At 43.5% G+C, this 71206-nt stretch overlaps 2 protein-coding genes across 2 annotated transcripts; both read left to right on the top strand.

Moving 5' to 3' along the window:
- The first annotated feature begins 28490 nt into the window (after positions 1 to 28490).
- LAP3 (leucine aminopeptidase 3) lies at positions 28491 to 58158 on the top strand. Its single transcript, XM_042936827.1, has 13 exons — positions 28491 to 28643; positions 30993 to 31108; positions 32435 to 32489; positions 33198 to 33303; positions 34375 to 34534; positions 36405 to 36569; positions 39203 to 39361; positions 43604 to 43728; positions 45164 to 45252; positions 46346 to 46448; positions 53592 to 53671; positions 56798 to 56907; positions 57601 to 58158. The coding sequence occupies exons 1-13, from the start codon at positions 28542 to 28544 to the stop codon at positions 57788 to 57790; spliced, it is 1560 nt and encodes a 519-aa protein (XP_042792761.1). The 5' UTR covers positions 28491 to 28541; the 3' UTR covers positions 57791 to 58158.
- Positions 58159 to 61312: 3154 nt separating this feature from the next.
- On the top strand, positions 61313 to 69186 carry MED28 (mediator complex subunit 28). The gene is made up of 4 exons (XM_042936826.1): positions 61313 to 61502; positions 65799 to 65865; positions 66538 to 66650; positions 67903 to 69186. Exons 1-4 carry the CDS (start codon positions 61353 to 61355, stop codon positions 68098 to 68100), a joined length of 528 nt encoding a protein of 175 aa, XP_042792760.1. The 5' UTR covers positions 61313 to 61352; the 3' UTR covers positions 68101 to 69186.
- The last annotated feature ends 2020 nt before the right edge of the window (positions 69187 to 71206 follow it).

Genomic DNA, 71206 nt, shown 5'->3' with positions numbered 1-71206 from the left:
CAGGCAGAGCATGAGCCGGGGAGGGGGAGAGAGAGACAGGGAGGCACAGAATCCGAAGCAGGCTCCAGGCTCTGAGCTGTCAGCACAGAGCCCAATGCGGGGCTCAAACTCAGGCACCCCGATCATGACCTGAGCCGAAGTCAGACCCTCAACAGACTGAGCCCCCCAGGCGCCCCCATTTTTTTTCTTTTGTAGCAAGTTTCTCAACCCTGAAGATTTTGAAAGGGTGGGAGGCATGAGGAAGTTAATAGGCCAAAACGTGTTCATTCTACTGAAAAGGAGAGGATTATGTGAGGCCAGCAGACCTTCTTGGTACTGCTCTATGGAATGGGGAGCCGCCAATCAGTAAGGAAACCCTGATGTCCCTGCTGATGGTCACCCTGGGCTCTTCCAGGTAGAGCAGCCCATGTTGAGAGGCAGTTGGCTCTATACCCACTATTTATTAACTGTATTGTCAGGGTAATTTCTGTCTCCAGAGCAAATTATTCAAAGTATTGTTTTGTGGGTTTTTTTTTTTAAGTTTATTTATTTTGAGAGAGAGAGAGCGTGGCTCCAGTTCAAGTGCAAGAGCGCATACCAGCCGGGGAGGGGCAGAGAAAGGGAGAAAGAGAATCCCAAGCAGGCTCCCCACTGCCAGCCCAGAGCCCAATGTGGCTTGAACTCACAAACAGTGAGATGGTGACCTGAGCAGAGATCAAGATTCGGCTGCTTAACCCACTGAGCCACTCCGGCGCCCCCTTACTTCGGTTTTGAAAAGCAGTGTTCTGGGGCACCTGCGTGGCTCAATGGGTTAAGCACCTGACTTTGGCTCAGGTCATGATCTCGCAGTTCGTGAGTTCGAGCCCTGAGTCAGGCTCTGTGCTGACAGCTTGGAGCCTGGAGCCTGCTTCGGATTCCATGTCTCCCTCTCTCTGCCCCTCCCCTGCTCATGCTTATCTCTCTCTCTCTCAAAAATAAATAAACTTTAAAATAAGCTAGATTTCTATTAAAAAAAAAAGAAAGAAAGAAAAGCAGTGTTCTCTGTGGTGAGTGGTCAGCAGAGCCATTTTAAAAGCCCAACTTTCGGGGCACCTGGCTGGTTCAGTCAGTAAAGCATGGGACTCTTGATCTCCAATTGTGAGTTTGAGCCCCACATTGGGAATAGAGATTACTAAAAAATAAATAAATAAAATAAACACCCAACTTTAGGGGTTCCACTCTAGTAGATTCTCATAGTGGAAAAAATCCTAGAAAATTCATAAATTGTTCACTTTTTCATTTTGTTTTTAAGTGTGTCTTTTTTTTTCTTTGAGAGTCACATCTAGAAGGTGTTCTCTCTGTCAGTCATCATTATAGCAAATATTAACAAGTTACTTAGAACTTATAAAGCTATAGCAAAAACACTATTTTATAGCTGAGAAAGCAGAGTGGGAATGCATTACGTTTTCAAGTTTCCTTTATGTATCAAGTTTTATACCCATCAGTATAAATGAAAATACTACATTCAGACAAATAATATTACACTTTTTAAAGTTATACATTCAAAGAATCAGTTTTCTTTTTTCAAATTTTTTTTAATGTTTATTTATTTTTGACAGAGAAAGAGACAGAGCATGAATGGCGGAGTGTCAGAGAGAGAGGGAGACACAGAATCTGAAACAGGCTCCAGGCTCTGAGCTGTCAGCACAGAGCCCGACATGGGGCTCAAACTCACGGACCGCGGGATCACCACCTGAGCCAGAGTCAGACGCTCAACCGACTGAGCCACCTAGACGCCCCAGAATCAGTTCTTTCTTAAATTGAAGTTTAGCTTACAAATCACATTATTCTATTTATAAGGCTAGCAAATTTTAATGGTCACTTTCAAAGGGCTTTTGATTACTTGGTGCCATTTACAAATGTAGTTAAATAAACCTCTTGAAATAGCCTGTATACCTTTAATCAATTTCTTTTCTAAGCACTCCAATTAACTGACAAAATTTAATAAGTCTTCTAATGAGTGAAACTTAAAGTACTGTGAACCTTAAATTCTTGTAGCTGTTCTAACACTACACATAAATGGAGTAGGATTCCAAATCAATTGGAATTGCAAGGCTGACCTATTTCTCACAGACCAACTCCTCTTAATCATCACCAATACCTAAAATAGTAAATTTGCACAGATTTTAAACTCAAAAATATCACTACTTCGACTTTCTTCCTTTTAGATATTTTTGCACTCAATGAGAAATCTTGTCAGGGAAAGATGCTTACTCACCAAGTAAATAATTATACCAATTTTTTAGGAATTGCTTTCCCATATATTTTGGGAATTAACTCTCAGAAGGCTTGAGGTCACATGAGGATCTTAAGTCTTGCCTCAAATGTCACCTTCCAAGTCACAACCCAATTCAACACTGAAACCTGCTTCACACCTCCTTAGTATTGCCAATCGGCCTGCTCTGCTCTACATATTCCTTTTACTTAATTTTCACATGCCACATAATTGGTGTGTGTGTTGTGTTATTATTGTCTTTTTTCTCTGTTAAGAATGTCACCTCAGGGCACCTGGGGGGGCTCAGTCGGTTAAGTGTCTGACTTCATCTCAGGTCATGATCTCACAGTTTGGGGTTCGAGCCCCGCATTGGACTCTGTGCTGACAGCTCAGAGCCTGGAGCCTGCTTCAGACTCTGTGTCTCCCTCTCTCTCTGCCCCTCCCCAGCCTGCACTCTGTCTCTCTGTCTCTCTGTCTCTCTGTCTCTCTCTCAAAAATAAGTAAAACATTAGAAAAAAAAGAATGTCATCTCTGTTAAGACAGTGATCTTTCTAGGTTTTTCTCTTGTTGATGTATCTAAAGCATCCCGAACTGTTCTTAAATTATATAGAAAACAAAGATTTTATATACACAAAAAAATTTAAAACACCAATAAAAATTTTAAAGTGCCCCTTTTCCTCCTTCAACCCCCACTTTTAAAGGTAACCATTTCTAAAATCTCTATGTAAATTTTCCTACACTCTTTTATAAATATACATCCACTTTTCTCTTACACAATGGATTATTTGTATACATATTGCTCTGTAACTCTAAAATGTTTATTTATTTATTTTGAGAGAGACAGAGAGAGAGAGAGCAGGGGAAGGGCAGAGAGAAAGGGAGAGAGAGAATCCCAAGCAGACTCTACAATGTCAGCACAGAGCCCTACATAGGGCTAAACAAGCCAACTTCTTCTGGAATAGTATTAACTATCTTCTTTTTATAAACAGAGAAATCATATATGACAACAAATGAGCTGTTGCTTACTTTTGATTTGATTTTATTTATTTTTTTAATGTTTTTTCATTTATTTTTGAGGCAGAGAGAGACAGAGCATGAGCAGGGGATGGGTAGAGAGAGAGGGAGAGAGAGAATCCCAAGCAGGCTCTGCAATGTCAGCACAGAGCCCGATGTAGGGCTTGAACTCACAAACTGTGAGATCATGACCTAAGCCAAAATCAAGAGTCAGATGCTTAACTGACTGAGCCACCCAGGAGCCCCTCCAGTACATATTTCTAAACAAGCCAACTTCTTCTGGAAAAAAAAAGTGGTGGATAATATAACTTTCTTCTTTTTATAAACAGATAAATCATATATGACAACAAATGAGTTGTTGCTTACTTTTTATTTTTTTATTTATTTAAATGTTTTTTTTTTTAAATTTATTTTTGAGACAGAGAGAGACAGAGTGTGGGCAGGGGAGGGGCAGAGAGAGAGGGAGACACAGAATCTGAAGCAGGCTCCAGGCTCTGAGCTGTCAGCACAGAGCCCAACGTGGGGCTCAAACTCACGGACTGTGAGATCATGACCTGAGCTGAAGTCGGATGCTAACCAACTGAGCCACCCAGGCATCCCTGTTGCTTACTTTTTAGATCATTTGGTCCGTAAGAATTCAGGAAAGAGAAAGGTACACATAAGAAAGGTACATATTGCAGTGGTCAATAAAGTTTCTTGGGAAAGTGACTGGAGGTCAAGTAAATGTGTTTCATGCTGGCAGAGAGGATGCATGGAAAAGACAGAGACACAAGCAAGCAGGGCATCCAGGAAAGATGGACTGAGCTGTGTTCTGAGGACAGTGAGACGATGGGCTGCACAGAGTAGAAGACTGCATATCAGAAGATAAGTCTGTAATATTAGCAGTCTTGCAGGAAATATATCCTATATTCCAGGCACTATGCTAAGCACTTGATGAGCTTTACCTATGCTATCACATTTGATGCCTGTGGCAATTTTTTAACTTTTAATTTTGACATGATTTTAGACTTACAGCAACTCGTAAATGTGGTACAAGGAATCCCCACATATCCCTTAGCTAGATTCTCCACTGTTAGCATTTTACCATATTTTCTTTATTACATTCTCTCTCTCTTCTCTTCACCTCTCTCTTCTTCTGTGTGTGCGCATGTGCATGTGTGTGCATATGTGTGTGCATGTGCATATGTATGCAGGTGTGTGTGTGTGATGTGCACTATGTACATGTGTGTATGCACGCAAGGGTGTGTGCATAGACTTTTGCTAAAGCATTTGAGAGTAAGTTGCAGACATCTTACCACTTACCTCTAAATACTTTAGTGTGTATTTCCTTTAAAAATATTTTTAAAGACATTCTTTTATATAACTACAACACAATCAGCAAAATCAGGAAATTAACATTGACACAGTTCTGTTGTCTCATCTACAGATCTTATTCCAATTTTGCCAACAGTCCTCTTTTGTCCTTTATAGTTTGTTCCTTTTAACATGATGCAGGGGCCAGGTTACATTTAGTATCATATCTCTTTAGTGTCCTTTAAACTAGAACAATCCATCAGTCCTTTGTTTTCTCTCATGACCTTGACATTTTTTGAAGAACACAGGACATTTATTTTATAGACTCTCTCTGGGTTTGTGTTTCCTTAGATTTAGCTGTGCCTTCTCGGCAGGAATCACCTTTCACATGATGTTGGAACCATCTCAATACAACCTATAGGAGGCGCTTGATATCTTTTTGTCCTGGTGGTATTAACTGTGATAGCTTGGAGAGTGGTATTGTCAGATTTCTCCACTGTGGTTACTACCTTTCCCATTCACATTAGTCAGTATCTTCTTGAGAGATATTTTGAGCCTATGTAAACATCTTATTTCCCATCATATTCTCACCCAGTAGTTTTTTTAGTTTTTTTTTGTTTTTTAACGTTTATTTATTATTGAGAGACAGAGAGAGACAGAGCATGAGCATGGTCATGGTCCAGGGGAGGGCAGAGAGAGGAGGAGACACAGAATCCGAAACAGGCTCCAGGCTCTGAGCTGTCAGCACAGAGCCTGACGCGGGGCTCGAACCACAAACCGCAAGATCATGACCTGAGTTGAAGTCAGATGCTTAACTGACTGAGCCACCCAGGCGCCCCTCTCACCCACTAGTTTTAGCATCTGTTGACTGCTTCCCGCCTGAATCCACTGTTATTGTGATGGTTACCAAATGGTTCTTTTCCTAATTGCATTATTCCTTCTTACATGTATTAGTTGGCATTTTACTGTAAGGTAGAATTTATTTATGTATTTGTTCATTTGTTTTTATGAATATGGACTCATAGATTCCTATGTCATTCTATGGTTTATTATCCATTCTTAGTTCATTGTTTATTTTGATGCTCAAATTGTCCCAAATGTGACCCGCGAGAGAGCCTTCTGGTAGCTCCTTTTGACAGGTCCCCACTGTTCTCTAAGCACTTCTTTACCTTTGGCACAGCAAGATTCTAGGCTTATGTTGTGCTCTCCCTGTCCCAGCCCTGAATCAGCATGGCTGTGTTTTGAGGTAGCTCATACTATGCATCTATTTTTTAGACGAGAAACAGAAGCTCAAGAAGTTGGGTATGTGGTTACAGATGTCAGAAAAAGGAAGTCAGTTCAGTAACATTTTGCCATCAGACAAAAAAACTGCAAGGGAACTGCCATTAAAATAACAACTGTTTGGGGGGAGGTGGCTTTAAGTCCCATTTGGGATGAGGGACCACTGCTCACCCACCATGGGGACCAACTAGTATGAGAACTCTCCCTGACAACCTTATCCTTGACAAAGCAACAGAAGAAAGAGAGAAGATGGTGTCAGCAGACTGTGCAGCATCTGCTAGAAAGCCAAACACACCTTGCGTCATTGCTTACACTTAGTGAAAAGCTGATTGAACTTAATTTTAAGAGTCTTTGATTTGGGACACTTGGGTGGCTCAGTCGGTTAAGCATCCAACTTCGGTTCAGGTCATGATCTCACAGTTCATGGGTTCCAGCCCCATATAGGGGCTGTTAGCACAGAGCCTGGAGCCTGCTTTGGGTTCTGTGTGTGTGTGTCTCTCTCTTCCCCTCCCCTGCTGGCAATCTGTCTCTCTCTCTCTCTCTCTCTCTCTCTCTCTCTCAAAATCAAATAAACATAAAAAAAAATAATATGAAAAACAAAGTGTCTTCAATTTTATGGTTTATCAGAAACATAGTCTCTGGGATTTTCTTTTAAAAAAAATTCATTACCATTGGTGAATGGGACGCATCCTTGCTGGATTTTCACTATGAGTGATGATAAATTGTGCAGTGTTTGTGGAGAAGATAATGTAATGAATTACATCATGATGTAATAAGATAATTTTATTAAAAAAAATCTTGTATCCCAAAACCCCAACATTTTTAACAGCTTCATTGAGGATGCCTTTATACACCATAAACTGCAGTCATTTAAAGTAGACAATTCATAAATAAATACATAAATAAGTGTACAATTGAGAGCGTTTGTAGAATTGTGTGCAAACATCACCACAAGTTTAGAACATTTTCAGGGCCCCAAAAGGAGCCCAGGTCCTCTAGCATTCTGCTCCCTCTCTTCCAAGCCCAGTGTAGGCAACCACTAATGTGCGTTCTGTCTTAGGGATTTGCCTATTCTGGACATTTCTTATAAATGGATTTAGACAATATGTGGTTCTAGTGACTGGGCTCTTCTGCTTAATCTAATGTCTTCAAGGTTCATCCATGTTGTAGCATAATGTCCCCAAATTATAATTTAAAAAAAAATTTTTTTTAATGTTTATTTATTTTTGAGACAGAGAGAGACAGAGCATGAACGGGGGAGGGTCAGAGAGAGGGAGACACAGAATCTGAAACAGGCTCCAGGCTCTGAGCTGTCAGCACAGAGCCCGACGCAGGGCTCGAACTCACGGACCACGAGATTGTGACCTGAGCTGAAGTCGGCCACTTAACCGACTGAGCCACCCAGGCGCCCCCTAAATTATAATTTTTATATGCCATCATTGTGTCTCTCATCCCACATAGTGTACAGCCTGTACTTATTTTCATTCCCTTTTCTTCACATAAAAATATCAAGCCTATTTTTTTTTTAATTTCCATGTTTTCTTCTTTATAACTTTTAAGGGCTATATCAGTATCTAACCTCATGACCTCCCCCTGTAGTGGAAATTTCCAGGGCTGACATTTCAGACGATCCCATCAGATCCTATAATCCCTTACTCATGCCATCATTAAAGACAAAACATCATTAAAGACAAAACAAAATCGGAGCCAAAGGATAGCGTGTAACAATGATCATTCTAATACTCAATTTTTTCCTCTGCAGCTAAATGAAGGTTTTATCCTCAGGGAAACTGTGACACCATCTCAAGCTCCACGGCAGTGACACCCTTGCCTGGGCTTCTCCCCGGAAGATATGGAAGTCAGTGCCATCGTTCCTCAACAAAGGGCCATTATGACAAAATGCAAAAAATAAGCTTTCCCACTTTCCTGGGCATCTTCATTATAACATTAAGACTTCTTTCTCATGCCTGTTTATAAACAAATAGACTTTCTTTTTTTTTCACATGTTAATCGGGAAATTTTCAAATCTAATTAAAAGCAGACAGACTATTATAATGCAGTCCCATCACCCAGCTTCAATGATCAGCCCATGGCTAATCTTGTTTCGTCTGTACCTTCACCTCCACACTCCCATCTCCAGGGACACCTTTTAGCTTCTCACTAAAACTATTTTCAAATATTTCCTTGGGATGCCCCTACACTGTCCTCCCACTGATATGACTATTTTAACTTTGTTTTCAATAGATATTTGGGGAGAATCACTATGTGTCCAGCACTGGGTCCTGAGGGCACAAAGATGAATAGGACATTGTTTGGGCAGTTTATAGACCAGAAAGCAAAAACACAAACATCCCATTTGATTATTACATGAGTTTGGGGCGTGGACCAAGTTGGTTCCTGACACGGCTTCACGCGGACAGTGGTGGGGTTTGTAAGTAAAGTCACCAATAGTAATCATGTGCTGGAGTGAGGGTAAAGTTTCCAATAAAGTTGCGGGTATGGAAGTACTCACATGGTGTTATTTTAAAGGTTAGATAGGGTTAACCTTTATGATGAGGTTGGGGGTTGGCTAAAATGTGAAAGCAGGGCCACTTCTCTGATTGAACCCTTGAGCAGCTGTGGCACTTTGTTATGGCAGCTCCAGGGAATAATAACGAGGGAGGAGCAGGATGTGAAGGAGGGTCAGGAAAACCAACAAGATTTGTTGGTTGCAAGCAGGGACAGAGGAAGGAGAAGGATCCAGGAGGCCTCCCAGATTTCTCATTTGAGGAGGTTAGTGATGGTGATACCACCGACCGTCACAGGAATCCAGGAGAAGGAATAGTTTGGGATGAGTTACATCTTCGAGCCTGTGAACGGGTCATCCAAGTAATACACAGCCGGAAATTGAATGTTGAGTCTGAAGCATTTCACAAACACTGGACACCTGTGATTCTTGCCTCATTTCTGGGACTGTTTTTGCTGTGTGCTCTTTCCTCAACCAGAAAAAAAAAAAAAAAAAAAAAAGATAATAATACCTTCCCTGTCTACCTTGCAGAGTTGCTGAGGGATCAAATAATAATACAATGTATACAAACACCTTTTGAAAATGGTAGAAAAGCAGTTATTTTAAGAAAAATTTATAATTACATCTGCCTATTCCAGGACACCAAAGGATGTTTTCAAAACTTCGCCGAGCTCATTGAGGTTCTTCAGAGCAATCTGCCTCCAAATAACGACTGTTTTCTAGGCATGAACCATTTACCAAATCCTGGATCTGGTAGTAAACTGTGTCCGGATCCCTTTGTTTTGCTTCTTTTCGTTTTGTTCTGTTCTGTCACTGAAGGCTATAACCACAGGGTGGCAATTGGCCATTTCTGGAAACTTAACCACACTGGCTTATAATGCTGTCTTAGTATGATAAGGGCTGACTTTTATCTATAACAGTTACATGCATTTCTCTAAGATATCTTAACAGTAGGAGTATTGTAAATCAGAGATAAGTCGTTTCATTTGAAACAGTGAGTCAAAAAGAAATTAGAGAAGTAATGAGCTTCACCTGCCTTATTGCTTTGTTAAAATCATGGGCTGTTTTAGCACTGATATTATGTGATATTGTCACAAAAGCATAGGTTGTAATAATCACAGTCAAAGAAATGCATGCTGTGCAAAAATTGATAAACTGATTTTGAAGTTGAACTACTTTTAAAAACTGACATGGTAGGACCATCTTTCACCACTGGGGGGAAGCAATCCACTGGAAACGAATACATTGTGTCCTGGGGTATGATTTCCAGGGGGATAGGGAATGTTGAACGGGTCTTCCAACTCAGATTCAGTCTAGGATTCTAACAGGATAGATTTCAATTTCAAGTTCCAATCAGAGAAGGAAAGCCCTTTCTATATTTTACATATAACATTGCTGGCTAAGTACAATGGCCATCATTTCTCAGGGGGTGCTGACAGACCGTTAAGAAGACAGAAACTGTTTGAACTTTAGAGGTCTTCTATCTTACCAGTAATCTGTAAAGTCTTAGCCATTAAAGTATTCCTTTTTAGTCTTCTGAGGGAAAAGAGAGTCCTAAAACTAAAAATATTTTGTTAACTGATAACTCACCAAGTATAAAAGAGTAGATAGGGCAACCATGACAAGTCACTGGATCAACTTTTTATCCATAAAAATTTACTCTTTAATGGGGCACCTGCATGGCTCAGTCGGCTAAGCATCTGACTCTGGATTTCGGCTCGGGTTATGATCTCACCGTTTGTGAGACACCCCCCTGACCCAGGCTCAGCACAGAGCCTGCTTGGGATTCTCTCTCTCTCTCTCTCTCTCTCTCTCTCTCTCTCTTTCTCTCTGCCCCTCACATGCGCATGCTCTCTCTCTCTCTCTCTCTCTCAAAAATAAATAAGGGGCACCTGGGTAGCTCAGTTGGTTGAACGTCGACTCTTGGTTTCGGCTCAGGTCTTGACCTCACAGTTTGTGACTCTTGGCTGACAGTGCAGAACCTGCTTAGGATTCTCTCTTTCCCTCTCTCTCTGCCTCCCCCTCTCAGAATAAATAAATAAACATTTAAAAATAAATAAACATTAAGAAAACTTTAAAAGTTATTATCATTATAATAACACATGCCAGGGCGACTGGGTGGCTCAGTCGTTTAAGCATCCGCTTCTGCTCAGGTCATGATTTCAGGGTTCATGAGTTCGAGTCCCGAATTGGTTGAGCTCAAGCTCCACTTTGGGTGAGCACAAATCCTGCTTCAGGTGAGCCCTGCTTCTCTCTCTCTTCCTCTCTCTCTGCCTCTTGCTTGCTTGTGCCCTCTCTCTCTCTCCCTCTCTCTCTGTCAAAGAAAAAAAAAAACACATTAAGAAAATTTGGAAAGCACAAAATTATGGGAGAGAAGGTAAAAATTAAACTACTATAAATATTTTATTTATTTTATTAAATGGTTTCCTAAGATACTGTATTTAATTAAGCTCATATCTTAAATGTTTTCTGGAATAAGGAAAGCAGAATAAATAGGATAGATAGATTGATAGATCTACAGATCGATAGATAGGCACAAGGAACCATCTCAATAGTTTCCAAACATGGATGACGGTCAAAATTACCTGCTGAGCTTTTAAAAACTAAATCAGAATCTGTTGTGGGGGAGGAAGGAGAAAAGGAAAGGTAGATTTCTGAGTGAGTGTGTGCGTGCATGTGTGTGTTTCCTGAGTTCTCCAGCTGACAGCTAAGAGTTGGCATTTGGGAATTACTGATACAATCAAGACAATATACAGTGTTTGAAATATACAGTGCCTGAATGTAAGTGCAGAATTACCCGACTCCATAGGTTGATCAGTACACTCCCTGGACATAAGAATGTTGTGCTGCTCCGTGCGATGTGAGACAAAAGGATTACTCAGAGTCCAAATGGTTTGGAACAATGAGAGGCCCAGAGGGACTGCACCAAGAAAAACTCCCTTAAGCAAGAGAGGGCTGTGTGCAGCCCTGACCTGGGTAGCTCTCCTGTATTTGTTGGGGAGTGAATAGTAGTATGTGGAAATGAAAGCAGAAAAATAAGTTACTGAGTCATGCTGACATACCATGACTCTAATTACGTGACTGCTTATGCATATACATTAGCAAACTCAGGAAGAAATGCATGGGGTGGAGTAATGGGTAAGGGTGGGCTCGACATTCCTTAGTAACCTAAGCATTTCATCTTGGAAGGAAAAACATTTCTGCTATTTCCGGCATGTCTTATTTTTTCCTTGGTTGAGCAGATACCGCGTTCAGCGTGTGCTGCATTCAGCCCACGCTGCTCTTGCCTTACTTTATCTCTTCTGTCCTCTGTATCCCCACATAAGAAGAGGGTCCACTTCTTTTTTCTTTTATTTATTTTGAGAGAGAGAGAGAAAGCTAGAGCAGGGGAGGGGCAGAGAGAGAGAAAGAAAGAATCCTAAGCAGGCTCCATACCATCAGCACAGAGCCCACTGTGGGACTCAAAGTCGTGAACCGTGAGATCATGACCTGAGCTGAAATCAAGAGTTGGACATTTAACTGACTGAGCTACCCAGACGCCCCAGAAAAGAATCCATTTCTTAAACAGAGAGCTCGAGATATAGAAACTTAGTTATATTTTTATTCAGTGGTAGAATTGATAAGGATGAAGTATTTTTTTTTTTGAGTAATTCACTCTATTTTTGAGTGAATTATTTTGAGTACCCTATTTTTTGAGTAATTCACTTCTCAGTGGTAGGGCAAAACACTCCCTTAGCTCTAGCAAGTTCTTGACTATGACAAGTTGGGTACTCACCTGCTCCAGTAACTTTTTTACCCACTTCACATATTCATCCTCCGTGAATGTAATCCTTACATAGATTCAACTCGCCTCAATTTTTCACAAGCTGTATTCGAGCGGCATTGTTGGGCATTGATTTCCTAGCTCTAGAAGCAGATGCTGTGGAACTCAGAAATTTACATTTCTGTAGTTCTTAAATTTCAGACTCACCTAGAAATATTTTTTTAATGCAAACTTTCAACTCACGCTCCCTAAGATTCTGATTCAGAAGTTCTAGGGTGATTCTGATTCAGGTCTAGGGTGAGACCTAGAAATCTATATTTTTAACACACAGTTCCAGTGAGACTTACCCACATGGGCCACAACCACATTTTGATAAACGTGGGTCTGCTTGTGGATGATCATTTCTTGTTAACACAGGCTACCCCCTGGGGAGTGAAGACAGATTAATTAGAAAGCCCCAGAAACATACTGGCTTTACAAGTGCTTCTGTTACACAAGCGATGCCAATGAAATCCAGCTGACCTATGGCACTTGGAGAAAATTGCCTGGTGAACCTTAGCCAAGGAAAATGCTTCCCTGGCAAGGGCACCTTGAACTTGAATCTCTGCCTTCAGAAGGGAGAACAGTGACTCACGAGACTACCCATATGGAAATGGTAAAGTTGAGGAAAGCATTTCCTTTAAGATAAACACCTACACAAGTGCAAACTCCTAACAAGGCAAGGGTAAGCCTAAAATGTTCTCCAGGAATTCTGCACATATCTGTAAAACTGTCAAATATAACACGGATAGAAGCAGTGAATTGCACGATTCTACAATTGATGCTGTGATATTGTCTAAGGGTATCATAAAGGCGTCAAAATTATTGGGTGGAGGAGGATAAAGGCAAGATCACTGCAGGTACCTGGTGGTTAAGCCGGAATGCCTCCCAGTTACTACGGAAGGGGTGGGGCACCTTTGCTGGCGTCTCACTACCTGTACCCACGCGCATGCGCACACACGGCTGCTGTGTGATTGGAAATGTGATGCGCAGCACGTCCTGCGCATCAACGACAGTCACCCTGATGATGGAAGTACACTAAGTCGTAAATTCTCCGCATCAAGCTTTCACCTTTCTTTGAAAACGTAGAGAACACATAAATAATTGGTAACTTTTGTCAGACTCTTCTGGTGTGCAAAACTCTACTCCAAGTAGATTAATTCTGTATGGATTAATTCTCACAGCAAGCCTAGGAGGTGGGTGTACTGTTAATCGCACTTTACGGTAAGGAAAGGGAGACAGAGAAGCATTGAATAATGTGCCCAAAGTCACACTGGGATGTAGCTACAGGCACTTTGGCTCCAGAGCTCAGCTTTTATTGACTTGTCTGTCAGTAACCGATGTGTGGTATTTATTTTGTATACAAATTCTTTGCTGATTACATGGCTCGCAAATATCTTTTCCCAAGCTATGGTTTGCCTTTCACTGTCTGAATGTCTTTTTGTTGAACAGAAGTTCTTAATGTAATTCATCACTCTTCCTTTATTGGTCGTGCTTTTTGAACCATGTGTAAGAAATCTTTGCCTATCCCTAGTTCATCCGAATAGTGTCCTCTGTTTTCTTCCACAGATTTTACCGTTTTACCTTTCACATTTGCTTGGAAATGATTTTTGTGTTTGTTGTGAGGTAAGGGTCAAAACTAATTTTTTCCTGGACACATACCCACCTGGCCCCACTTCATTAATTGAGATCCGAGGGCTTCAATTACGTAAAAGACTTGTTTCTCTGCTGCTCTGCAGCACCACTTTTGTAACAAATCTAGTGTTCATAGAAGAATGCTCATTCATTTTTATTCTTATTTTTTAATTTATTTTTTATTTTTTTAAATTTTTTAATGTTTGTTTATTTTTGAGAGAGAAAGACAGAGACAGAGCATGATCAGGGGAGGGACAGAGAGAGAGAGAGAGAGAGAGAGATACACAGAATCCGAAGTAGGCTCCAGGCTGAACTGTCAGCACAGAGCCCGATGCAGGGCTCGAACCCACAAACCGTGAGATCATGACCTGAGCCGGTCTGATGGCTTAACTGACTGAGCCACCCAGGCGGCCCCTATTTTTTATTTTAGAGAGAGAGAGCATGTGAGTGGGGGAGAGGGGCAGAGGTAGAGAGAGAGAATTTCAAGCAGCCTTCAAACTTAGTTCGGAGCCTGATGCAATCCCACAACCCTGGGACCATGACCTGGGCCAAAATCTAGAGTAGGATTCTCAACCTATTGAGCCACCCAGGTGCCCCTAAGAATGCTAATTCATTTTTTTAAATGTTTATTTTTGAGAGAGAGAGAGAAACACACACACAGTGTGAGAGGGGGAGGGGCAGAGAGCAAGGGAGACACAGAATCGGAAGCAGACTCCAGGCTCTGAGCTGTTAGCACAGAGCCCGTCGCAGGGCTTGAACTCACAAACTGTGAGATCATAACCTGAGCTGAAGTCTGACGCTTAACCGACTGAGCCACCCAGGCGCCCCAGATGTTAATTCATTTTTAAGTATCAGTTTCGTATAACTAGTGCATATGCCAAATTATATTGGGATACTTTTTAAATACTAGGAGATTTTACTAAAAATCTGAGCACAATACTCTGATCCCACATAGCTGGACTCCTGCCTCTGTTGGGGAGGCTGGAAGCCCATGAGTGTTCATGGCAACTATCCTTTCTTCCAGAGCTTCCCCAAGTGGTGTGCCGAGAACACTGTTCTCTGGATGGGTGAGGGGAGGGCCTAGAAATATATGAGGAGAGCAAACAATTAATCCTTCACCACACACATTCATTTGTTCAAACCACAGGGTGTGGCCAGTTTTCATTCTCACCTTTCCCACCTAGCTCATAGCTAGGGTTCAGCGTTAACAAGAAGCATTTCCCAACTGTGTTTGAACTCAGAACCCTTTGATCTTAGAGCATGTCACTCTCAGCCTGGCCTTCATTCTCTATTTACTAGTGAGAAGAGAAGCCAGTAAGTTCCTGCCACCAAACCTATAAAGCAGCCTGTGTCTGACCTCACCCCTTCCTCCTCTGGTTACTAGTGTGTGCTATTCAGTCAAGGGATGTCCCTTTCTTCCACTCCAGGGCCACCCCTCTTGCTGCCTTTGGACTCTGCTCCCACCCCCCACCCCCCAAACAGTGCACCTTTCCCCTTCCTGGTGACTGGCTCCTCCCCTACGACACATAAACATGTTTTACATCACCCACCTTAAGAAACAAAACAATCTGGGGCACCTGGGCGGCTCAGTCAGTGGCACCCAACTCTTCATTTAGACTCAGGTCATGATCTCACGGTTTCATGGGTTTGAGCCTGAATTGGGTTCTGCGCTGACCGTGTGCAGAACCTGCTTGGAATTCTCCCTCTCGCTGCACCTCCCCTGCTCACGCTGTCTCTGTCTCTCTCAAAATAAATAAAACTTAAAAAATAAATAAATAAATAAACAATCATGAGAAATGTAAAATGGTACAGCCCCTCTGGAAAATAGTTTGATGGTTTCCTTAAAAACTGAATTCAAGAGTTGAACGCTTAACCCACTGAGCCACCCAAGTGTCCCACAGCTTTGTTTGGAATAGTCAAACACTGGAAACAATCAAAATGTCCTTCAGCAGGTGAATGGCTAAAAAAATGTGGAGCATCTATACCATGGAATACTATTCAGCAAGAAAAAGGAATGAACCATTGGACAGATCTCCAGAGCACATGCTGAGTAGGAGAAACCAATCTTAAAAGGTCACATACGATATGATCCCATTGACATAACACTCTAGAAATGATACCGTTCTACACATGGAGAACAAATTAGTGGTTGCCAAGGGTTAGGGATGGGGGAGAAGGGAGCATGAGGGAGATCTTTGTAATAGTTTGATGTGATAAAGTAACATGGAAATATACGCACACATTATGCTAACGTCAGTTTCCTAGTTTGGATATTGTACTGTAGTTATATAGATGCGAATGTAGACCTACTCATGTGATAAAACATAGAACTGTATAGACACACATTCACATACCAATGTCATCTTCTTGGGTTTGGTATTGTTCTATAATTATGTAGATGTAGAAGTAACCACTGGGGAAAACAGGTGAAGTGTAAATGGAGTCTCCTGGATTTCCTTTCCAACTTTCTGCAAACTGATCATTTTTTTTTTTTTCAAAATAAAACATTAAGAAGAAAAGGAAAAATATGAGTGTCAACCAAACAAAAACATCATCTTCCCTAGACCCCACATTTCCCTCTAAGTACAAAATATCTTTCTCCACTTCTTTCAGCCAAACTTTTGAAAAAATTTTAATTTACATTCTCCATATCTACTTTTTTGAACCATTACTTGAGTCATTAATTTATTCACCAAATATTTATTGAGTGACTATTATGCCATATGCATTATTCTAGTTTCTATTTATTAAGTGATGATGATGTCATATGCGTTGTTCTAGCTTCTTGGGACACATAAGTGAACAAAATTTCTTCTCTTATGCAGCTTACATTTGAGGAAAGGTGGAGGTGACAGGCAATAAAGTAAATAAATTAAACATATAGTATGTTCAATGGTGGTAAAAGCCATGAAAAAAAAATAGTAAGGAGGAATAGTGCTTATATGGAAACAAGAGTGATTTATGTTTTGGGGTGTTTTTTTAGTTTATTTATTTTGAGAGAGAGAGAGAGCACAAGCAGGTGAGGGGCAGAGAGGAGAGAGAATCCCAAGCAGGCTCTGCACTATCAGATCAGAGCCCGATGTGGGGCTTGAACTTACGAACCGTGAGATCATGACCCGAGCCAAGATCAAGAGTCAGATACTTAACCTACTGAGCCACCCAGACACCCTACAAAAGTGACTTAAACAGAGTGTCAGATAAGCCCTCACTAAAAAGTAATATTTGAGCAAAGACCTTAAGGAAGCAAAGGGAGGAGTTTGGCAGAAATCTGGGAACATCATTCCTGACAGGTCAAATAGCAACTGCAAAGGCCCTGTGGCAGGAGCCTCCCTGGCTTTTTCAAGACACAATGAGGTGGTAAAAGTGATAGGAGTAGAGGGAGTCGTAGGAGATGAGACCCAGAAGATAATTGGTTGGAGGTGGAGAGACTGGATCCCTTGTTGGACATTGTAAGTCTGAAAGTGAATGATCAGAAGACCTTGGTGAATTTTGAACTCAGGAGTGACATGAGGTAACCTACATTTTTCCAGAATCTGCTATGGATGGAATAGACCTTTGCAATGGCTCTTGCCAAGTAAACTGGAACCTCCACATTGTATCATCTGTTGGACTCTTGCCCGTTTTTCTTCTTGCTGACTCATCTTCAGGCAGTGTTGGAGCTTGCTGAGCACTGTTGTTCTCTAGTCACTGTCTTTATCTTGCTACCCCTCAGGCCGCTCCTTCTCTGTTTCTTCCTCTACCTGTTCCTTAATGGAATCTTACCCTCTCCCCTGGTTCCATTCCGGCTGATGCTTGCAAAATTGTATCATTAGCCAGCATGACTCACCTGAACTCCCAACCCTTACATCCAGCTGCCTATTGCATATTTCCACTTGGATGTCTCCAACTGCAAACTCACCTTGAGTAAAATGGAACTGTTTTTTGGGTTTTTTTTGTTTTTTTGCTTTTTTTTTTTTTTTACTACTGCCTCTTTGTTTAACCCCATTCCCAGGACTGCTTCTCCTCCTGGGTCTTCAATCTCAGCTGAAAGCATGACATCCACCTTACTGCTTAAGCTAGACATCTAGGAGTCACCTTTGAATCCTCACTGTCCCTCACTCTTCAAATCCAGTCCATCACCAAGTCATCTTGACTCCACCTTAAGTGCATGATAATTCTCCATTTTCCTCCTTTGCTGCAGCCCCCATGCAGTCCAAGCCACCGTTAGCTCTCCCCAGAGTACAAGTCTTCAACTGCTAGACCCTGCTTACCTGTACAGCTCCATTTTCCCTTACTGTCTACACTGCAGCCACATCGACTCTCAGTTCCTTGAAAGACCAGCCACACACTCTTGCCTATTAACAAGCTCTTCACCTACCTCCTCTCTCTTCAGTTCCATCTGTCCTACCCATTGTACAGGTCTCAGCTTTAATGTTAATTTCCCTGGGAGAACTTTCCTGCCTCACAAATCAGGTGAGAGCTTCCTACTCTGTGCTCTTGTAGTCTCCTTATCACAGCCCTCACTCATCACATACCCTTGGGATTGCCTTGTTTAGTGGTCTTTCTTCCTTCCCGCATGATGTGCTGAGTGAAGGCAGATTGTGTCTTTTATTTATCTTGTATTGGGCTACCTCACTACTGCCATATTGTAAGCCCTGAAAATATTTATGAAGTGAATGAACGAAGTAAATAGATAGATCCTGGGGCTCATGTAACTCAGGACTCTCTTGCTTGTCTTATTCACTGCTGTGTTCCCCAGCTCCTAGAACAGTATCTCACACAAAGTAGGTATTCAATAAATATTTGCTTCATAAATGAACAAACACATATAGCAAAATTCCATTCCAGTGGTCTGAGGAGTAGTAAATTATTCAGTCCGTGATGAGATTATATTGAGAACCATCCTTTTAATCCTTAATTTACAGAGTCATCATGAGGCCAAATTACACAGCAATGAAGAAACTGTAAACAGAAACATGAAATGATACCTCAATAAATCTTTACACATTATACTCACTCTCCCCCACATAAATGCTTCTTTCCTAATTTAGTTGAAGACTAGATTCTCTCTCTAAAGGGATTGAATCATAGATACTCCAGATTTGGGGGGCCCAGATCCATCAGGGGGATGCACGTAATTGAAAATAGGGAAGGAGTGCCCGGGTGGCTCAGTCGGTTAAGCATCTGACTCTTTCTTGGTTTTGGCTCAGGTCATGATCTTGCAGTTTGTGAGATCAAGCCCTGTGTCAGGCCCTGAGCTGACAGCTTGGAGCCTGCTTGGGATTTTCTCCCTCTCTCCCTCTCTGCTCCTCCCCACCTCCTGTCTCAAAATAAATAAATAAACTTAAAAAATGAAAATAGGGAAATTAAATGAAAATCTATAGACTGAATTATGAGTCAAGACACATTCCACTTGACATGCTCCAGAAAAACTAGCAGTCAGGCTATTGAAGGACAGACAATCAAAGGATCCTTTTTGAGGAAAAGGGGCAGCCCAAGAGGAAAGACTTGTCAATTCTGATATTTGGGGATGTCCCCATGAAATGACTGGATCCTACCTAAACACCCTTAGGTGACAGCTACTAATTGTCAAAGAGGTTCCATTTAGCCTTGTAGTGCCTCACTCTTATATATTATTAGACAGCCAAAGATCACCAGGCATTTGAGGAAATCCACCAACATCAAAGTCAGATTAAAACAAAGAAGAGCTAGGTCTCAGAGGAAACAGACAATTCAGAGAATAGGAGCAAACTTCAGAGAAAGTGTTATTAATGTCTACAGAAAAATAGTTGTAAATAGGGCAAAAATGAGAAAAGAAAGAGCTCTAGGAAATGAAAAATTTTGATAGCAGAAATAAGAAATTCAAGGGCAAAATCCAAGAAGATGAGAAATAGGATTGATGTTAAACAAACAAACAAACAAACAAAGAAACGTGTTAAGGGATGCATGGGTGGCTCAGTCAGTTAAGCGTCCGACTCTTGATTTTGGCTCGGGTCATGAGCTCATGGTTCGTGAGTCGAGCCCTGAGTCAGGAGATTCCTTCCTTGAGATACTCTCTCTTCCCCTCCCTCTGCCCCTCCCCAACTCATGCTCGCTCTCTCACTCTCTCTCTCAATAAACTTAAAAAAATATATGAAGCAAATGTTCAGCCTTTATTTGTTCACAATAGATTCTTAATATATAGTAGCTATTATCATCTCATTCAAAAGATAAATGTGTCAGTAATCTTTGCACATGAGATTCCTTCCAACTGGAATGTGTCTTCTAGGGATATTTTATTAAAACCTAAATTTTGGGGCACCTGGGTGGCTCAGTCGGTCAAGCCTCCAACTTCGGCTCAGGTTGTGATTTCACGGCTCGTGAGTTCCAGCCCCGCATCAGGCTCTGTGCTGCCAGCTCAGGGCCTGGAGCCTGCTTCAGATTCTGTGTCTTCCTCTCTCTCTGCCCCTCACCCACTCACAGTCTGCCTCTGTCTCTCAAAAATAAATAAACATAAAAAAATTTAAAAAACCCCATAAATTTCAAAGTTTCACGTGTATTATTTTAGAACATTAATCTTAGATTTGTACACAGCAATGAATTCGCTCAGCCTTTGCAATATACTTTGCAATGCGTTGGTTTAAACAACATTAACAACCTAGTGTATAAGCTTGCAGCCCTAATTGCCTCTTTGGGTCTTTGTTTTTCTTGTGAAGGCTCCCATGTAAAAATTAATAAGTAAAATGTGTATGCTTTGTTCCTGTTAATCAGTCATGTCAGTTTAATTTTCAGGCCCAACCAGAGACCCTAAGAGGGTAAAGGAGAAATTTTACCTCCTCTAAAAGAACATAGACAAAGAGGACCTGATCTAACAAGGGCATCAAGAAAGAATTCCTGTGGGAAGTGAAATTGGAACTGTGACCTGAGAGAGGAGTAGCAAGTACTGCGTGGGCAGACACTGCTTGTGGTGGAAACAATATCCAGTTTCCCTTTCATTGTTAGTTTCAGAAGGCAGATTTTCATCCTGGGTAGGCTCAGTGTGTGTTCCTTTGTTCTTCTGAAACGTGTGTGTCAATGGCCCACAGGCATGCCCCTAGCTTTCAGTGTTTCAGACTCCACTGGGGAAGGGGAGGGGTCCTGCTACTGAGGCAAGAGAGAAGTGCTGGTAAGCCAGTTGCCCTGCATTGGCTCTCAGGGAAACCCACTGGCCATCGGGGACTGACGCCCACTGCTGAACCTTACCTTGCTCTGTCTCCTCTCTGTGAGTATAATGTACTTCCATCCAGTGCTTGACTGCATTGCATTTTTCTTTGAAAACTCGGATACCAAGATGCAGTGGGCAGAAGAGCCTAGGTTCCTACTCTGGATAAGAGGCAACAGATGTCATTTGCTTAACACTAAATATGGTAGTGCAGAAAGACAGAAGAAATGTAGCCTCTGAGAACTTTAGGCAGCTGTGGTACCAGCCTTTGTCTTCTCTCACATGAGAAGATAGATTTCTAATGTGTTTAAGTCTCTATTGAAGAATTTCTTAACACACAGGAAGTTGCGTAACAGTAAGGGTTATGGACGCCTGAAACCACAGACAGTACCAAACTCTATACATACTAATGTATAAATTAGGTACAATAAGAGATTAGCAACAATAACTACTAATAAATAGAATAATTATAATAATATTCTGTAAAAAAAGGTGTGTCTCAAAATATCTTCTTGTACTGGACTCACCTTTCTTTTTCTGGTGATGATGTGAGACAATAAAATGCCTGCGTGACAAGATGAAGTGAAGGACGTAGGCATCTTGATGGAGCGTTAGGTTAGACGTTCCATTAGTTGATACGGTCGGGGGGGGGGGGGGTCACCTGCTTCCAGACCACCTTTGACCGAGGGGAACTGAAACCACGGAAAACAAAACTGCAAAGAAGGGGGGTGGCTACCGAATGGGGCTGTGTGGGCATCTCAGGTTTGCTGGCTTCCCAGTACCTCTTACAAACCCCTTCCGTTTAGGGAACAGCCCACCTTGGGAGCCCTGCCTCCTTAGGGAATAGCCAGAGGCCTCACATTCCCAGCAGCTGGGGGCGGGCAGGTGGCCCCACTCTGCCCGTGGTGGCCCCCTCAGCAGATTTCAATTCAGAGGAGAGCAACCTGAGGAGGGAGGCCCGTGTGGGAGCAGAATTGTGGGTAGGTTTGAAGCAAATGGAAGACAGATGCAGCCGGTGCCATTCCTTTCTGCTACCCTGAGTGTAGATACGCTGCTGATAAGCTCCTGCAACCGTGAAGGAAAGACCAAGCAAAGAGCAGGAACAGCCAGGCATCACTAAGCAGCTGAACTAACACTGGAAAAACCTATCACTGGACTTGCTGTTACAGGAGGAAAACAAACTGCTATTCGTTTGGGCCTCCGTTGGTCAAATATTCTGCTGTTTGTGCCTGAAATTGTTCCTAACTTAGGGCAAAGTTACAAACAAGCAAGTGGTAGGTGTTGTCACGGAGATGTGAATGAAGGGCCTCTTTCTTGACAAATAGGATGAAATGTTGTCGCCGGACTCCTTAATCTTGGGAGCATTTGAAACCCTTGAACTCTCAATCAGTAGTCAACCTCCTTCCTTCCTCGGCTTTCGTGACATTGCACCATGAATGTTAGGAAGCTGTGCATGGTGTTCGGTGATAGGGCTACATACGGGGGTTGTCCAGCCACGAGGCTCTCAGCACACAAACCTGTACCGTAAGGGGGAGGGCCAACTTCGTGGGCGGGTGATCTGTGATGCATAGGTCCCCACAGTTAGCAGGGCCCAACACTTGGTTTAATGTTCCATCTTGTAATTCTTAATCATTTTGAAGAGGGGGCCGCACGTTTTCCTTCTGCACTGGGCTCTGAAAATCAGGTAGCTAGGCCTGGTAAAAGACTCTAACATGCTAATGAACCAAATCAGAAATATGGTGCCAGCTAACTCAAATTCCCCTCCATCTTAATGACCATACATCTAGTGAAATAAAAATTGATTACTTCCTGTCAAGGTACATAATACCTTCAAAGGAAAATCAAATTCTCCTCATGATGGTCCTCTTCTCTGTGAATTTATTTTTTGTGTGATACAAATGTATAAGGCTTTAAATTTTTTCTTTTTTACCAAAGTATAAATAACATACAATGTTATATTAGTTTAAACGTGTATTTTTTTTTTAAACGTTTATTTTTGAGACAGAGCATGAACGGGGGAGGGGCAGAGAGAGAGGGAGACACAGAATCAGAAGCAGGCTCCAGGCTCTGAGCCATCAGCCCAGAGCCTGACGCAGGGCTCGAACTCACGGACTGTGAGATCGTGACCTGAGCTGAAGTCGGACGCTTAACCGACTGAGCCACCCAGGCGCCCCTAAACGTGTATGTTTTAAGGGGAGCAGCGGCAGACCCCACCCCACACTTTCAGACCAGCCCATTTGACAGCTTCTCTGTCTAGACTCACCATCAAAGGAAAGCAAACAGTACTATGGCATAGTGATTTGTTTTATTATCTGAATTGTAAAACGTCCAATACTCCCCCACAAGAATCTGTCCAGTTTGGAAAAGAAAAAAGAAAACCAAAGTAAGAATGAGAACGAATAAGATGTGGGAAAGATTTCAGCTTGAAACTAGGGTGGGGGAATTGAAAATATTTTTTTTAATGTTTATTTTTGAGAGAGAGAGAGAGAGACAGAGGCAGAGTGTGAGTGGGGGAGGGGCAGAGAGAGATGGAGACACAGAATCTGAAGCCAGCTCCAGGCTCTGAGCTGTCAGCACAGAGCCCAACTCGGGGCTTGAACTCACAAACTGTGAGATCAGGCCATGAGCCAAAGTCAGACGCTTTACTGACTGAGCCACCCAGGTGTCCCAGAATTGAAAACCGATTTTAAGCAAAGCTTTGTAATGTTATCTGTTATCTGTGTTTTAGTTAGAATTCAAACTCAGCTGCTATAACAAAGGATAGAATATCAGTGGCCTAAACAAAGTGACAGTTGGGGTATGAGCAGTCCAGATACGATTCACTGGCCTCCTGCTGTTGGTGACCAGCTTCCTGTGGCTTATGGTTTTACAGGGTTGCTGTTCTCGCCCCTCCACTAAGCCTGTGCTTCCAGTGACAGAGAAGGGGAGAAGAGGAGGAGGAAGGCTCCCTTTTCCATTTTACAGAAATCTTAAGGCTTTTTTCAAGGAACTACTCTCTCAGTTTTCCTCCTGCCCCATTGGTTGTGACATTTTATTCTGTGTGCTGGTTCTTCTTTGTTTCCAACATCTTCGTGTTGAAGGACCTTAGAGCTCAATCCTTGGTGCTTTACTTTTTGATTTTTCCCCTCTATCTACACGTCTCCTTTTGTGGACTCATGGTTTTAGGTACCGTCTTCATGCCAACGACTCTCAAATATGTATCTCCAACCCAGAACTTTCTCCTGAACTCCAGACTCCTCTATCAAGCTACTTCCTCCACATTTCCACTTGGATGTCTAATGGACATCTTATACCCCTGACCACCTCCTGCAAATCTGCTCTGCCCACAGCCTTCCTAGTTGATGACATTAGCCAGGAAAGCTCTTTCCCCTGATATTCTCACTATTCATTTTCTCACCTCCTTCAAGGCTGTGCTCAAATGTCATTTTTCCAATGAGGCCTACCTTGACCACCCTATTGAACACTGCATCACATTCCCCTTCACTGATTGCTCTCAACCCCTTTGCTCTGCTCTGCCTTTTCTTTTTTCTATTGCATGCGTGTATTATCTTCTCACACACAACATAATTTATGTAGATAACTTCTCATAATCCTTATGTTTATTGTTTGATTCTCCCAACTAGAATATAAGCTCCAAATTAGCAGGGATCTTTGTCTCTTTTATTCACTGATGGATCCCAAGTGCCTAGAACAGTGCTTGGCACTGAATATTCAATAAGTATTTTTAAATGAACAAATGGACAAAGAAGGGCCGTGCTTTGTAAGTCTCACATGCATACTTCACTTCCATTCCCTCCCATTAGCTGGAACCCAATCACAGAACCATCCTACCAGCAAGAGACTGGAAAATATAGTTTCATTGGATGGCAAAGTGCCTGGCTAAAGCTTCCAGTACTAGAGAAAGGAGGGAGACTAATATTGGGGGACAACTCACAGACTCTACCACAGGGTGAAGGTTACCTTTATCCTCAGTGACTGTGAGTGACTAACATCATCCAGTCATGATTTGGCTTGGCGGGGGGAGGGAGGCTATAAAGTGAAAGAAGATGTGAAACAAGTTAAAATATTATGCTAGGGTTATTGCATGTAGCAACTTCCTAAACTTGAACATAGCTAAAAGTATATAATTTTTATTACTAGAAAATGCTTCTCCCTTTCTCCGTCTAAATAAGTGTTGATGTTTTAAACGTATCAGCTAGAAGCAGTGTTGAATTACTACCTGTCCAGGGTGCCCCATGAGGTGCTAAATGACTGTTACTCATCAATGTTTATATGATCAGGTCCTCTTCTTGCCTCTCTGACCACTCCCTACTTTGCCTCTTTCTTGGGTTTCTCCATCTCCTGACAGAGGGTATCTGCTACAAGCTCTGTCTTTTCCCTTTGTTCATCTTGCTCCATGATGGCTTCTGTAGGGAAACCATCAGACTCCTGGCTATTGAACTCACTCTGTGAAAGTCTGCATAATCAGCTCAAGTTCCACTGGACTTCTTTCCTTCTGCTTTTCCCTCCAATGTCCCATTGTTACGTTAGAGTCAACGTTTTTTCATTTTTTTCTTTTTTTTAGACAGAGAGAGGGAGAGAGCGTGCACATGCATGGGAGGAACAGAGAGAGAGAGAGAGAGAGAGAGAGAGAGAGACTCCTAAGCAGGCTCCATGCTCAGTGGTGAGCACAACATGAGCTCAATCTCATGACCCTGAGATCATGACCTGAGCCAAAATCAAGCGTCAGATGCTCAAATGACCGAGCCACCCACCCAAGAACCAGAGAGTTAACATTTATAATTAAACTCCCCATCGCCCATTACCTTCATCGCTTTTCCCCAAGCAAGAAGAGAGTGTTTGGGTCCTAAACAGGGTAGTGGTGTATGTTGTCTCACATCCGTAAGCTGTGTCTAGCTGATTCTAACTTTCATTTCCCAAATTGAGTCATCTAGAAAGTCTGTCAAAAACTCATGCCTTTAGTCAGCCTCCCTGCTGTTAGAAGATAATTTTCCCAAAAAAGTTATAATCATGGCTCTTATATGGACATAGAGATGAATACATGTTAAAGATTTTATTTAACTCATGAAGGAAACAGATTGTTGTTTATAACTAGCTCAAAAGATAATTCTGAGAACCCATGAATTTATAGATCAAGAATACTGAAATGAATATGCACATGGAGACAAGTTGTCATCAGTGAGGATGGGAACAGGGAGGCTATTGACTAGGAAGGCTGTGGTTGGAGCAGGTTTGCAGGGTGTGGTCAGAGGTATGAGACTCCATCAGACATCTAAATCCAAGTGTGGAGGATGTGGTTCCATGGGAGAGAGAGGGCAGTCAACTCACTTCTATTGGACAGGACATAATTTGCATGTCTATAAACAAGACTTGTGTTGCCCAACAATTGTCAGAGTTGTGAAAGAACTTCCTTGGAATCTAAATCAGATACGCCAGAGGAGTTTCCTCATAGTCTCTCTGGACAATGCACAGGTTTCCATGAAGGTGTAACTTTCCCCTAAACTGTTCAATCTTCTTCTACCCTTCATGCCAACCTCTATCAGGTGTACTAAAACATAGGTTTTAGGTCCTCCAGCTTCTATGAAGTACATTATCGAGTCCATGTGGACTCTCACATTGATAATAAACTCTGCCAGCCTTTCAAGATCCTCTTTAATCCAGCATCACTCTCTTTTATAACCACCTTTCATTCTAGGCAGGCCTGATCACTCTCCCCAAGCCAAGCCAATAACTTCCCACACACTCCTCCCTATTTTCATATCTTCCTCAATCATCTAAATCCTTCTCATTCGCCTGGCTCATTTCAAACTTTTTTAGTTTTGCATTTAGTATCTAAAGACTACAAGTGAGACCTATCCTGTTCTTTAATTATCAAAGCTATATCCACTAGACCTTGATCAATGCTTTCATTCATTTTATGAACACCTTGTTTATGTGCCAGCCACCATCTATACTCTACATCTAGGGACAGGAAATCAAGACATGAAAACCTTGGCTCCCAAAATGCCTGAGGGGAAACATACAATGAGCACACAGTAATTAGTTCTCTGAGACAAGCTGCTTTCAGAGCAAAAGTAGTGCACATAACCCAGATGTGGAATGTTATTGAAGGTTTCCTGGCATCAGACAAAGTCTTAGTCAAGCAGAGAAGGGGGCAGAAAGAACTGGAGCATAGGCACATATCACTCAATGAAATACCGTCTATTTTTATCTCTCACAGTCATGATATATCTTGCTTCTACTACATAAGAGTCCTTGTGGCCAGGGACCCTTTTAAATCCTGTTGTACCTTAGTGAACACTTTGTAAAATTAAGGTTTGATCAAAGACTGTCTTACATCCCTAAGTGGCCAATAATAAATACTGTTTGGTAAGGACTAAAGTTACTTGGGGGCTGTGAGATTTATTTCTTCCTTCCCATTAAGTATATGAAAACGTAAATGCTATGGTCCTTGAAGCACACTTCAGTTGGTGGATCCCTGCCACCACCCTGTGCCCTAAGCTAAAATCAAAGATCCAGCTAAAATTAGGATCAGACACTGGTATAACATTATGGATGGTTTTGTAACTCACCTTGTGCTTCTAAGTTCTCAGAGTTGCATTCCACCATGTGTGGGGGTTTTTTTACAATAAAAATTTAAAATCCTCTTATTTATATTTTTAAACACCTTTCTTTCTTCCTTCCTTCCTGAGCCAGAGTCAAGAGTCCCACCGATGTTTAACCAACTGAGCCACCCAGAAACCCCTAAAACCCTTTTAAAAAAAGGAAAATGATGGGGGCATCTGGGTGGCTCAGGCAGTTAAGCTTCGACTTTGACTCAGGTCATGATGTCACGGTTTGTGGATTTGAGTCCAGAGCCTGGAGCCTGCTTCAGATTCTGCGTCTCCCTCTCTCTCTCTGCCCCTTCCCTGCTCGTGTTCTGTCTCTTTCTGAAAAATAAATAAACATTAAATTTTTTTTTTTTTAGAAAAAGGAAAATGATGTTAAAATATTGAACACTATTCACAAAGCCCCTGTTTTCAAAAATAGCATTTGGGCTAACTGACGTATTACACTCCTGGACCAGACAGAAGTTCAAAAACGTTCCCCAAGAGGATATGAATAAAAATAACTCGATAGGACCACCTTCACTACTCGGACCTGTAGGGTAAAACCACACTCCTCTTCCTAGCTCCCGGGGATTCCTTGGAGCCCCGCCTCCGTACCCGCCCCTTGTGGTACGCCAGTACCGCGACTCCGCCCCTCTCTCGCGCTCTCGTCGGAGAGCTGGCACGCCCCCGAGCCCTCGCCACGCCCTAGCGTCCGTCCCAGCACCGTCCAGTCTGATGGTGCGTGCCTGCGCGCTCCGCCCCCTGGCATCTGCCCTCTCCCACCCCAGGCGCAAGCACACTCGGTCCCGCCCAAGCTCGGGCACGCGCAAGCCGGCCGCACCCAAAAGCCGCGCCCCTGGTGACCTTGTGCCCAGTTTCTGACTCCAGCCCCGCACGCTCTCTGGCACCTGCCCCGCCCCCTGGGCGCGCGCCCGCCGTTCCCGAAAGCCCCACCCCCCCGGCACGCGCCCGTCCTCCCGAAGCGCCACGTGCTCGCTGGAGGGCGGTGCTGGGGCCGAGCCGGGAAGATGTTCTTGCTGCCCCTTCCGGCTGCTGGGCGAGTCGTCGTCCGACGTCTGGGCGTGAATCGTGTCTGGGGACGGGGTTTCGCTGCCGCAGACATGACGAAGGTGAGAGGCCGCCGCGGGAGTCCTGCGCGGGGCGACCGGAGCTTCGGGGCGGGTCGAGACCGCGGTGTCCGGGCTTCTGCGCCAAGTTGCCGAAACCGGTTCCAAAGTTCCCTGTCTTTGCCGAGCTGGGCTCTGGCAGGGGCGGGCGGCTTTGGGCTGCCCATCCCCCGAGCATTCAGCGGTGCGCTCCCTTCCTTCTTTTGCTTGGGGGAGTGCTAGGATCCGAGCTCTGGCCGAGAGAGAGTGATAGCTGTAGCTACCGTATCCTGATGCATTGTTTTGTTTAGTCCTCGCTGTGTCCCAGGAAGGGATGGTGCCAGTGTGGCTGTCACAGTAGCTAGGACGAAGCTCACATTTCGTGAGGTGCAGCGCAGCGTCCCCTAAGGTCCCAGAGGCGGCCAGCCTCGGGCCCCACTCCCACCAGCTCCCACCGCCTGCTGAAGTGGAAGACCAGGAAAACAGGTCCACCGGGAGCAAATTGCCTGAAAGAGTTTCTAGAGGGAAAATAGTGTCTCTCTAGGGAAAAGGGCTTTGCACAGACACCTATATCTTCGTGAAATCAGAAGAAGAGCGTCTTGGCGGGAGAAAAGCCTTTTCCATCCAATTGATCAAAAAAAAAAATTATGAAGGTCACTATTGGGGTGAGGATCTGGAAGGGGGATGGTTCGGTGAAAGGAGCACAGACTTGGGAGTCATGCTTGAGAACCAGAAAGAATGACCCTGGTGAGGAATATTCTAGATGCGGCTTGAGCTCAGGCCTCCCTCTGTATGGCAGGTGAACCAGATACTTTATCCCCTGTTCTTTCCAATACTGTGCAACACCTATCCAGACAGCAGCTGGCTCCCGTCTCCTCAGTTCCTCATTGGTTTCACCAAATACCGGGCAGTGGGCAGTCTTAGGAAGATTAGAAGCCGGGAAAGCTATGCCGAGGAAGCGGTGTTTTTGTTTGATGGAAAAGAGAAAGGATGCTGTTTGGTCCAAGTACCAGTGTGATTTTGTGGCAAAGATGAAGGACTGTCAGAGAAGGTAATTAGGATTCTTGCTCAGTTCTGTTATTGCACATGGGCTAGTATTACTGCACCAGGTTTCTGTCTCCTGGTCTGTGGGAAGAAGAGTACATGTCCTTTCTACCTCACAGAGTTGCTGTAAGGCAGAAAACATTTTAAAGTCAAAAATTGTCATGCAAAGGCAAATAGTGATTCCTAGGGTGACTTCCTTATTTCAGTTGTTGGAGACTTGACGGGTAAGCCGCCTAAGTACTGGGCACAGTGCTCTGCTCCTGCCTCTCCTGCCTCTCTGTGAAGATGCCTCCTTTTTCTTTTCTTCTCTTTCAGCCTATGAGTTGGCCAGAGTGCTTATTTGTATTGGCAGGTGCAGCCATTGGCTTTGCTGTGATCGCATCCCAGGATACCTGAGATTTGCATTTGAAGATTGTGGGGAAGGGAAAACTTCCCTCTACTTGGCTGGGTTCTGTGGCTGGACCTGGCAATTAAACGGACATATGACAGATTAACAGGGAAAAGCGAACAAAATTTTTTTGATGTTTTTACACGTACATGGGAATTTTCAAAAGGAAAATGAAGACCCAAAGTGCCTGAGGCCTAAAAGCTTACATACCTTTTTAAACAGTGAGAAATTGTGGGGGTGTGACAAGACAAAGGGGCTTGGGCTGGGGCAGTAAGCTATGTAACTGACTAGGAAGTATATGGCGGAAATTAATGGAAGATAAGGGTGATTTTAGTAGGTTTGTTTGTGTAGGTCTGTTTTAATGTCAACTCCCAGTTTCTGGTGATAAGAATGTTCTCTTCTCAGTACAGGAAAGTACCTTTCTTATGGGAAATTTTTTGCCCTGCTTTTAGGTGGAAAGTGGGATGTCAGAGAGCCTTTCCTGCACCTGCTTTTTATTCATGAGTCTTTAGCTCAAAATAATCAATATGCCCAAGTGACATATTTTGGGGTGGCCTGTTCTAAACCCCTTTTGAGGTCTAACTTGGTTAAAAAATGAATTTGTTTTCTTACACAAAACACCTTTCTGCCCTTCTTTATTTGGAAGTAAAAAAGGAAACGCTTTATTTGGTGAAAGTCATTTGTTGGGAGAGACCAGGAAGACCCAGGACAGGTAGTACTTACAGCCTTGCTTTGGCAGGAATTTGAAACTTTTAGGCAGGATGTGAGTGTAGCGGACTGCCCAGCACCTACTTCTTTTTCAGCTTTGTCCTTGAGGGGAACGCAGTTTGGGTGGAATTATTTGCTGCTTCTGGAATGTGGGGACCTTTGAGTCTCCCTAAGGGATCTACTGTAATTATATTCTTTTTTTTTTTTTTTTTTTCTGGCTTATTCTTTCTCAGGGTCTTGTTTTAGGAATCTATAACAAAGAAAAAGAAGACGATGTGCCGCAGTTTACAAGTGCAGGGGAGAATTTCGATAAATTAGTGTCTGGAAAGTTGAGAGAAGTTTTGAACATGTAAGTATTCACCTATGGGTTCTGGTTTTTAAAACGCCCTGAAATCGAAAGAGAATTTTTTTTTAATGCTTTGTTAGTAGATAAAAATGAACGGAAGTAAGTTGGCTGCTATCTTCTCAGTAGAAGTGAAAGTATTCATTCCTGGAATGCACTTTGGTACTTTGCCTTTTAGTAGGGGTGGGTGTACAATTCTGGGAAGTCAGGCTACTTCGGATCACAAACATGTTATGAGAAACTGACCCAGAAGGATCTGGAAAGTACCAGATTTCCTTAGCTCACCTTCTTCCTACCCGCCTGTTTTCCCACCAGCCTGTCTACCTCCTCTAATGCCCCTTCACTTATGGGGGACAGTGTCCCTGGACTAGTTCAAAACTGCTTGAGGGTGTCACTCCTTTCTTGGCATGCCTTGGGTTTCAGGAGCTTCTCAGAGTCTCAAAGTGAATCACCTGGGGGTATAGTTGGACTACAGATTCTAAGTCAGTAAGTCTGGGTGGGGCCTATAGTTGGAGCACTTTTGGTTTAGCTACAGTTTAAAGAAGGTAGGGAAACATTGGAGTTTCTAAGTCCTTCTGAGCTGCGGGCCACTTTTGGCAGAAAGAGAAGTGTTAACATAAAGCCACAGCAAGTACATACTATGTGGGTTATAGATCAACCTACTAGAATCTAATAGATGTAATCTGATAATCGTAGTAATTGTCTCATCACCGGGCAACAGAACTTGTGTCCCTTCTCAATGACCAGTCCTTCACCAGTAGACCACCTTCTCAAATGCTGTCATTAAGTCATTAATGCAAAAGCCAGCCTGACAAAGTATAGTTCAACCTGGCCTTCCTGACCGATAACTATCAGCTCTGGGACCAGGGCATCCAGCTCTCTAGCTATAAGGCTTTGCCATCTGCTTTGTTTTGAAATTGAACTGTATCCCATCTGTATATAACCCCCCACCCGCCCCAACAGTCTCCAGGCTGAACACTGCAGTCAGGTCAACCATGACGAAGATGGGAGATTCAGGCTCGCCTTCATCTGGGGCTCCGCTCTCCTCTGTAGCCACACGTTACCCATCCATGGTGTTGCTTCCTGTAGTTGTTTTCATATAAATTTGTATGAACTGTAATGTGGAAGTTTGCTGAATAATTTTTGAGCTAGAATTAGAAGTGCTGCAGCTGAAAAATCAGACCTGTGAGAATTCTGTATGTTGATAAAAGCATAAATGCAGCAAACTCACAGAAGCAGCAGAGTATTATAATAAACCTAAAGGTGTGAATATGTCACTGCCCAAAGGAGCAGAGCAAACTAGATTTTAAAACCTATTTCCTCTTGTTTTAGATCTGGACCTCCTCTGAAGGCAGGCAAAACCCGAACCTTTTATGGTCTGCATGAGGTATGAGATGAAGATTAGGTTCATTTGGCAAAGCCTCAGTGAGCACCCTCCTGAGTGCCAAGTATGGGGACTGCGTAGTCATGGAGAAAATTTCCTATCAGATTGTTTGCATGCTTTTGTCACCGTATTAAGCCATAAATACTAGTTAGATTTGACAGGCAGTTTGCGGTCAAATAGCACAGCATCTCCTGCATTCCTCAGTCTATCGACTTTCTTTATTCAATTGCCATAGAATTTCTGTACTCAAATTACATAGAATTATTTGCAGGATTATCTTCACTCTACCTTTTAATTTTTTTTTTTTTTCAACGTTTTTTATTTATTTTTGGGACAGAGAGAGACAGAGCATGAACGGGGGAGGGGCAGAGAGAGAGGGAGACACAGAATCGGAAACAGGCTCCAGGCTCCGAGCCATCAGCCCAGAGCCTGACGCGGGGCTCGAACTCACGGACCGCGAGATCGTGACCTGGCTGAAGTCGGACGCTTAACCGACTGCGCCACCCAGGCGCCCCATTCACTCTACCTTTTAAATACACAAGTGATAAAATTTTACCAAGATACAGGGTAAAAAAACCAAAATAACCGAATTACACGGTGAAGTTCCTGTGCTGAGGCGAAGGTAGTTGTGTGGGAGCTCATGTACCATTCCTGCTTGAAAAGGATGTTTTAAAGACAGGAAGTGGTTGATTTTGTGTGTGTGCCGAACAGGACTTCCCGAGCGTGGTGGTGGTCGGCCTCGGCAGAAAGACAGCTGGAATTGATGACCAGGAAAACTGGCATGAAGGCAAAGAAAACATCAGAGCTGCTGTGGCAGGTCATTACCGTTGTGAAGTGTAAGGTTGATGGAGAATCTGGAGGATGTCGTCTTTAAATTCTCTCTTCCCCTCATTTTATCCTCTTAATCACCACCCGTCTGCGGTCACAGAGAAAACCCTCATCTGAGTAAATATTCAGTTTCTCTTACACCGTATGCCTGGCCTTATGTTGGCTACAGAAGGTTAGCTTATGGAGTTTTAGTTTGGGTATTTCCATAGCTTGTGTTTGGAGCTTTCAGACCATTTATTCACTCGTGTAGTAGGACCTTAGAGCTCGATTTTACCAGAAAGTTACAGTGGATTTCTGCTTTTTGTAATACGAACCTGTTGTTGCCCAACTTCTAAATGATGTGGATTCCTCTTTTTTACCAGTCAGAGAAAAGGGCTGCAAAGTGCAGGGTGCTTGTTTATTACTGCTTACCAAAGGTAGGTGCCTGTCCCACTTGGCTGTGTGCGTGGTTTACAAGTTGAGGAAGACGCAGCTGAGTCACTGCAAAGCTGAGCAGCAGAGTGAGGCCTTTACCACAGAGACTGTGGTTAAAGACGCTTTGAAGACATTGCCGAGGCGGTGGCAATTAGCTTGACTGATCTTTGGCTCTGTGTATTTCATCTGTGCTTGCTAAATCTACTTTCAAAGTTCACGGGGAGTGATTCGTTCATAACTTTTATTTGCAACTTTTTGCTGACCTGATCTTAATAAAGTGCTGTGTTACTAATGTACTTGACTCAGTTCTTTGCTATTGCTAATCTGGCAAGCTCTTGGTGACTGGGAAGCTTCATCAGGAGATTGTAGTGTTTCTGAAGTAATATGGTGACAGCAGCCACTTCTGATGGCCCCCTCTGCCAGGAGCTAGATGCGTCCTTTTGTCTGTGAGTCTGTCTTCCACAACCTGTGAGGCATGTACACATCCTCACTTTACAGAAGGAGAAATGGAGGCTAAGAAAGGTCAAGTGTCAGCTGGGATTTGAGCCCCAGTCCTCTTTTCTCAGCCCACAACCATGCCTCTGCCTTTCGCTAGTGAGTTGCCTCTGACTGACTCCAGTTTTCCGGTTCCTCTGTCCTTCTGAAGCGGGGTGCAGGCAGATTCAGGACCTGGAGATCTCTTCGGTCGAGGTGGATCCCTGTGGAGATGCGCAGGCGGCTGCAGAAGGAGCAGTGCTCGGTCTCTATGAGTATGATGACCTGAAGCAGAAGAAGAAAGTGGTTGTATCGGCAAAGCTCCACGGAAGGTGATGGAACGAAGCCAGGCCCGGGGTTGCATTTCTTGACCTTCAGATAGTGGGATATTTGGATATGACCACATATGAGTTTTTCAGTACAGGCACTGCGACATGGCTTATCTGTGACCTCCTGCATCACTTTAGCCGTTTTAAGAGTATGGTAACTGTCCATGTTCTGCTCCTGGCTTTCGCCATGTGCACGTCTTGACCCATGGCTTCCTACTCCCTCCATGCTTGCTGGTTACTAGGAAGCCAGACCCAGTTAGCTCTCTGAAGAGGGAGGGAATAAGGTGACAGGTAGGTCTCAGCAGGTTTCTTTCTTTCTTTTTTAATGTTTATTCATTTATTTATTTTTGAGAAAGACAGCATGATCCAGGAAGGGGCAGAGAAGAGAGAGGGGGAGAGAGAGAGAGAGGGAGAGAGGGAGAGAGAGAGAATCCCAAGCAGGCTCCATGCTTTCAGTGCAGAGCCCAACTTGGGGCTTGAACTCACAAATCATGAGGTCATGACCTGAGCTGAAGTCGGACACTTAACCAATTAAGCCACGCAGGCGCCCCCCAGCGGGTTTTGATACAAACAGTTTTCATTTAGCCAGCATCTGTAGGCACTGAGTTAAATTCCAGGATACACAGAGGAAGAGCTATCTTCCTTGCTCTTGGGGTCTAGCGGGGAGACTCATTTCTCAGCCGACTTAATGAGCACCTGCTATATTGCAGCCCTATCCTGGGGTCTGGGAGATAAAGCCTCTCTTGTTAGGAACAGACAGAGGTGAGACCTTCAAGAGGTGGGGCTGTGAGGACACAGCCCGGTGGTTGGCAGCTGTCGTGGACTGGTTTGGAATGAGGGCCCCGTGACCAGTCAGTCGGGCTTTGAATCCTGGCTCCCCTGCCTGCTGGCTGAGTAACGTCAGCGAAGTGATTGAAGTCTCCGTTACACGTTCTTCGTTTGTTCAGTAGAGCTGTAATTCCAGCCTCCTAGGGCCTTTATGATGATGGAAAGACACTGTCAAGCGTATGGCAAATGGCAAACCCTCCAAACTACGAGCTGTTTTATCTGTCTCTATGCCACCTGTATTAGTTCCTGTTGTACATAAGGAGAGCTGGTGGGGGCGGGGGGTGGTGGTGCCACCTGGTTGGCTCAATCAGTTAAGCATCTGACTCTTGATTCAGCTCAGGTCATGATCTCATGGTTTGTGGGTTTGAGCCTCGGGTTGGGCTCTGCATTGATAGTGAGGAGCCTGCTTGAGATTCTCTCCCTCTATGTCCCTCCCCCATGCGCACTTGCTCTCTAAATAAATAAATAAATAAACAAACAAACTTAAAAAAAAAAGAAAGGAAGAAGAGCTGGGATCGTGAAACACATGCGCATGTCCTTTCTCTTAAAGCTGGTCATTGCCCTTCGGTGCGGTGGTATTCAGAGCCCTGACCCAGGCACAGAGAAGGCAGAAAGACCTTCACGTCCACTTCAGGACTTTGCAGTGTGCTTGCTCTCCAGTGAGCACTGGGGGCTGCATCATCCCTGATGCAGTGAAGGAAGACAACACGGGCCTTTGGAAATGTGGAAACCTCCTCCATCAGTGTGTGTTAGAGTTAGGGCTTCAGAGACCCATCAGTCCACCCCTTGTTCATGCACATGAAATGCAAAATGCTTACCACCTCTGACTCAGCTCAGCAAGGGCTGTTTTCTAGCTCTTATACGTTGCCCACCCCCCCCCCCCCCCCCCCAGGTCAGAGCACAGAGAATGATCCAGGTCCCATGTGTCCGTTTTGCACCTGTAGTCTTTGTCTTTTGTTTTTATAGGGTAAGGGCCCTCCTAGTTGCGACACAGTTAGTGTCTTGACAGGTTGTCTCGTGGTGACCTTGTGCTTTCTTCTACCAGTGGGGACCAGGAGGCCTGGCAGAAGGGAGTCCTCTTTGCTTCTGGACAGAACTTGGCACGCCACCTGATGGAGACTCCAGCCAATGAGATGACGCCAACCAGATTTGCTGAAATTATTGAGAAGAATCTCAAGAGTGCTAGTAGTAAGACAGAGGTTCATGTCAGGTAATTCAGCGTCATGTCAGTTACCCCAAAAAGAAACCTTGTGCCCATTAGCAGGCACTCTTCATTTCCATCTCCCCACCCAGCCATCAGTTGGTGAACATTCGGGTGCTTCTCTACCTTTTGGATACCATGAATAATGCGGCTCTGAGCATTGATGTCCATGTTTTTGTATGAACATATGTTTTCATGTCTCTTAGGTGTGTACCTAGGAGTTGAATTGTTGGATCAAATTGTAACCGTTTAGCTTTTTGATAATTTGTGTATCTTGTTTTGGTGAATTATTTCTATCGTTTTTTGACATAAGTAAAGAGCACAGCGTGCCTAAGTTGGCATGAAATGAGAATCTCTGCCTTGTAGATTCCTAAATTGGGTACCAGAGCTGGTTCCTGGGCAGCCCTGTGTGGTCATCGTCAGCAGCTGGGCTGTGGGAGGTAAAAGCTACCCCTCCAGGTTCTGTTACCCTCTTGTGATCTCCCCATAACCCTGTAAGCAAAACAAGTCTGACCTTGGGGGAAATTTATGATTAAAATAAGTCAGTGGATATTTGCTTTACCTAGATAATTGTTTACTACCAGTGTTGTATCTCAGGGGAGCTTCCATTTAAAATATCTTCAGTACTTAGTTGTGACTGGAGTTCACGTTATTTGGGGAAATCCCTATGGTCTAGATAGAGTGAATAAAAATGTATAGTTTTTAGAAAATGCAGCACTTGATAAGATAAAATCCAGAGCTTGATAAGATATTTGGAACAGTTAGCATATGTTTAATTTGTAGCAACATTTAGTCTCTCTATAAAGGTATCTTGGCAAAGACTGTTACTTTTTTGATCTGAGGAGACACCAGAGCTACTTTGTGTCAGCGGATAGTGACTGTGTGGTTACACACCAGTGAGGGTGCCTCCTGTGTGCCTGGGAATTGGGCACGCAAATGCGGATGGTGGTGGTCCTTGACCTCAAAGAAGTGAGGAGCTTACAGGAAGGAACAGGCAGGAAAATGGGGGTGTGCGGAGGATCCTGCCCAAGCAGATAGTCAAGGAGGGTTCTGGGAAAGTTGAAAAGTTTGCCAATGAAAAGGGTGCCTAAGCAAAGTCTGGAGGTTCCTTGGAAATTAGCAGATGGAGAGAGTGGGGTGGGGCATTTCAGGTGCAGAAGCATGTGTTTGGTGGTCCCTTGGAAACTGCGGGGCTGGTGGCCCAGCCAAGGGGAGGTTCGGCCAGAGAGGAGGTGGGTCAGGTCGGTATAATTCATTAAACTGAGGCAGCTGCATCTGACGGCTGTAGTGTGGATGGGTACGAATCAGAGAAATACAGACAGGACTTCCAGAAGGACAGGATTTTAACAAGGCATCAAGTACTGAGTTTGTGATTAAAAAATGCCCATGTTATACAGCCTTGCTGCTTTTGAAGTGGGTTTTGTTTTGTTTTTAATTGTCAACCTTCTGTCTTTATGTTCTTTTCTCTCTAGAGTCTGGCAGCCATCTCTCCATGACACAACCCTAGTTTAATAGTTTCTTTTTTTTTTTTTTAATTTTTTTAACATTTATTTATTTTTGAGACAGAGAGAGAGAGAGAGAGCATGAACAGGGGAGGGTCAGAGGAAGAGGGAGACATAGAATCTGAAACAGGCTCCAGGCTCTGAGCTGTCAGCACAGAGCCTGACACGGGGCTCGAACCCACAGACCGCGAGATCATGACCTGAGCCGAAGTCGGACGCTTAACCGACTGAGCCACCCAGGCGCCCCCCTAGTTTAATAGTTTTAACGAATGGGCAGTCAAGTGTGGGAGGAGCACTCCTTGGATATGGCTGTTTCTGCTTGGCCGGTAGGAGTGTAGGATTTCTCTCCTGGCCTAGTTACTGTGGCCAGAAACCAGTACAAAGCCCTTTGTATCCCTTGCCTACGAGGAATAGCGATATGGCGTCTGTTTTCTGGTTGGCACCACCATTAGATCATCCCCAGCGATCCCGTGTTTGTTAAATAATTACTAGTTTTCCCATTTCAAGCAGACATCTCAAACTGCAGTTGAAACCGTGAGAAATGGTGTCCCAACATTGAAAAGATCAAATTCCAGCAATTCTAAAAAAGCAAAGAAAGGCGATACTTTAGTTCACTCATTGAAGTGTAGCTTTGTGGGGGTTTTTCTTTGTTGTTTTCTTTTGTTGGTTAGGTTTTTTTGTTTTTTTTTTTTTTTTTTGTCATTTTAGAAATACAAAAAATAAAGCAGTGGACCCTGTAACTGTTTTTAAGCACCATTTGTGGTTTGAGAGCCTCGCTAACTTTATCTTGCGTTCAAACTTTGGATATGTGTGAGCAGATGAGGGGGAGCAAATCAAGTAATAGGCACTTACTGAGTCTGTACTGTTATCCGACATTGTATTACGCACCATGGATGAGCTCTCTTAGTAATTCTATAGTTAATCTTCTGACGGATGCATCTTTGACCTCATTTAATAGATGAGGAAACACTTAGAATCAAGTGACTGGCTCAGGAACATGCAGAAAGCAATTAGGAAGTGATCATTGAAGCATTATGTCGCACATTTTAGGAGTTTTACACACAGATGAGCTTTTTCTAAGCTACTTTGAAATAGAGCTAACCGCAAGTGTGTTGACTTTTCACCTTTTCTGCCCTGTAGACCCAAATCTTGGATTGAGGAACAGGAAATGGGATCGTTCCTAAGTGTGGCCAAAGGATCCGATGAGCCTCCAGTCTTCTTGGAAATTCACTATAGAGGCAGCCCCAATGCAGGCGAAGCGCCCCTGGTGTTTGTTGGGAAGGGAATTACCTTTGACAGGTACCTCTTTATGCATCTTTGCTTTGTATTTTGGTGAATGCTTTGTGTGGACTTGTATTGTTTATGTAAAGTTTGCTTCAAAAGCACAGTGTTTGGTCAAATCTTACGTTACTTTAAATGTATTACTGTGTGTCAGAGACTCTGTTAGGCACTTTACATATGTTACCCCTGGTCTATCCTCTAGGAGTTAGGCAGACATTGTATAGATAAGGAAACCCCGAGTTGGAGAGGTGAAATAATTTGCTCAGAGCCCCATAGCTAATACCTAGTGTTGGAAGTCAAACTTGGGTCTGTCTTTAATATGACTTGATCTTTCCACCATACACTTTGATTCCCCGTGTGGATGTTAAAGATCCCTCGTGTGGATGCAGGGATGCAGCTGTCTGGATCATACAGCCTCCTGTCTGCCCTGTTTCACGTTGCTTTGTTTAGCTGACCAGCCTGGCTTCCATTAATCCTGTTAAGCCGTAAGTATTCCTTAGAATTGGAAACTGACTGTTTCAAGCAAGCAGAAACTGAGGCGGAGAAGATGCTATGGGTATTTCCGGAGGAAGTGTTGGCTGCTGAATACTAGCTCAGAGATGCCAATTGAGTGTGAGAGTTAAAAAGGATTACTTGGCCAAAGATTGCGGTGGATAAAACACGTGAGATTTTCGTTTTGCTTTGTTTTAACTATGGGACTTCTCAGGGCACAGGATGTAGCATTTTCTAAATTCCCTTCGGTGGGAATTTATTTCTCGTGGGACTCATGGTCCCTGGAAACTACTTTGGAAAATGCTGCTACGTGTCCCTTAAATCTGGGTGTCCCCAGTACACGTGCACACCCATTCAGAGACTCTGGTACGTGAATGGAGTGTCCTTACAGGAGTGTGCTGGGCACGGTGACGCCCGTCCTGGGCAGAGCTGGCTGCCAGCAGAGTCTTCCTGATGTTAGCCTCCTGTGTCTTCCGCCCACAGGTCCACTTCCTCTCCCTTGAAGCATTGGGCTCCAAACGATCCTCAGTAAAAGATTCAAGCTCATACTATTCAAAATATGCACATTGATTTTCAGTTCCATTCATATGCTACTGTCACTTAAGTGTTTATTCTAAAACACTATGGCAAGGAAAAATTAGAGCACAAAAATGGTGCTGTGTTTAATGGTCTTGCCAATTGTGATGATTTTATATTGTCTTGGGCTCATATCTCAATGCAGCGTTAACGTTCAGTGTGAAGTTTATTGTTAATTCAATTCCATACTTGAGTGTTTGCTGTGAGAATTTTGAGCAAGGAGACCTTGGTAAAGTAGAAAGCTTCCTCGCAGGAGTGACAGGCTCAGATAAAGCCTGTCTGGGAAGGGAAGGAGAGGGTAGTGCAGCAGGGAGTCGGGCAGAGGAAGGAAGGACGGTGGAGGCTGCAAGGCAGGAAGGACGAGGGAGCCCCTGGAGCTGAAAGAGCACCTACAGCAGAGCCTCACAGGGAAGAGGACACAGTGGCTGGAGAGGTTGGTAGAGCCGGGTCCTTCTGGGACCGGTGGCATTTTGGACTTGGCTCTAAGAACAAACAGTATGAAGTAACTGAAGGGTTTCTAGCCAAGGCAAAGGATGACATGGGATTTATGTGTGTAGTGAAATTCATCCTTGAAGTATTCAGTTTGAGGAGTTTAACAAATATGCATAGCCCTGCACCAGCCTCCGCTCCTGTGAAAACAGAATCCTTCCATCACCCCAAACACCAGCCTGGTGCATTTTGCAGGTGTCCCTTTCCCACCCCTGCCTCAGGCCACCAGTCATCTTTGTGTGGCTGTGGATGAGTGTTTCTTGTTCTAGAAATTCATTCTCATGGGATCTTTTAAGTCTTCTTTCTTCTTTTCTTCTTTTCTTTTAAGCCTTCTTTCTTTCTGCATCGTGTCTGTGACATTCACTCATGTTGGTCACATCAGTAATTGGTTGCCTTTTATCACTGGGTTGTATTCCGTTATATGGAAGCACCAAAGTATATTCATTGTAACTGCGTGTTTCACTATACACAGTGACCGAACTTCTCCACAGTGGTTGTGCCATTTTGCATTCCTGCACACAGATCCAGCTGTGGTGCGTCCTCCCCAGCCCCTGATACTGTCATTCTTGGATTCTAGCTCTTCCTGGGGATGTGTGGCATAGCTCGGAGGTTCATTTTGAGTGTGATTAGTTCCCTAATAATGGTGTTTAGCATTCTCACTGCGAGAATTGGCTGTTGGTATATCTTTAGTGAAGTGTCCAAATCTTTCGCCTTTTTTTTTTTTATAGGACTGATGGTCATGCTGAGTTAGAAGTTTTTAAAACTATACATTGTATACATTGTTGTATTCTAGATAATAAACCCTTTGTGGGATCAGTATTTGAAAGTATCTTGTTTTCCCCCACTCTCAGGCTTGCCTTTTCATTTTTTTAAGTGACCTCTTTCGAGGAGCAGTTTTAATTTTGATGAAGTGTAATTTATCAATTTTTACTTTTATACTTCATGTTTTTGTTGCCCTGTTTAAGAAATTATTGCCAACGCCCAGGTCTGTGTTTTCTTTTCTAAGTGTTACGGTTTTAGCATTTAAGACTATGATCCATTTTGAAATTTTGCATATGCTGTGAAAAGCATGGCGTTTTTTTTTTTTTCTTTCCATATGGATGTCTTTTTGTTGCAAACCTGTCTCTTTGAAAGACTGTCCTTTCTCCATTGAACTACCTTGCACCGTTGTTAAATCAGTTGACCATATAATTACGGGTCTAACTCTGGCCTCTTTGTCATTTCCCCAGGACCTTGCAACCAAGTGTCTAATGTGTACAGCTTTGTCTTGAAATGTTGTAACATGACCCTCCAGTTTTGCTCTTCTTTTTCAAAATTCTTTTGGCTGCATCATTTGCATTTACATATCAATTTTAGAATCCGCTTAGGATTTTTTATACACACATACACACACACAAACACACACACACACACACACACACACACACACACACACACACACAGAAAGCCTGCTGGGATGTTGGTTGAGATATTTTGTATTTTGGTAAGAAAAGTCGTTGTGTGGGTAATGAAATGAAGGGGGTAATAAGATTGGCATAGGGAGACCTTAATATATAGGAGCTGCGGCAGACATCTCCATGACGTGATGATGTCCTCACCAGGATGGATTCAATAGAAATGGATGGATTTGAGAGCAGTCTAACAGGTGAGCAGTGAGAACTGCTGCTCTTTGGTGGTTACTTTGAACTGTAGTCCCATGAATGGAAGGTTGAGAAGGATGTGGCCAGTAGACAGAATGACCTCATGTACCAGTGTGTTTCCTTTGCCCCCATGGGGTTCTCCCTGGACTTCTTGGACCAACAGTGTATTTCTTTTCTTATTCTGAGCCAGTGGATCGTCTTTAATTCTAGGTGTAATTGACAGCCATCTAATTATCCAGAGCTTCTGAGATGAGTGAGAATTAGGACCTACTCTCTAAGGAAAGCAGACCTCAGTGCAGGGAATAGACTCTGGAACCGCCAGGTCAGGTCAGCAGCACATCTCAGAACTCACAGTGTGAGCCCCAGCTCCAGGCCCAGCCTGCAAAGCCTGTGGCTTCCGGACTCTTGCAGACTGGAAGCAGAAAAGTCACTAGGTAGTCAGAGAAGCCTGTTTGGGGCAGTAGTTTAGGTTTCTTGCCAACTGAAACCCATCTCGGCTCTCGGGTTTGAGCACTGTCTTTAAGGCTTCTGGGGAGCATCTTCCTCATGCCTCTGCCTGATTCAGGTTGTATTTTGCCATCAGCAGGATGGAGTGCACCTTAGGGGTGTCAGAAGGAATTGTCCTTGTGTCCTTCTGTGGCTTGCGAGGGATCCTCCCAGTCTTCTGAGCTTGTTGGCTTTTCTTAACAGTTTGTGACCCTCAGGTTCAATAAGTTGACTGACTCACAAAATTTGCTGAAAAGACACGTGTATGTGGGTGTCAGGAGCTAATGAGCTAATACAGAGATGGGTTTGAACAGCACCGATTACATGACTTAGTAATGGCTCCACTGACACTGCTGTGTTTCATTCAACAAGAAATAAAATGAGCCAGGACACCCATTTATGTTTTTATAAAGACTGTGATACCATCTTTTAAAATGTTAAGTCATTCAGGTTCTCAATTTAGAAACTTGAATTTTCTTTGCCAGGTAGATGATGCCTCAGCTTATATATTCTTTCTTAAAGGGACATGAGCCCTCTCTTTCGCCACTGATACGGCTGCTGTCCTTTCCCCCCACAGTGGCGGCATTTCCATCAAGGCCTCTGCAAATATGGACCTCATGAGGGCTGACATGGGAGGAGCTGCCACCATCTGCTCAGCCATCGTCTCTGCTGCCAAGCTGAACCTACCCATTAACATCGTAGGTGAGGGGACAAGGGGCGTGTCCTGGAGAGTTCTGGAATCCAGTCAAATGGCAGAATGAGCAGCAAACATAGTTTCCTCTAACCTGAAAAAAATCAGGAAATGTGTTTGTTTGTTTTTTTAAGATTTAATTAATAAACTAATTTAGAGAGCAAGCGAGGGAGGGGCAGAGAGACAGGGAGAGAGAATCCCAAGCAGGCTTCGTGCTCACCATGGAGCTCAAGGAGGGGCTCAGTCTCACGACCATGACATCATGACCTGAGCCAGTATCCACAGTCGGCTGCTTAACTGACTGAGCTTAACCAACAGCTGCCCCAAGAAATGGTTTTTAAATAGCTTTTCCTCGAGCAGAAGCTGGTAGCTAAGTGTCTTCTTGTCTGGACTGGTGGAGTTAAATGTGGGCCGTAACTAGAATTGAGTTTTTGTACTTCTGCAGACGGTGGTTAGCAGTCAGGGGCACCCAATGTGGGGCTTGTGACTTAACTCCAGTGAAAACTGCTCAGCAGTCTGGGTGGAAGAACACCTCCAGCTCATTCAGGGGTGGCCTCATCGGGCTTGTGGCCGATTACAAGGCATGAAATACAGAAAATGCCTGGGACACAAGAAGTGTTCCGTCCACAGCCACCCTTTGTGTCATTCAGGATGACAGACGCTGCTGGGGGCTCGCTGTGTCGCAGGAGTGTGGGGATGGCGGGGGAGGACTTAGGTTAACTGACTGCCCGGTGTCCCATCCGTGGTTTATACCAAGGGAAGGTGAACTTGGAAGTCAGGTCTGTTTCACAGGTGCCTCCCCCGTCCTGCCAATATCCTCGTCCTATTTTGCTGAACTTTTGAAAGTAAGTTGCAGACATATGCCAGGTCACCCCTGAATGCTTCAGCGTGTGTCTGTCTCCTAAGAACAAGGACACCCTGTGCAACAACAATACCATTATTTCCAGGAATTTGATACACAGTCCCCTAATTCAGACTTCCCAGTTGTCCACAAAAATGATTATTTTCTGCACACAGGCACACACAAGTTTTTATTTTTGAAATCTGAGAGCCGGTTAAGGATCACACATTGCATGTGGTTGCCATGTCTCCAATTTTTTTCTATTTTGGAATCTTTTCCTCCCCTTTTATTTTATTCTTTCATGACATTGGCAGTTTTGAAGGGTCCAGGCTTGTCTTGTGATGGTCCACAATTTGGATTTATTTGGTTGTGTCTTCAGGATAGAATCAGATTAGACTCCTTGATAAGAACGCTACATGAGTGTGCACTTCCTGTTGCTGGTGCACATGATGTCATTTGGGTCACTGGTGATGCTAAAGTTGATCACTTGTTTAAGGTGATGTCTCTGGCATACTTCTGATGGCCCACCAGTGGCCTCGGTCCTCAGGGGGGGTGAGTTTGGACCCGGCACATTCCATGTTCATTCATATATGCTTTTCCAATAGGTTTGGCCCCTCTCTGTGAAAACATGCCCAGCGGTAAGGCCAACAAGCCTGGGGATGTCGTTAAAGCCAGGAACGGGAAGACCATACAGGTGTGTGAGTGGAAAACAGCCCTCCCCATTCGGGTGTTCCTAAAGGAATCCCCAGTGGCCACATAAACACACTTGAAGGGAAGCAGAGCGTGAGCTCCATTTAGAGGAGGGCGGTGTCTTTATTTAAGTGGCCTTCCATGCAGTTAGAAGTATTTTATGGGGAATTTTAAGAACATTTTCCCTGTCTTACTGTTCCTCCTATGTGCTATACACACAAGTTACAAGTCTGCAGCAGGCCCTGTAGAGCACAGCAAAGCAGGAAAGCGAGAGCTGTCTTTACCTGTGCCATGATTAGCTTTTTCTGTTTTGGTGTTCAGGCGGGGCACACCGACCTGAATCATGGACTCTGCGCTCCTGGTGATGTGGCAGCAGGTTCTCTGCTGGGGCACCTGCATGCATGCACGCACTGCCCATAATGCCTGGGCCTCTGTGTAAAAGTAGGCAATATAATATATATAAAGTTGCTTAAGTTGCAAAGAGTTCTGTCTGGAGATCCAGGCTGCCCTTTCACTGTAACTTTCTTAAACTCTTTAGCCTCTTTGTTTTCAGAAATCTTGAAATCTTCCTTTATCCTGTGAGAAACTTGTTGGTAAAATGGACCAGACATTTTCTATTTATTCTTGCTTTCAAAGCCATGAATGAGCGTTTGGTCATCAGCTCTGGTACAGGGCTTATTAAAGCATGTTTGCTCTTCAGATTAAATCCGTTCCTATTCTTTTTTTTTTTTTTAATGTTTATTTTTGAGAGAGAGAGAGAGAGAGAGAGACAGAGTGCCAGCAGGGGAGGGGCAGAAAGAGAGGGAGACACAATCCGAAGCAGAATCCAGGCCCTGAGCTGTCAGCACAGAGCCCAATGCGGGGCTCAAACTCACGAGCTGTGAGATCGTGACCTGAGCTGAAGTCGGCCACTTAACCGATTGAGCCACCCAGGTGCCCCTAAATCCGTTCCTATTCTAATTGAAGTATGTTTTGATACCGAGTAACAGATGTCACACTGGCTTTTCTTACATTTAAGTTGAACAGTGTTGTATCCAGTTTTGATACTCATTGTTTGTGTTATCTTACCCTTTTTTTTTTGACCCTTCTCTTTGCAGATCGATAACACGGATGCAGAGGGGAGGCTCATACTGGCTGATGCACTTTGTTATGCGCACACCTTTAACCCAAAGGTCATCATCAATGCTGCCACCCTAACAGGTCAAACAGCCTGCTTTTCCTACCTTTGTTTGAGGAAAGCTGTATTTGTTGGCATAGGGCGCACACGTTAACTCAGGGCGTGATTTTGCTGAACGTGGGCTCGCTCCACTTGCATTCAGACATCTTTCACCAGAGGAATCGTTCTGCAGCTTAAACTGGTTTGGACGTTGGATTTGTGGTTTTAAAACATCTCAGGCTATATCTCTTAAAAAAAAGAAATAACAAGTGGGTTGTATCAGCCCACCCAGAGTGACATCTAAAAATGACACGAGATGTTTGTGGTGTTATTGCTATTTGATACAGACCCGAAAAGGTTAGTGATAAATCCCCAAATCGGTAGCTGTTTGGGTTAATCATAACGTACCGATGCCAGCTGAGTTTTCTGAACTTCCTGTACTTGACGTTACAAAGAAACAAAAACCTCGGAGGGTGGGTAGGGAGGTTCTCATTTAACAGGTGGTGTGGTGCGAAGCATAAGCTCCAAGGCTGGCTTTGGGCGTCTCCCGCTTAATGGTCGTTCAGCCTTGGGCAAGTCACCTGACCCCCTGGAGCATCAGTACCTGGGACAAAGTGCATTTGCCTGGCAGATTGGGAGATAGGGAGTTTTTAGAAAGCCTAATACAGTGCCCACACGGGGCGGGCATTGGATGAAGGAAGGCTGGGCCACCACTGTTGGGTAGAGTAACAAATTCATTCCCAAAGGGGTGACAGCAGACACTGCCTTGCTGCACAAAGCGAATGTTAGGAGTCTTTCATCCAGCAGTTCTCTTGCCGAGATTTGTTGTTTCTGCCTCTGTGAAGGTTAAAATTCAGACCATTTTTTCTCTTTTGGTTTTTATTCTTCTGATCATGTGAGCCTTTACTTTAGCAGAAATCAGTTCATGTTTTCCCTTTTATGTGACTGTAACAATACTGCATAGATTTATTTGCTGGGAGGCCTTTTTTTAAGCTAGCATTGTAGTATTTTTGTGGTCTTTTGTCTTTCTGTTTGATTTAGCAAACACGTGAGCTGAAGGGTGGAGGTGCTGAGGCTGGTGTTTGGGGGGTGGCAGTGAGGTGGGTGGTATAGTGCACCTTTCCTGTAAATGAGGAAGCACAGTCCCCCCCCCCTTTTTTTTTTTTTGTCTAGTCTGAGGGTGAGAAAATTGGTCTCAGGTAACTAAGAGCAAGCTGATGGGTGAGTCTTTACACTGCCCAGATGTTGGCCCAACGGAAGCTCCCCACACAGTGACTGGCCCCTTCTGAGTTCCAGTAGCTGTGATCAAAGGGGGCGGTAAGAAACACTTTCCAACCCCAGGTTCATGGTGGGAGGAGGTACATAGTCTTCAGAGATAAAGGACCTACTTTTGAAACTTGTCCTGCATCTTAACAGCATGTGACTTTGAACAAGGCCTCAGTTGTCTCATCTGTAAAAAGGGTATAATAGCACCCCATTAACAGGAGGGGTTTCTGTGCAGATGAGGTGAGATGATCTAGGTTGATGTTACTGTCCTGCCAGACACTGAACCAGTGTTACTGTCCTTGAAAAGGCAGGCCCGTATCAGACCGTAGGAATGATGGCGTGTTTAGGAGATGACCATTCAGTCATGCTACCTGTTTTCATTTCATTTCATTTCATTTTTCTAGTGCAACTTTCTGATTTGGGATGGAGTAAGAGGGGTGACATCCTTGGAGCTTTGATGTTTCTGTGAGACTATGACAGTTCTGGTAACTTGATCAGTTAGTACCTCAATAAACGGCTCCAAATGGGCCTTGGAAAAGAAAACAGAAAGTATGCCTCTGCTATTGGTAATTCTGAAATTGGTGATGGTACCAGTTCTGTAATTATGTAGAAAATAGATCATTTTCGGGGCGCCTGGGTGGCTCAGTCGGTTAAGCATACGACTTCGGCTCAGGTCATGATCTCATGGTTTGAGTTCAGGCCCTGTGTAGGGCTCTGTGCTGACAGCTGGGAGCCTGGAGCCTGCTTCAGATTCCGTGTCTCCCTCTCTCTCTGCCCCTCCCCCGCTTGCACTCTGTCTGTCTCTCTCAAAAATAAATGAACATTAAAAAATTTTTTTAAAAATTAAAAAAAAAGAAAATCATTTTCTAAAGTAGGTAATGAAGTCAGCTTCAGAGCCTTGATCTCAGTTGGATCATATTAAATATCTATGTGTATCACTTCCTATTCCTTTAGTAGAAGATATCACATTCTTATTTGAGGGCTGGGCGTCTTGTTTGAGAACTGCTGCTTGAGCTGGGATCTGAAAGCAGAGGCACCACTGGGTGGAGGAGGGAAGGAAGAGCATCCCAGCAGAGGGCACCCTTCACTTAAGGGCTTATGGGGGCAATGGTGAATGGGACTGAGGAGAGCACAGTGCAGCTGGGGCAGGCACACAAGGCCGACATTCTAGGAGGTGCCAGACCCCGGCTCCACCTTGGCATGTTACTGGGTATTGTCCTGAGCCAAGTGCAGCAGGAAACTCTGGGACAATGAGATCAAGTTTGCTCCGTGAAACTGGCGCCATCAGGGCTCATGCTGGCCGTGTGCAGAATGCACTGGAGAAGGGCACGAGGTGACTGGCAGGCCAGCTAGGCGGTGAGCAGTGTGTACTTGCTGACTCTTGTGGATGTGTGAGTGCGTGTGTTAGGATGAATGTTGTAGTATCTGCAAGTGGCCTCAAAATAATCTGTTGAGCAGGAGGGGGGTGGGCGGGTGGGGGGTATAGATGAAACAAGCTTGCCCATGAGTTGGTTACTGTTGATGCTGGTTAATGGGTGTCTGTGCATGTATGGTACTATTCTCTTTGTGTATATTTGGACATTTCTATGAGTTTTTTGTTTTTTGTTTTAAAGACCATTATTATTGTAGTCCAGGTGGTGGATAACAGTGGTAACAGTGGTGGAAGAGAGCAGCAGATAGGTTTGAGAGAGAATTGGGAGGTAGAGAGTAACAAAACCTGAAGGAACAAATGACCCAAACAGACCTGAGTTACCAAATGTCGTGCAGAATTATGGGTTTTTGCATATGGGTCACCAGTTTTTGTTTTAAATTGTCAACTGTTCAAAATTCCTTATTATTAACCAATTATTAATGTAGTTTACTTGTGATGTTTTGGGCAAAAGGTACAATCCATGCACTCATGGCACAGAGTAATCGGATACCAAAGTACTGCTCTCTTTCCTGAAGAGTCAGCTTATTCATGGCATGGGTGTGGTGATGGGTTGATCAAGATTAACAAAATGAAATGATTCCTCTAAGCTTTATTTCTTTTTTATTATTTTTTATTTCTAAATTTACATCTAAGTTAGCATATAGTGCAACAATGATTTTAGGAGTAGATTCCTTAATGCCCCTTACCCATTTACCCATCTCCCCTCCCACAACCCCTCCAGTAACCCTCTGTTCTCCATATTTATGTCTCTTATGTTTTGTCCCCTTCCCTGTTTTTATATTATTTTTGTTTCCCTTCCCTTATGTTCATCTGTTTTATATCTTAAATTTCTCATATGAGTGAAGTCATATGACATTTGTCTTTCTCTAATTTCACTTAGCATAATACTCTCCAGTTCCATCCACGTAGTTGCAAATGGCAAGATTTCATTCCTTTTGATTGCCGAATAATACTCCATTGTACATATATACCACATCTTCTTTATCCGTTCATCCACCGATGGACATTTGGGCTCTTTCCATACTTTGGCTATTGTTGATAGCGCTGCTATAAACATGGGGGTGCATGTGCCCCTTTGAAACAGCACACCTGTATCCCTCAGATAAATACCTAGTAGTGCAATTGCTGGGTTGTAGGGTAGTTCTATTTTTAATTTTTTGAAGAACCTCCATAATGTTTTCCAGAGTGGTTGCACCAGTTTGCATTCCCACCAACAAGGGAAAAGAGATCCTCTTTCTCCGCATCCTCGCCATCACCTGTTGTTGCCTGAGTTGTTAATGTTAGCCATTCTGACTGGAGTAAGGTGGTATCTCATTGTGGTTTTGATTTGTGTTTCTCTGATGATGAGTGAAGTTGAGCATTTTTCATGTGTCGGTTGGCCAACTGAATGTCTTCTTTGCAGAAGTGTCTATTCATGTCTTTTGCCCATTTCTTCACTGGATTATTTGTTTTTTGGGTGTTGAATTCAAAAAGTTCCTTATAGGTTTTGGATACCAAGCCTTTATCTGATATGTCATTTGCAAATATCTTCTCCCATTCTGTCGGTTGCCTTTTAGTTTTGCTGATTGTTTCCTTTGCTGTGCAGAAGCTTTTTATTTTGATGAGGTCCCAGTAGTTCCTTTTTGCTTTTGCTTCCCTTGCCTCCAGAGACATGTTGAGTAAGAAGTTGCTGCGGCGGAGATCAAAGAGGTTTTTGCCTGCTTTCTCCTTTGGATTTTGATGGCTTCCTGTCCTATGTTTATGTCTTTCATCCATTGTGAGTTTATTTTTGTGTATGGTGTAAGAAAGTGGTCCAGGTTCATTTCTCTGCATGTTGCTGTCCAGTTTTCCCAGCACTATTTGCTGAAGAAACTGTCTGTATTCCATTGGATATTCTTTCCTGCTTTGTCAAAGATTAGTTGGCCATATGTTTGTGGGTCCATTTCTGGGTTCTCTATTCTGTTCCGTTGATCTGAGTGTGTGTTTTTGTGCCAGTACCATACTGTCTTGATGATTACAGCTTTGTAATACTTCTTAAAGTCCAGGATTGTGATGCCTCCAGCTTCAGTTTTCTTTTTCAGGATTGCTTTGGCTATTTGGGTTTTTTTCTGGTTCCATACAAATTTTAGGATTGTTTTGTCTAGCTCTGTGAAGAATGCTGCTGTTATTTGGTAGGAATTGCTAAGCTTTATTTAAGTCAGAGAAGTGTGCAAATACCACAAACATGGAAGTGTAGGGAATCACTCATTGGGGTGTCATACGGCCACTAATCCCAACTGCAAAGAAATGGAAGAATGTGGGAAGTTTTGTTTATTGTCAAAAAGTTGACAAAACAGTGTATATAATTCTGTCTTCAAGTTTCAGTTTTTCGTGGGGGAGATGCTAACAACCGCTCCATGAAAAGCCACCACGCAAAGCTACAGTTAAGGATTAAGGAGCACCCTGGACATGCCTTGTGTTATAGGTAGCAGGTGCCACCTTGTGAAAATTATAGAATTTCCCTCATCTTCTGTGGTGTCTCCTCTGACGTTCCAGGAGTATCCTAGTACCGAATGGTACTAGGGTTGGCTTTTCCCTTCGCATAAATACTGAGCTCCTGTGTCCCAGGCAGAGTGCTAGGCCCTACGTGAATACTTAGGAATTAATGTGATCCCTGCTCCAGAGCTTGCAGCAGGACCAGGCAGGCAACAAACAAAATTGCCTGGCGCCAATACTGGAACCAGAGAAGGCGCCGCTAAGCTGTAGCATCTACTTGTGGTTGGCGTTCAGGAACATGTACCCACAAAGACCTGGAAATATGGATTTTTAACTTGATTTAAAAAATATATTAATGTAGGGCACCTGGGTGGTTCAGTCAGTTGGGCGTCCGACTTCAGCTCAGGTTATGATCTCACCATCTGTGAGTCCCAGCCCCGCATTGGGCTCTGTGCTGACAGCTCAGAGTGTCTCCCTCTCTCTCTGGCCCTCTTCTTTCTCTCTCTCAAAAAAACACAAAAAACAAAAAAACCCATATATATACATATACATATATATATACACACATATATACATATATGTATATGTATATATGTGTGTATATATATATGTATATGTATATATGTATATATGTGTATACATTTATATATATATAAATGTAAGGGGCGTCTGGGTGGCTCAGTCAGTTAAGTGTCTGACTTTGGCTCAGGTCATGATCTCACGGTTCAATGGGTTTGAGCCCTGCGTCGGGCTCTGTGCTGATAGCTCAGAGCCTGGAGTCCTCCTTCAGATTCTGTGTCTCCCTCTCTCTCTGCTCCTCCCCTGCTCACGCTCTGTCTCTCTCAAAAATGAATAAACCTTAAAAAAATAATAATAATAAATAAATAAATATATATATATATATATATATATATACATATATATATATTAATGTAAAAAGAAAAGTCTTCCAAGGTGATGCAAATTTGTTGGAGAAGGAAATGAAGATGAAACAAATTAAGTATGGTAAAATAAGAACACTTTTTTTTAAAAGGCAGAGTCTTACAGCAGATGTGATTAGAAATACTGAGGAATTAGAGATGTTTAAGTGCTCCATAAAAGGTAAATTATGATACCTGTACCCAGTGGACTTTTAAAGTCATTAAAACTACTTTCTAATTTTTGTTTATAAAAGAGGAATAAATGTTTAAATTTTTTTTAAGTTTGTTTGAGAGTACAAGCCAGGGAGGAACAGAGAGAGGGAGACAGAGATAGAGAGACAGAGACAGTCCCAAGCAGGCTCTACACTATCAGCACAGAGCCTGATGCAGGGCTTGAACTCAGGAACCATGAGATCATGACCTGAGCGAAAATCAAGAGTCAGATGCTTAACCAACTGAGCCACCCAGGCACCCCAAGAGGAATAAATGCTTAAAGCATAAGAGGAAAAACACATATTTGGACATGAACAGTATGGTCTTATGTTTTGGGTTTTTTTTTTTTTAAGTTTAGAAAAAATCTGGAAGGAAATATTTATTTATTTTTTAAATTTTTTTTTTTAACGTTTATTTATTTTTGAGACAGAGAGAGGCAGAGCATGAACAGGGGAGGAGCAGAGAGAGAGGGAGACACAGAATCTGAAACAGGCTCCAGCCTCTGAGCTGAGCTGTCAGCACAGAGCCCGACGCAGGGCTTGAACTCACGGACCGTGAGACCATGACCTGAGCCGAAGTCGGACGCTTAACCAACCAAGCCACCCAGGCGCCCCTGGAAGGAAATATTTAAAATATATAATGGTTATGCTGAGGATGAGATTATTGGTGATATTTGGTATTGTTTCCTTTTTTACGTTTTCTCTAATCACTGAAGCTGACTTCCAGTTGAGGAACTAGGAAGATCTTAAGTATATACAGTAAGGATTTTCTAAGGTTACCTATTTTTGAAAATGAAGCATACATTAAAATCATATTAAAGACTGAACTTTTGGTTTGAGCAGCAGAGAAACACATCGTGCCTGAAGACGCTGAACATTGACCTGAGGGCTTATGTCTTGCAGGTGCCATGGACATAGCTCTGGGGTCCGGTGCCACTGGGGTCTTTACCAATTCGTCCTGGCTGTGGAACAGACTATTTGAGGTAGGAATAATATGTAGAGACTGAAATTACAGAGATGATTAAATTATTATGATTAAACCGAAGTTATTCTTTCTTCAACCCCTATGTGACCTAGTGATTTTTTTGTCGCAGGTTTGCCTTTGAATTGAAAATACAATACACTTTATTCAGTGTGCTTTGCGTTCTCTGTAAACATTCCAAAATTATAATTATGATACCACATTTCTCTTCTCCTTTTGTGGCCTCAGACTGATGTGAAAGTGACTCAAATACCACGGCCACTGTGTAGAATCCCTGAGGTAGGAAAGGTTTTGAGGACAGCTTTGTAAAGGAAGGGATAGTCTTCAGTGAATGCGTGTTGTGAGTCGACAGGGCTTGTCCTGGCTATTTGTGGGCGGCGTGAAGTATGTCTACTGACCGCTGTGCTCTGTGCCTCCTCCACACCCCTTCGTAGCCATCCTGCCTCTTCCAGACAGCAGTGTCTGTCACCCCTCCCCCCCGCTCCCCCACTGCCGGTGGCTTTCCCCAGTCAGCACCACTCAGCCTCACTAGCCTGGCTGGGGGCAGCACTCCACCCCGGCCTTTTGGTGACACCCTACTCTTAGCTTCTGTGACAATTTCTTCGGGTTCCCTTCTTCACTGACTTCTATTTCAGCCTCCTTTGCCAGTTTTTTCCTTTGCCCCTTTGATGGGCGTTCAGCCCTAGGCTACATGCTCTTCCCAGTCTTCACGGGGAAGCCCAGCGGCTTCAGCGGGCACCTCTCTGCTGCTTGCTCCCGTCTCTCTCCTGAGCTCCAGACCCGGTGTATCTGCTGGGTAGAGAGACAGCTCCATCTGACCCCTCCTCTTTCAACAAGTAATGAATGGGAGCTTCCTGCGTGCCACTGGGGGACAAATACAAAATGTCTCTGAATACATTCTTGATATTTAAGAATTTGCCCTCCCCGCCCAGCACTTGGAACATTCAGCTCAGTTGTCTCCTGCCAGGCTGGGCAGGTGGGGGGGACTCTCCTCTAGCCTGCCATGCACCCCATGTCCCTCTTTATCAAGCACCCACAATGCTGCTGTTTTGATTTGTTTTTAATTATTTTTTTAACGTTTATTTATTTTTGAGAGAGAGACACACACAGCACGAGCAGGGGAGGGGCAGAGAGAGAGGGAGACACAGAATCCAAAGCAGGCTCCAGGCCCTGAGCTGTCAGCACAGAGCCCGATGCGGGGCCCAAACTCATGAACCGTGAGATCATGACCTGAGCCAAAGTCGGATCCTTAACCAACTGAGTCATCCAGGCGCCCCTTGACTTTTTAAAATTTAAGCTTCTTTTTATTTTTTTTTTCCATTTTTTTATTTTTTAATATATGAAATTTACTGTCAAATTGGTTTCCATACAACACCCAGTGCTCATCCCAAAAGGTGCCCTCCTCAATACCCATCACCCACCCTGCCCTCCCTCCCACCCCCCATCAACCCTCAGTTTGTTCTCAGTTTTTAACAGTCTCTTATGCTTTGGCTCTCTCCCACTCTAACCTCTTTTTTTTTTTTTTTTTTTTTCTTCCCCTCCCCATGGGTTTCTGTTACGTTTCTCAGGATCCACATAAGAGTGAAACCATATGGTATCTGTCTTTCTCTGTATGGCTTATTTCACTTAGCATCACACTCTCCAGTTCCATCCACGTTGCTACAAAAGGCCATATTTCATTTTTTCTCATTGCCACGTAGTATTCCATTGTGTATATAAACCACAATTTCTTTATCCATTCATCAGTTGGTGGACATTTAGGCTCTTTCCATAATTTGGCTATTGTTGAGAGTGCTGCTATAAACATTGGGGTACAAGTGCCCCTATGCATCAGTACTCCTGTATCCCTTGGATAAATTCCTAGCAGTGCTATTGCTGGGTCATAGGGTAGGTCTATTTTTAATTTTCTGAGGAACCTCCACACTGCTTTCCAGAGCGGCTGCACCAATTTGCATTCCCACCAACAGTGCAAGAGGGTTCCTGTTTCTCCACATCCTCTCCAGCATCTATAGTCTCCTGATTTGTTCATTTTGGCCACTCTGACTGGCGTGAGGTGATATCTGAGTGTGGTTTTGATTTGTATTTCCCTGATAAGGAATGACGTTGAACATCTTTTCATGTGCCTGTTGGCCATCCGGATGTCTTCTTTAGAGAAGTGTCTATTCATGTTTTCTGCCCATTTCTTCACTGGGTTATTTGTTTTTCGGGTGTGGAGTTTGATGAGCTCTTTATAGATTTTGGATACTAGCCCTTTGTCCGATATGTCATTTGCAAATATCTTTTCCCATTCCGTTGGTTGCCTTTTAGTTTTGTTGGTTGTTTCCTTTGCTGTGCAGAATAAGCTTCTTTTTAAAAAAAATCAAAGTTATATGTGTATAAACATTTAAATCCCAGTCAGCAATCTACAACAGTCTACAGTCTGTTTTCCCAGAGGCAGACACTTTCAACCCTAGGGCTGATTCATCTATTTACTCATGTCTCAAAATAACAGCTTCTGTTGCCGCTTCCTGACTTTCCACTTTTGGGTCTTACTTCTGACCACAGTGTATTAAAACCGTCTGTGTATCTGTTTCTCCTACTAGCCTTTGAGCCCTCTGATGGCTCAGACACTAAATTTCTTTATATCCCCAACACCTGGCGGTGCTCTGTAGCGATTCAGTAAATGGTGAATGTGAACGAGTGTGGTTTTGATTATGTGAATGAATAAGCTCAATAAGCTCACCTTGTCTTAGGCTCTGGTCTTCAGTGGTGCAGTTTCAGACATGTCTTTCCCCAGCACACTGAGGTGATGAGCATCACGAAGACTGTTTCCCCCTAATCAGTCCCACAAAGCCTGGATGTACTGCTGGATACCAGATTATTGTAAATTGAAATCCATATTTGATGGTTTTAGCAGATATCCTACAAATTTGTGGGACATTTTACAACATTCCTGGTTTCTTTTATAATTCTTAAGTAAATCATTGAATTAACTGAAATGATTCTGGACCTGGTTGTATAGTTTCCTGTTTTAGAGTAATAGGTCAGAGAGAACAGTTCTTTCTTTCCTGCACTGAATACATCAGTGCCATGAATTTAACCAGAACCTACTTCATGCAGTCTTCTATTGTACCTATTTCTTCTCTAGGCCAGCATTGAAACAGGGGACCGTGTCTGGAGGATGCCTCTCTTTGAGCATTATACAAGACAAGTTGTAGACTGCCAACTTGCTGATGTCAATAACATTGGAAAATACAGGTATGTAAAATGAGCTATAAAAGTACGCCTTTATAATCATTGGTTACCAAAATGATCACTTTAATTTTGTGCCCTTTCACAGAAAAATGTAGCCAATTTTCTTTTGATGCAGTGTTCATAAGCACTAATTCCTAATGTCTTTAATTTTCAAGGTGTTTTCCAACTGGTTCTCAAAATTTTGTATGTTTTCAAATCTAAAAGTTATTTTTTTAAGTTTATTTATTTATTTGGAGAGAGACAGCGTGAGCAAGGGGAGAGGGGAGAGAGAGACACACACAGAGAGAGAATCCCAAACAGGCTCTGCAGTGCCAGCACAGAGCCTGAAGCAGGGCTCAAACCCACAAAACCATGAGATCATGACCTGAGCTGAAACCAAGAGTTGGATGCTTAACCAACTGAGCAACCCAGGCACCCCTAAAAGTTATTTTAAATAAATGGTAAGGGAAAATGATGAAAAATAAGTGAATTCATTACCATGGGGAAGAGGAATCTGGAATTTATTCTTTACCTTAAAGCTGTGTCTGAGAATAAATATTCTGAAAGTGGTTTCTGGGTTAAGTTCTTAGTAGATCTCATAAGCTTGACTTTTGCTGTCTGCTCATAGGAGCTACTTAGCACGAATGGAGGATCTTAATGAAATGGTCAGTGCACATTTACATGGCATTAAACAATGGTTTTTGTCTTTCTCTTCAGGTCTGCAGGAGCATGTACGGCTGCAGCATTCCTGAAAGAATTTGTGACTCATCCTAAGTGGGCACATTTAGATATAGCAGGTGTGATGACCAACAAAGATGAGGTTCCATATCTGCGGAAGGGCATGACCGGGAGACCCACAAGGACCCTGATAGAGTTCTTGCTTCATTTCAGTCAAGATAGTGCTTAGTTCAGATCCTCTAAAATTTTTCAGTTCTCTTAAATGAGCAGTTGAGCCTCAAAATATTTTTGAATGAATGGATGAAAATCTTAAAAGAAACAAGGGATGGTATTTAAAAATGTAGAACAAAAGAAAATTTGATTATCTTGATTTTTTTCCGTTTTATGTAGAGATTTATAAAGGTAAAGCTAATAATCTTGCTTGGCAATGACTTTTAAGATATTCTATAAATGATTACATGTTGAAAAACTACCTGATTTTCAGAGTAGATGTTTTTAAGTGAGGAGCAAAATGTATTTTAGATTTGTGATGCTAGGAACAAACTAAAGGTTCCTATGTACTTGTCAGAAAAAATAAATCCAACTTTTTATGCTCGCTGGTGTGGCTCTGGTATTCTGTATTACTGTCAACTCAGTGACAATTACAACTTGTCTCTTCTGGCTGTGTTATGTGAACTAAGTAAGTTGGGGCATGGTGATACAGTATTTTCTCCAATGTTAATGATCACTTTAGAGCACTCAGTGATGAGCTTATCAGTTGGTGAGGTAGGTACTATTATCCCCAGATTACAGATGAGGAAAATGAGGCACCAGAGGGAGGGTTAATAACGTGCCAACAATGTCACCAAGCTAGTAAGTGGGAAAGCAGAGATTAAACACTAGGGGGCCTCTCTCCAGAGCTGGCATTGTTAATTGTTTATTACACTGTAGTGCTTTCTGTCAATACGGTGGCTTGAATAGATGTGGAATATATTTAAGTGAAGAAACCAGACCAAGAGGGGCACCTGGGTGGCTCAGTCGGTTGAACGTTTGACTTCAGCTCAGGTCATGATCTCATGGTTCGTGGGTTCGTGCCCCGCATTGGGCTCTGTTCTGACAGCGTAGCGCCTGGAGCCCGCTTCAGGTTCCGTGTCTCCCTCTCTCTCTGCCCCTCCTCCACTCACACTGTGTGTCTCTCTCTCTCAAAAATAAACATTAAAAAAAAACCCACCACCAATAAAAGGAATGTTCATGGGTAGAGTATTGCTTATCACCTGGGACTACAACCAATCAACAAAATTCTACTTGTGCCGATTTAGGATAGAACAAACCTCTCCTCTTTTTGACTTTTTGTATCTAGGTGAACAAGTTACCCATGAATTGGATCTATCTATACCTTTTTTCTTAAGACTGAACATTTGACAGAAATCATGTTTATTGGAGTTGTTTTTAATATTTAAGAAATGTGACATGTAAGAGGATGTTATGTGTCTTAAGTGGTTTATAGAGAGGGAATGGGTATGGGAATGCACATTTGTGTTGTTAGCATTAAAATCATGCAGGAATAGTGAGTAAACACAGGTGCCCCTGATTATCCATGTCCAGAAGGTACGTTGTCAGGAAAGATGGAAAAAGGTGGAACCACCACCTTGTGAAGGGAAACTAGAAGCATTTCGGTTTCTTCTAAGGTGACTCAGAAGGTGAAGCAGGGATTTGATAGAAAGCTTTCTATCGAAGGCATTTTATAAAGAGAGGAACGACAACTCTCATGTTTATTAGAGCGTGGGATCCAAAAAGCATGACTTAGCCCTGGATTCATGTGCTTATCTAGTCTGGCTGAGATGAAATTTAGCTGTCATTGCACATGCATCTGGCTGCCAGGTATTTCACAAACCCTTCGCTCGTCTCAGAACCACGCTCTGAGGCAGGTGGTATTACCCATGTCTATCAGGGAGGTCTAGGCATGGCTGCGCTGCACGCCAAAACAGTAGTGGTTTAGAATGTGATAGTGTTACGTGGTAGCTGAAGTAGAGAACCCCCGAACTGAAGCGGCCCCATCCATGGCGGCTGGATATCCAGACTGGGAAATGCGAATCACCCCCCCAGCCTCAAGTATCTCTCACGGTCCCAGGTGGCTGTTGGGGTTGGAGACCACATGAGGATGGGAAGCGTTAAAGTCTTTTACTTTTGCAAAAAAGTGAAGTGATTCCCACTGTTCCGATGGGTTTTTTTTTATAAAAGTTATATATATTAAAACATTGATGGTAACATTAACTGGTTTATTTTTAAATAAATATTTTAAATTCTCAGTTTTAATAGATATTTTACCTATTCTAAGTTTTAATTGAATACTGACAACCCATACAAACAAAAATGTTTGTCGTACTCAGCAATATTGTAGAGGCATAAAGGGGTCTTAAGACCCAAAAAGAGTTTGGGAACTGCTGGAGTCCACTAGTTCCATGATGGTGTTATATTTTTGTTCAGTCAACAAACATGCCAGGCAGTTTTGGGTGTTGAGAGTACAGGTACACAAGACAGGCAGGCCCTGATCTCATGGAGCTTGCATTCCTGTTGGTGCACATGTGTCTGGTGACTTTTGCTAATGAAGGACAATAAACAAGGTCATTTCAGGTGATGCTTAAATGTTGTAAAGAAAATTAAGCAGGGTGAAGTGGCTGGGCGTGTGGGGCTAATTTTGATGGACACTGGGAAGATGACTTTTGATCTGAGACCTGATTCGCAAAGGGGAGCCTCTGCTTTTTCTGGTTACTTGTGCCCTGCCTCCCTCGCTCCAGCCCTACTGGCCTTTCTGTGGTTCCTTAAATATGCCAGGCAGTTTCTTTCATCAGGCACCCCTGCCCCCGTCTAGAAAGATTTTTCTACGTAAATTTTTACTTCCGTCACTCTAGTGCAGAATCTCTGAGAGGACCTCTCCAGCCACCCATCTCAAATCCATCACTATGCATATTCTTACCGGGTTTCATTTTTTTAAAACACTTATCTCTACATGATATTACTATATATGTGTCTCTCTCTCCCACAAAAACAGTAGTGAACTCCACGAGAACAGAGACTTGGGGTGACTGTTAAAATCCCAGAGTAAACAGAGTCTAGGACCAAGAATAAATGTGCTGGAAAACTGTGAAATTAAATATAATGGGACAAACACTTAGCTTCTGAAAAGATAAATAAGTGTTAAAAAGCAAGTTACTGAAAGACATTAGCATAGTGGCTTTAATTAACTATACATATCTAAGGTGAACAATGCCAGGCACACAGGGAGCCTGAACAATGTTAATGTTTTTGTTACCGGTCTCTCCGCACAGAAAATGTAGGCGTAACTTTGCCAGTTTGTTCCCGCCCTGCCCACACTGACTAGATTAGTCATAGGTACACAGTAAACGCTCGGTAACTGTGGAATAAAGGGGCGCCTCCCTCCTTCTTACCAACGGGTAACCTGAGCCCGTAGAGAGAAGCTTTGGCCAAAGTCCTTCCAAATCTTAAGGGCAAAGGCGGGATTTGCACAGGAGTATCCTGACTCCTGGAGAAGGGCTCGCTCCATCGTAGTCACTGAATTCTCCACTCCCACAACTGCGTCAAATCCGGTCAAAGCTTTCAGTTAAGGTCACTAAAAGTCTGGCTGCCTACTGGCCGCGAAGAAAAGGGAGATGCCACCAAACCTAAGCTTTCCCTGGAGCTCGACGGAAGCCCGCGGCGGCCTGCGGTGTCACGTGACCGTGCGTGCCCCGTGACCCGCGGGCGCCAGCTCCTGCGCAGGCGCAGTGGGCCTCCTGCCCGCCCTTTCAGAAATGGCGGCGCCGCTGGGAGGTATGTTCTCCGGACAGCCGCCTGGACATCCCGGAGACTCCAGGGGCCAGGCTTCGCTTCTTCAGGCAGCGCCAGGCCCTCCGAGAACTTCTAACAGTACGTTGGTGGACGAGTTGGAGTCCTCTTTTGAGGTAAGATGAGACTGCGGCGTCCGTTCCCAGCCTCCTTTCTTACCTGAAACCTAAGCTGCACCTGGGCAGTTTGCCCCTTTCAGTGATGCTCGCGACAGTCTTCCAGATCGGGGAAGAGGCTCAGAGAACGTAAGTTACTTGCTTTAATCTCCACTTTGAGTGGTGGCCGGAAGTGTGCGCAGGTCTGCTGGCGGAGACCTAGACTTTGTTTCTGGAAGCACGTGGACTTCAAGTTTGCCCACCCCCAGCCTTGGACCCTTCTAGGTTCCCAGTCGGTTCCCGTTTTACTCTTTCTTGGCCCCATCCCTGAGCGCTCTTCCCCGCATCCCTGCGTGTAGGGTACTGGTGGATCTATGAAGGGTAACGACACACTGCTACGTCCTGTTCCTTTCCGCTGGGCTGCACCCTTCAACGGCCCTGAAGTAATGGACTCTTGGAGATGAAATGGACTTACGTAAAAGTTGCTGTGTGGAAGTTGGTACTAGGAGAGGGGGGAGGGGGAGAAGGAAAGCTGGGGGTTAGGGAGCGAGGGAGGCAGGGATGACCCAAACCGAGTTCTGCTCTAGAAGTTGGAAAATGGGGAGTGGTAGTAGACAAAGGAGAGGTAAAAATAAGTTAGTGCTTAAAAATAAGATGGTTTCCAGTGGTCCCTAAAGTGAAAGATGACCCATTATTGTGCGGAAATCAAAGAACTTATAAGTGCAGGCCCCTTTTCCACATTTTAAATCCTAGTCGTGTGAGTTTTATACTATGTGTAATAGCAGAGTAGAACATGAATATGGTTTGTAAATGACTGTGTTACTGGGGCTGCATGGGCAAAAATGTTTTTACTGGGGAGCGTACATTGAAAAGTTTGGAGATAACGAACTGATTTGAAGGATATCCAAATCTATCTGGGAGGAGAATGAGATGCTTTTGCGGTGGTACCAAGCCAGAAAGGAAGGGGTTTGGTAAGCTTTAGAGCAGCATTTAGCGTTGAGGTGAGGTGGCTGTCAGTCATGAGAGCTTGTTGAAAGACTGGCCCTGTAGATGTCTTGGCCAGAGCCAACCACCAGTGTCCTAATGCTGTCACTCTTGAGTTAAAGCCAAAAGGTTACTGTGGTCTTCCCAGCTCTGCATGTTCAGCTTTCTGCTGCATAAGACTCCTTCTGCATGTGCTGTTTGTTTTCCCTTTGGGTTTCCAGCTGCCTTCTCCCAAGTCCCGCGTCACTTCCCCAATGGATCTGTCCTTCATTCTCCCATCAGTGCTAATACAATGGCAGCAGGTAGCAATAGCTTTGATGGATATTTGTCAAACAGTGAAGGAGCCTGTTGTGGCCCTGTCTTTGGTGCTTAGAATACAGAGAAAACAGTCCTTGCCATCAAGGAACTCAAGACAGCCGCCGGGTGGAAGAAACAGATGAGTGGCAGGCAGTTGCTGTGTTGGGGGATCAGTGCTCTGGTAGAAGAAAACCCGGGGTACTCTGAGAGCACACATGGGTGTGGCTGCCAAAGGCACTTCCCAGGGAATGTGAAACCCAAAAGGGCGTTCAGACAAAGCCAGGTGACAGGGAGTGAGTGGTGCGACCTGGGCTGGCTCTCTGCTGCTGCATGATCACCCATCTGGTCTTCTCAGGACTTTGCTCAAAGGCCACATTTTCATTTCCTTTTCATTTCACTGTGGTCTGTGTGGGCCTCTGTTTTGTAACCTGCAGTGGTTCATGGCACCTGCTTGCCCACTTTTCGTTTCTATTTGGGGGCTCTCCCTTTAGGTCTCTAGTTTTCTCATTCTAGTTGCTCAGTAAATGCTCTTCAATGTAATGAGTTTGTTGAGATCATGCATTCTTGTGGGAGGAAGTCTTGGAGACCATCCTCTCCTTTTATGAATGGAGAAACTGAGGCTCAGAGGAGAAATTACTTGCCCAAAGCCAACCCCTTGGCTTGTGCAAATGAGGACTATTACTTGGGCCTCCCTACTGTCCATCCTACGCATACTTCTAAAGTTTTTTTTTTTTTTTATTTGTTTTGAAAGAGAAAGAGAGCATGCATGCACATGGGGGAGGGGCAGTGAAAGAAGGAGAGAGAATCCTAAGCAGGCTCTGTGCTGTCAGTGCAGAGCTTGATGCAGGGCTCAAACCCGCAAACCCTGAGATCATGACCTGAGCTGAAACCAAGAGTTGGACAGACACTCAACTGGCTGAGCCACCCAGGTGCCTCCCTACGCATACTTCTAAGAAGCATATTCTTTTTTTTTTTTTAATTATTTTTTAATTTTTTTTAATGTTTATTTTTGAGAGAGAGACAGACACACAGTGTGAGAGGAGGAGGGGCAGAGAGAGAGGGAGACACGGAATCCAAAGGAGACTTCTAGGCTCTGAGCTGTCAGCACAGAGCCAGACGCAGGGCTCAAACCCATGAACTCTGAGACCATGACCTGAGCTGAAGTCGGACACTCAACCGACTGAGCCACCCAGGTGCCCCAAGCATATTCTTTTTATAGACTACCACACATTTCTCCATACAACTGCTCACCTGTCTGTGAAGACCTGTATGTATAATTTTTAAATTTTTTTTAATGTTTGTTTATTTTTGAGAGCGTGAGAGCAGGGGAGAGAGAGAGGGACAGAGGATCTGAAGCAGGCTCCATGCTGACAGTAGAGACCCCATGTCAGGCTCAAACTCACGAACCATGAGATCGTGACCTGAGCCCAAGTCTGATGTTTAACCAACTGAGCCATCCAGGGGCCCCTGATTTCTTCTTCCCTTTTTTTTTTTTAAAGAGGGAAGAGGGAGCGAAAATTCCTGAGATGCCTGGTGGCCCTGCTGGTTGTGAGGGAGCAGCTCCATCATTGTTGATTGGTTTGCCTGGTTGGCCTCCTGGGTGGGATGTTTTCCAGTACCCACAGGTTTCACAGACCAGATGTGCCCTAGGCATATCCCATATCCAACAGGCATCATCTTTCCATGTAATACACAGAATGGGCAATTTGTTTTTCGGATTTCTTGAGGTGTTACAGGGATTTCCCAGGAGGAGTCCTGTGATTTTTCTCTATAAATCAAATAGGGGAAACTTCTGGCAGCAGAATTTGTTGCTTCCCGAAGGGCCCTCACATGTGGGTGATGGCCTAAATTTGGGCCCAGATATGCCTGCCTCACACCAGTGTACTTTGCTCACTGCTGGTGGGGCTGTGCTTTCCTGAGGTTTCCTTCTTTCCTTCTTTCCTTCCTTCCTTCTTTCCTTCCCTCCTTCCTTCCTTCCTTTTTTCCTTCCTTCCTTCCTTCCTTCCTTCCTTCCTTCCTTCCTTCCTTCTTTCCGTTTATGTATTTTGAGAAAGAAGGCACGAGCGGGGGGAGGGAGAGAGAGAGAGGGAGACAGAATCTCAAACAGGCTCTCTGCTGCTGGCACAGAGCTGCCCACGGGGCTCCATCTCTAAAACTGCGAGATCATGACATATGCAGAAATCAGGAGTCAGACGCTTAACTGACTGAGCCACCCAGACGCCCTGAGGCTTCCTTTCTGACCACTGCTCCCCACCAGCTCTCCCATTCTGTTTCTGATCCCACTGCCCTGTGATAGACCTCTTTATGCATTTCCTGACGGTTTCCTGTGCACAGAAGTGCTTGGCTGAATCATGTATTCCTCTAGATCAGTGCCCCTTGAGAGAAATTCTCTCGGACTTGTTTACCCATGTGATAGCAAGCTCTTAGGTTGTCCCGTCTGTCATTAACGTGTATTTAGTGAGCACCCACTTAGTGCCGAGCAGTATTCCTGCTCTAGGAGTATGAGAACAAGATATGCAAAATTCCCACCTGCTGGCAGGGGACAACTGATAATGGACTAGAAGAATGGAATGATGTCCGTTAACTGTGAAAAACAATAAAGCTGGCCATGAGGATAGAGCCAGCCATTTCAAAAGAGTAGAGAGAGATGGCCTCTCTGAGGAGGTAATGATTTATCTGAGCCCTAATAGGGTGATGGTACAATTCATGTAAGCATCAGAGGGAGGGGCTTTAAGTGGAGTTGGACCAGGGGCCCAGGCTCTGGTATGGAATGGGATCCTGGTGAAAGGGGCGAGTGGCAGGAGAGAGGCAAGGTCGCGATGCTTGCAAGTACCAGCTGCCTCATTTGGAGGCTCTCCCTCCATGTGTCTCATGGACTTAGTTTACCAAGTTATTTCATTAGCAGGATATCTTGTCAGCTAATGTGTAAACCCAGACTGTGTCAACTCATTGAATAACTTCAAGAGAAGTTGTTACTCTGAAGTAGTATTTTTGACATGTGAATGACATTTTTTCTTATATGTTTGAATCACACAGGCTTGCTTTGCTTCTCTTGTGAGTCAGGACTATGTCAATGGCACAGATCAGGAGGAAATTAGAACTGGTAAGAATTCACTCTTTGTAGACCACGTTCTTGCCTTCAGCAAGATTCCTGATTGCTTATTTTACACTTTACAGTTTTGTTTGTATCCTTAGAGAACTTTTCCAGGGAATGAGATTTATGCAGTCATTTCTATATACTGCTGGTTCTTTGTTCGGTTTATCAACTGACATGTCACACTCATAATGAGCTAGTTATAATGTGCTGTCCATATTGTATAGGACAGTAATAACCAACAATGCGTGCTGTGTTTTTAAAAAAATAAGTTTTGATTATTTTTTGAAGGTGTTACAGAGAAAAGTCTCTTGTGTTTCCCTGACTTTGCCCAAGTTCTGTCCCAAGAAGCAACCACTGTTTCTGATTGTTTTGTACTATATTTTACATGTTACATTTTAACTGGAAGTCGTGATTCTAATTGCTGGATGTCAGGATTGTCTTTCCTCAGAAGAACTTTTGTGTTGTGCTGAGGTCTCATTGACCTTATATAAACGCAAATTATCTGCTATTTAATGTTGGTTAACACATGGGGGTTGGGAGTCAGTATTTCTGTTGTCAGAATTAAAATTCCAGATTACATCTTTGGGAAGGTGCTGTTTTGATATTTTTGACTGTTCATTTATGAGGACGATATATGTGTCTAGTGTTTTTCTTAATATTTTGGTCTTTTTTTATAAGGTGTTGATCAGTGTATCCAGAAATTTCTGGATATTGCAAGACAGACAGAATGTTTTTTCCTACAAAAAAGATTGCAGTTATCTGTCCAGAAACCAGAGCAAGTTATCAAAGAGGTATGAACTCAACTTTCTCTTCAACTTTCAGGAAGAGCACATATGGTCAGGATTCCATCTGTGCTTTAAATGAGATACACCCTTTTCCCATGAGTTATAGTAGGCTTTACAGATTGAATACACATGTTGCTAGATGTCAGTGTTCACTACAAGTTGGGCAAGTAGTGGAGCCAGGGGTGGAGGTGGAAGGCTGGGCTTCAAACAGAGTTTCGTTTGCTGGACGACTTCTCTTAAAGAAAAGGTTCTGCTGCTTGAAAAAGGTTGAAAAGTCATTAATATAGATGATAAGTTCATTTTGGACAGAAACTGTGATTTGTGTGTATCCCCGGCTGCCTTACACACAGGAAGGGCTCAAGTTTTGTTCAAGGAATCAAAACTTAAATGTTCTGTCCCAGGTTCCTTGAGACTCAGGGTTTCATTTATCTCAGTTGTTTGAAACTGGGGCATTTGGAAATGTGTTGGAGTTGCCATGATGACTGGGAAGCTTCATTGGCATTTAGTGTGTTGGGCCAAAGCCTGCCCCATGCAGTGTGGAAGAGAGAATTGTCTTGCCCAAGAGACCAGTCATGCCCCTGATGAGAAACACTAAATTGACATGATTGTTTTTTGGTACTGTTTGAAGTAACTACTCCCACAAGCTGCTGAATTAAATGAAAACCTTCTTTTTATTAATTGATATCAGCTGATGAGAATGTGAATGATAAGATGATACTCTTATAATTTATTATGTCAGAGCATTTCCTGATTTGAGTACTTGACTAAGAACATAGGTGTGTTCAATGCCAGGCCTTCATAAAGAATTACAATGCTGGTATTCATTTAAAAAGCTCTTGAAGATGAGATTTTAACACTTCAGCCCAAACTGATAGAGTAGTGGTGTGGACTCTTTTAAACGGTTGTTAACATATGTTTCAGATTCTCAGCAGTGACCTTTGGACAGAAATACTGGGTGCCTGGGGATCAGGTTGGGAAAGAGCCTGATTTTCTTTGCCTGCCCTTTGGTACTTTGGAATACTGGAACATCTGTATTACTTATTAAAAGAAAATGAAAAGTAAAAGCTCCCAGCGTTACGCAGCATCTTCCATTAGAGGAGTTGCTGTGTATTATTCGGATAGAGGAGCCAAGCAGAGTGTTGGATGTACAAAGGTTGAATTGATTCTCTTTTGAGTTTACTTCTTAGTGCTCTTACCTAATCAGGAACTATTTTCATTTTTCATGAGTTTGCCCTGACTTAATCGTCTTTGTTTGTAGGATGTCTCAGAACTAAGGAATGAATTGCAGCGGAAGGATGCTCTGGTCCAGAAGCACTTGACAAAACTGAGGCATTGGCAGCAGGTGCTGGAGGACATCAACGCGCAGCACAAAAAGCCAGCCGAAATCCCTCAGGGCTCCTTGGCCTACCTCGAGCAGGCGTCTGCTAACATCCCTGCACCCATGAAGCAAAGCTGAGTCAAAGCGGGCCTGAAGGGGATCTGGTGTGAGTCAGCCTGGGCACAGTTTTGACAAACATCACTTCTTGTGGACGTGACATTTTGGAAGAACTCTTTGCCAAAGAATGAGATGATTTTTGTTTGATGGTCTCACCTAAAACGTTCCCCTAGTTTGATAAACATCTTTTCTTGAGTACTTTATAAAATGGTTTTGGTAGATCAAGTAAATTTTTGTCTTTAGCAAAGTTTAGGCTGTTAATATGCCACTTACAGATTCCTTTTTATGTTTCTTTGTATTTTTTTTATGACTAAGTCTTTTTGTGTTTCCAATTTTAGATTAGCTTATGAAGAGAAAAGTTTGTATGATTTGATCTGAGAATCAGAGGATGAGGATTTTGGTTGTAGACCTTTTATAACAATTACCCCTCAATGGTAATATAGTAAAATAGGTAAATTTGCATATTTTAAGACTTTGAATTACCTCAAGAAGAGGAATCTAATGCAGCAATGTCCATAAGGCTTCCAGAGCTCTCAAAATGAGGGCATTTTGTAAATAGGTTGAAAGGACTATCATATCCTAAGTTAGTGTAGTATTAATACATAGGATCCTTAAGTTGATGTTGACTTTTATTTGGGGTAAGTTTATATTTTGTGTGGTGTTTTTTTCACTTTTGGGGTGGGGGTGTGTAGCAAGAGCAGTGATATGGTAAATTGTTAGGTTTCACTTTTGGGGTGGGGGTGTGTAGCAAGAGCAGTGATATGGTAAATTGTTAGTGATGCATCCATTTTAAGTAAGGGGGTAGACCTTGTGCTCAGCACAACAGTTGAGGTATACGCGCAGTATGAGAGGTTAAAGCTTGCTATGGTTGGTTATCTCTTTTCACTTTCAGTTTTGTTTGCTTGTGTTGTTTTTGTTTCTGTTTTTTTTTTTTTTGTAGCAGAATTTCTCATTAAGGAAGGATCTTGCTAATGAGTGACATTGATTCCAAGGGACTGGGGTCTTGGGATGGAGAATGGGCTGCAGGTGACTCTCAGCAACTCACCATCCTCGAAGATCATGGGATCTCAGCATTTGGGAAGACATTTTACCCTCTTGTTGGTTACATGGGGCAATGAGATTCTCTGTTGAGCTGCCGTTGAGAAATACAGACCGGCATTGTGTGTGGTGCTCCTTGGATGAGATTTTCCTTTCTCGTTGTTTACAATCTAATCAGATTACATCTCTTTACCCAAAACAGATGCTCTATTGTCTTCCGAACAGGCAATACTTCTGTGACTCAGTGTCCTGAAGTGTTTTATTTCCTTCAGCCTTGAAGGCCCTCCCTATATAACACTGATACCCATCCATTCATGGTTGTTTGGTCTGATGCCATCTGGTCCCTGAAGCCACTGCATGCTTTCTGCCTCACCCACCAAGACACAGGACTACCTCTCTCTCTACCAACCTTGCATGGTTCTCCTTGTGGAGGTTAGTGATTTGCATCTGTCTCAGTGCCTCTCATTAGAAGTAGGCATTGTTCCTCACTGAATGTACAGGGACCACTTATTATTTATTTTTTATGCGTAATACTTTTTACTCATTTTTGTTTGTGTGCCCATGTGTGGGGTACACAGCCTGAGGCTAACAAATCCCCTCAGTATAGATTAAACAGAGCTTTTAAAAAAAGGTTTTACTCACAATATATGACCTCAGGGTTGTTAACCTGGTCACTTCATGCCAATTCGAAGCTCTGATTGGCAGCTTTAGATTTCTTTTTTGTTTTTTTTAATTAAAAATTTTTTTTTTTTTTTAACGTTTAATTTTTTTTTAAGAGACAGAGACAGAGCATGAGCTGGGAAAGGGACACAGAGAGAGGGGGAGTCACAGATTTCGAAGCAGGCTCCAGGCTCCGAGCTGTCAGCACAGAGCCCGACACGGGGCTTGAACCCATGAACCATGAGATCATGACGTGAGCCGAAGTCTGCCGCCTAACCGACTGAGCCACCCAGGTGCCCCTTTTTAATTTTTTTTTTTAATGTTTATTTTTGAGAGAGAGAGGGAGAGACAGAGCATGAGTGGGGGAGGGGCAGAGAGAGAGGGAGACACAGAATCTGAAGCAAGCTCCAGGTTCTGAGCTGTCAGTACAGAGCCTGACACGAAATGTGAGATCATGACCCGAGCCAAAATCAGACGCTTAACCGACTGAGCCACCCAGGCATCCCAACAGCTTTGATTTCTTGATTAAAAACCTAAATAAACTGCTTAAGTTTTAGGCAGTCTTTGAGTAATAAAGAGGTTCTTAGTGAAAATATTGGGAACTATTCTTTTTGGTGCTTAGTGAAAATATTTTGAATTCATTCAAGAACCAATTATTGCCATTTCTTTATTATGAATTCAGAGTTTTCTGTCAATACAACTTTTCAATCTTAGCTATGAATATCATTTTAATTTCTTGGTGATTAACATCGAAAACACTCTTGAGTTGCTGTCTTTAGTGAGAAGAAACCATCAGCTAGGGTTTCCCTTACTTTTCCAGTCCCAGAAGGACAAACCTACCCACATCTTCAGGGTCTCCTTTTTTTCCTTCCTGTTCCATCTCCTGAAGTGCCTACCCTGTGTAGGACCAGCCTTTCCACCAGGGTTCTAGGCCCCAGGCCAGTCACCTTCTCTAGGGCTTAATCCTTGGGCAGTGTCCATCTTCCGCATCCCCCATCTCCTGGATCATTCCCTGCGGCTCACGAGTTCTTCATCTCCCATCTTCAACATTCCTTCGGTACCTGAGCTGATGCCCTATCTCCCTGCCCCTCATTCACAGTCTCCAGCATCTCTCCTTCTCTTCCTCCTTTTCCAGCCTGCCCCTTCCATACCACCATCACTGTGCTCATGATGGTTACTGGCCACTTCATCTTCTTTACTTGAATTCATTCTCTTTGATACGTCTTCCCTTCTCTTTCCTTTTCTATCCAGCTTCTCAGTGTTGACATTTCTGAGCCTTTGGTCCTGGGCTTCTGGAGGCCTTGGAGGAATGCTGCTCTCCCTTCAAGAGAGTCGTTGTGGGGAGTACAGTTACCAAAGCTCCACCTCTGGGCATCTGCTGCAGGGTTCCCTGGAGGCCGTGCTCTCCCTGGCTGTGATCAGACACAGG

The sequence above is a fragment of the Panthera leo genome, chromosome B1 (genome assembly GCF_018350215.1).
Source record: "Panthera leo isolate Ple1 chromosome B1, P.leo_Ple1_pat1.1, whole genome shotgun sequence".
NCBI lineage: Eukaryota > Metazoa > Chordata > Mammalia > Carnivora > Felidae > Panthera > Panthera leo.
The sequence above is the reverse complement of the archived record's forward strand: the minus strand, read 5'-3'. Positions and strand labels throughout refer to the sequence as shown.

What these genes read in the sequence shown, in the direction of transcription:
- MED28 (XM_042936826.1), top strand. Translation starts at nt 61,353, where the DNA reads ATGGCGGCGCCGCTGGGAGGTATGTTCTCCGGACAGCCGCCTGGACAT. An exon ending in TCAGGAGGAAATTAGAACTG is followed by an intron (nt 65,866 to 66,537) that starts GTAAGAATTCAC and finishes TTTTTTTATAAG; the next exon opens with GTGTTGATCAGTGTATCCAG. An exon ending in CAGAGCAAGTTATCAAAGAG is followed by an intron (nt 66,651 to 67,902) that starts GTATGAACTCAA and finishes CTTTGTTTGTAG; the next exon opens with GATGTCTCAGAACTAAGGAA.
- LAP3 (XM_042936827.1), top strand. Translation starts at nt 28,542, where the DNA reads ATGTTCTTGCTGCCCCTTCCGGCTGCTGGGCGAGTCGTCGTCCGACGT. An exon ending in CATCAGAGCTGCTGTGGCAG is followed by an intron (nt 33,304 to 34,374) that starts GTCATTACCGTT and finishes GTCCTTCTGAAG; the next exon opens with CGGGGTGCAGGCAGATTCAG. An exon ending in AATAACATTGGAAAATACAG is followed by an intron (nt 56,908 to 57,600) that starts GTATGTAAAATG and finishes CTTTCTCTTCAG; the next exon opens with GTCTGCAGGAGCATGTACGG.